This window comes from Ascaphus truei, chromosome 15 (genome assembly GCF_040206685.1).
Source record: "Ascaphus truei isolate aAscTru1 chromosome 15, aAscTru1.hap1, whole genome shotgun sequence".
Classification (NCBI taxonomy): Eukaryota; Metazoa; Chordata; class Amphibia; order Anura; family Ascaphidae; genus Ascaphus; species Ascaphus truei.
This window is the reverse complement of record NC_134497.1, coordinates 42,646,924-42,719,012: the sequence shown is the minus strand read 5'-3', so window position 1 is coordinate 42,719,012 and position 72,089 is coordinate 42,646,924. Positions and strand designations below refer to the sequence as shown.

The following is a 72,089-nucleotide window of genomic DNA, read 5'->3' as shown; positions in this document are numbered from 1 at the left end:
TCCCTGAAAGCCATACAGCGGTTCTTAGGATTTGCGAACTACTACCGTAAATTAATCAAGAACTTTTCATCCAATGTGGCCCCCATCACTGCCCTTACTAAGAAGGGAGCTAACACAGCAGCCTGGTCTCCTGCAGCCCTCCAAGCTTTTGACTCCCTCAAGAAGTCTTTCACTTCCGCCCCAATCCTGCGTCATCAAGACCCCAGGCTTCTCTTTACCCTGGAGGTAGACGCATCCGATATCGGTGTAGGCGCCATCCTCTCTCAGAGACAGTCCCCACAGGCCAAACTTTACCCATGCAGGTTCTTTTCCAAAAAAAATTTGTCGGCAGAACGGAACTACAACGTCGGAAATAGAGAACTCCTGGCTATTAAACTCTCCCTTCAGGAATGGAGACATCTTCTGGAAGGAACAGAGACCCCCATTTCAATCCTCACCGACCATAAAAACCTACTTTATATTGAGAGTGCATGTCGTCTTGGAGCACGTCAGGCCCGCTGGTCCCTTTTTTTTTCGAGATTCAATGATCTCATATCCTACATTCCCGGCTCAAAAAAACAAAAGGCGGACGCACTCTCACGGCAATTCCTGTTTGAGGACAACTCCGAAGACACCTCCGAGACAATCTTACCCCCCAAATATATAATCTCGGCTAACTCCTTCGATATCCTGGACCAGGTCATGGCAGCACAGTCTAACCTCCCGAGAGGCCTTAAGGTGCCCGTCGGCCGTCTATATGCAGCCCCACGCTTCCTGAAGAAGATTCTAGAGTGGGGTCATTCTTCTAAATCAGCCGGCCATCCAGGTATCAGTAGAACTGCTGACCTCATTAACCGCACCTTTTGGTGACCTACCATGGTGGAAGATATTTTGGAGTATGTGAAAACATGTCCAGTCTGCGCCCAGGTCAAGACCATTCGTAAAAAGTCGTACGGTCTCCTTCGACCCCTGTCCATACCGGAATGCCCTTGGAGTCACCTGTCCATGGACTTTGTTGTAGAACTTCCAGCCTCTAGGGGGATGAATACTATTTTAGTAATCGTGGACCGGTTCTCCAAGCAGGCCCATTTTGTCCCTCTCAAAGGGCTGCCCAATTCCTCCACACTGGCAGACATTTTTATTAGGGAAAAATTCCGCATTCACGGAGTTCCCCTTTCCATCGTATCCGATCGGGGTACACAATTCATCTCCAAATTCTGGCGGGCCTTCGCCCGTAGGATGGATATCACCCTCCATTTTTCTTCCGGGTACCACCCCCAGACTAATGGGCAAACCGAGAGAACAAACCAGATATTGGAGCAATACCTCCGGTGCTTCGTCGCGGACAGTCAGGACGATTGGGTAGATTTGCTCCCATCGGCAGAATTCTCCCATAACTCTTTAAGGAACAGCTGCACACTGAAATCCCACCTTTTCATTAATTATGGTTTCCACCCTGTTCAGCTTCCCATCACCTCAGTCCCTTCTGGAGTCCCAGCAGCGGATGACCGAATCAAGGATCTGCAGGAATCCTGGAAAAAGATCCAAGAAGCTCTGGGAAGGGCAACCCGCAGACAAAAAGCACAGGCAGATCTCCACCGCCGACAGGCACCAGTCTTCAATTCGGGAGAAAAGGTCTGGCTCTCCTCCAGGAACATTAAACTGAAGACCCCCAGCCTCAAACTGGCTCCCAGGTACTTGGGTCCATTCCCAGTGGTGGAACAAATCAATCCTGTGGCATATCGCCTGGAACTTACCCCATCCATGAGAATACCCTCCATGTTCCACGTATCGCTGCTAAAACCTGTGTCCCAAAGCCCACGGTTCCACAAAACACCAATCTTAGTTCAGGGGCAGGAAGAGTTTGAGGTTCAGTCTATCTAGATTCCAGGAAAACAAGGGGTTCAGTGCAGTATCTGGTTCACTGGAAGGGCTTTGGTCCAGAAGAAAGATCTTGGGTACCCTACCATCAAATACATGCCCCCAGATTGCTGAGACTCTTCCATTCTAAGTTCCCCCAAAAGCCATATTGGAGTTGTCCTGAAGCCGCTCCTCAAGGGGGGGTACTGTAAGGCCTCGGGGAACACCTCTCCCAAACAGGGTTCCCCCCGCGACACTACTTAACCAGCACACTACGGCTCCACTGGTTCACCGCCGCGAGCGGGACACTCCTTCCTTCTCCCTGGTCCCCGCGGCTGCTATGGGACGCGCGCATGCGTGCGCATGCCCACGGACTTTTACGTCCTCCCGCAGGAGGAGCTCAAGCCCCCAGATCAGGCCGCGCGCACCTCTCCCGCGCTGTGCACACGCCTGATGCGCGTGCACCGCCCACAAGCCTCGTGTCAAGCTATCAGCTGTGGCAATCTTCCCTCACCTATCCCTGCCTCCCATGGGGCCGCTCCTCCATCCCTCCCCTCTTCCCATTGGGGTCTCTTCTCATTTATACCCTGCTCAGCCATTCCTTCTTTGGCTGAGCATAGCTTTGTGTGACCTGCGTTACCCACGGTCGTGCCTGCCTTAGTACCTTGTCTCTGTGTCTTCTAGTGATCTCCCGTGTACTGAACCGGCTTGACTGCGGACCCGCTCTGGACTTCGACCTCTGGCTTGCCCTCTGACCTCCCTAACTCTCCTATCCTCTACCTCGGCTTACGGATTCCAACCTACCTCCCGGCTCCAACCCCAAGGCTCTCGGCACCGACGATTCTACTGGAACTGCCCAAGTATCCGGCGAGTATCTGAACTAACACCTTATCTCCCGTGCAGTTCCAGACGCCTACTATCCACCTTCCAGGCGTGCCCCCGCAGCTGTGGGTGCAAGTATTACCCATTTCACCTCAGTTCTGGGGTCCCTCCTTGTCCGTGGTGAGCGCAGCATGACAGGTGTTAAAAGTGTTGGAAGCCAGGGGACAGTGTCAAAGTAAGATGGGGAGGGGAAGGGATGCTGGGGGGGAGAGAAAGTGTGGATAAGAATTGAGGCAAGCAGGATAATTACAAACAATTTTGATAGGGTGCGAGAAAACCCATGTCCGCATTAAGTCCTTCGGTTTTGGTGTCAAAGAGTCTTATCATTCTGAGTTCAAATGTTTTCCGTTCTTGGTTGCTTTTAAACATTCCATTGAGGATTTTGATTTTTAAATTATTTATGGAATGATCTGGTTGTGAGAAGTGATGTCCCACAGGTGAGCAGTATCTTCCTTTTACGTGATGGAGTATAGAGTGCCTGTGCATATTCATTCTTCCTTGTACACTGGTGACACACTTTATTCGAGCTCGGCTAGTCCCACGAATTCGGGTATACCTGGGTGTATTGAGGTTTGTGACTGTTTTCTGCCCGAGTGCATTGAGGTATTTTCCAGGCAGGGATTGAAGCATTTTATTCCCGCTGGCTGCAATACTGCACAGTATATATATATATACTGCATTACAATTCATGAATTTATGCCATCTGGTAGACACGCGAAGCATTGCAGCCTATTAAATCCTAATCATTATCATTTAACAGATCAGCCGCCCGTCAGCCAGGCATGAACCCAGGCTGGGAAGGCAAACGCAACGGGGCTTGTCAGAGGTGAGGAGCGGCGCATTCCAGGTATCTGCCAGGTACATACTGGGTATTTGCTCGAATAAAGTGTGTCGGTGCAGTAGTTTTTGGCTGGTTTCCCCAATGTAGCATCCTTGGTCAAATTTGTTGCACTGAATCATATACACTACATTCCTGGATGTGCAGCTGTATGATCCTTTAACATTGAATGCTCTATGGTTGTGACTGGCTATGGGATCTTGGCAAATATGTTTGCAGAGTTTGCAGCGATTGTTGCTGCACGGTTTTGTGCCATTATCCATTTCTTTAAAATCGTTGTGAAGTTTTCTGCTGACTAATTTCTGTTTGAGGTTTGGTGGTTGCCGGAATGCAAGAATGGGAGGTTTGGGAAAGATTTCTTTTAATGTCGCTTCCTCTGCCAGTATGGGTTGCAGATCTTTGATTCTTTTTCGTATACCCTCTAGGGTAGGGTTGTATGTGGTCACTAGTGGTATGCGTGTGGTAGGTTCTTTCTGTCTGTATTGTAGCAGATGTTCTCGTGGGGCTTTTAGTGCAGATGTAATAGTTTTGGCAATGGTCTTTGGTTTGCATCCCTTCTGTCTGAACGATTCGGTAAGGGTTGTGAGATGCCTGTTTCTGTCTTCAGTGTCAGAGCATATGCGGTGGTATCTTAAAGCCTGGCTGTGTATGATACCTTGTTTTGTATGAGTGGGATGGAAGCTGGAGTTGTGGAGGTAACTGCATCTGTCAGTTGTGTTCTTGTATACAGATGTGTGTAGTTTGCCATCTTTCAGTTTGGGACTACATGTGTAGATATTCTCCAAGTGGAGCAGGTTTTTGTTTGACTTATTTTCATTGTAGCATTTTTACCCGGCTTCGCCCGGTCACTGAACCCCCTGCTGCCGGAACATCTCCGCACACTGCTGCCGCATCTCCCCTCACTGGTGGAACATCTCCCCCGCCTCCCCCGTGCTGCTGGCACATCTCCCCTCGCTGGCGGCACATCTCCCCCCTCTCCCCCTCGCTGCTGCCACATCTCCCCGCTCTCCTCCTGCTCTAACATTATTGCAGGACACCCACTGGAAACTTAGAATGTCCATAATTTGGGAGGTGAGTCATATTGAAAGCTGAAAATAGTTGCGTTGACCTAAAAATCCGCAGCAGAAGGTCCAGTAAAAGTTTTGTTATGCTACGTCGTGCCGTTTGTGAGATTTCAATGCTTCGGACATACAAACAAACGGAATCAAATTATAGTATAGATGTTTTGCTGTGTTAAAGGGACAGGTGCAATAAAGCCTAATTTAAGTTTCACTTTAAACGGTCTCCATTGCGTACCTCTGAACACGTCTCTTACATATGGTGTCAGAAATTGGGATGAAAGATGGCCCTTGAATTTTAAAGGGGCCCCGGAGACTGGCCCCCGGGCCCCCGTGCTTTTGCCTGCATAAAGATCCTGCAAACAGTCTGAGCAACAAAACCAAAGAATCACAAGCAGCCCAAAGATATCAAAGATAAAGCACCCTAGAGGCGGGAAACGTGTCAAAGGATTCATCTGTTTTAACATTTTTGGTTGTTATGCTGCATTCTCTTCTCTCCTGCATCTACATTTTAGGGCTGCAGCACGCATCGAACTATACAGAGGACTATACAGAGAAGCCTTCCCCTACAGAAACAGATAAGACTTTCTTATGGGACTGTTATATATCAGTATATATATTTGGGCTGGTAAATAGCGTAGCTAACCACCGAGTTAGAGAGGACTGGACAACATGTGTAGATATTCTCCAAAGTGGAGCAGGTTTTTGTTTGGCTTATTTTCATATGTTTTGCTGTGTTAAAGGGACAGGTGCAATAAAGCCTCATTTAAGTTTCACTTTAAACGGTCTCCATTGCGTACCTCTGAACACGTCTCTTGCACCCAGCAACTAGGAAAGTCTAGTTTTTTAACACCAGTTCCCAAGTAAGTGTGTCTTTTTGCCTGTAGTTTGTGTTCCACTGTGTGTATGCCTATTTAAGTGAATAAACAACAATCTATTTCAGCTGTTTTGCTCAATGAATGGTACTGGTATAAAAAGGTGTATAATGCCTGGTCTCCCATACAGTGTATGTTAGTGTGCGTCATCAGTCATCAGTCAGCGTGTGTGTGATTCAGTGTATGTGTGTGTATCACTGTGTATGCGCATCACTCTCTGTGCATGTGCGTGTCAGTCAGTGTGGGTGAATGACTGTGCACGTGTCACTGTTTGTCACAATGGGTGTGCACGCGTCAGTGTGTGTGTGTCACTGTGTGACTGTTGTGTGTGGACGTCAGTCAGTGTGTATGTCACTGTGTTTTTATCACTGTGTGTGCGCATGTCAGTCAGTCAGTGCCTGTATGTGCACACTGTGTGTTTGTGTCCTCCAAGTGTGGTGCTGGGGGAGGAAGGTGCGCTCCAGTGATCCCCTCCCTCTCCTCCCTCCAGTGGACCTGCGGGGAAACAGCGCATCTCCCAGCCGAAGAGAAGATCCTGTGTGCTCGGTGCGGGGATAGAGAGTGTATGTGTGTGTGCAACCTTCCACCCCGTAACCGGATACGAGCAGGTTCCCCCTCTCCTCCCCCCGGCGGAGCTGCAGCGTCAGGAGAGCCATCCGACGAGCAGGAGATATCGGGGGAGCTGAGCACTCGGGGGACGGAGGGCATGATGTGGTTGTCCGTTCGTCCTCTCCAGTAACTGCTGGGAGTTGACAACACTGACGTCTCTGATGGCTTCTTCTGCCAACAGTGGCGTCAGTTCCTGCAATGCCGTCACCTTCAAGGCAATTTACTGCCAGGCAAATGTTTCTGCGGTATTTGCCGTCAAAGAAGTTTCACTTCAAAATGTCCCCTTCCGCATGCACATCAATGTAATCCAAACACTGACAAATGATTAGCTTAGTTGCCGATCGATCCGTTCTCCTGTGATCAATCGGTGAAAATTCAGCTCGAGGGTTCACTAAATCCCTGTTTAACGCAGTCAGTGGAACACATTTATATTCATATGTGTTACACTGACATGTGCTCGCTCCCGGGCCCTGGTCCTGTCACATGGGGCTTCACCAGCAGCAGCAGCAGCATCTCCCCGTCGCAGTATTGTCCGTGTCTGGACACGGAGTGGGGGGTGGGGTGTGGGGGGGTTGTGTGTTAAAATCTGAGCTGGGGGAGGGTAAAAAAGGATATATATCTATATATATAAAATTCTGAAAATCTTGTTTGTGAGTCTCTGTAGACCATTTGATTGATCCGTCGGTCCGTCCGTCGGTCCGCCTGCACTCCCACGGCTCTCATAGGCCGGTGTGTCTCACCCCACCCCCTATGTGTCCCGCCCCCCCCATGGCTCTCATTGGCCGGTGCGCTCTAACCCAGGGCTCCCCAACCCCCAGGCACACTGCTGCTGCGCTGCCTCGGGTGAGGAAATGCTCACTGGTGGTGTGGGGGAGGCTTAACTGAGACTGTGAGTTTTTGCACCCCCCCAGCTCAGTTTTTGCCCCCCCAGGTCCGAATTTGACCCCCCAGCTCCGTGTTTGACCCCCCAGTTCCGTTTTTGACCCCCCCCAGCTCTGTTCTTGACCCCCCCAGCTCCGTTGTGACCCCCCCAACACACACAGTGACAGACACACATTGACTGACACACACAGTGACTGACACACACACACAGTGACAGACACACATACACAGTGACACCCCACCTTCCCCCCCAGCTCCGTTTTTTACCCCCAAGCTCCGTTTTTGAAAACCCCCCAGCTCCGTTTTTGACCCCCCCCAACACACACAGTGACAGACACACAGAGTGACAGACACACACACAGTGACAGAGACACTTCCCTCCCCTGCTTGCCTTTCCCCCGTGCCCCTGCCTTCCCCTCACCCCCCACCCCTGCCTTCCCCTCACGCCGCCTCCTGACTCTGCCTTTCACCCACCCGCCGCCTCACACCCCTGCGCCCCACAGCCGCCATTCGCACTCAACAGACACCTGCCGCCTCTCACCCATCCGACACACGCCTGCCGCCTCCCGCCCCTACATCACTGGCCAGCCGTCGCACCCACTCACCACCCACCCGCCGCCTCCCACCTCACACCCACCCACCACACTCACACCCCTATGCACAGACATCACTGACCAGCTGCCGCCCGCACTCACCAGACACCCACCACATCACACCCTAGTGGGACCCCCACCCACAGCCATGACTCACTAAACTGAACACCCACCCACCGCCTCACACCCACTCACATCCTAGCGGGACACACACCTCACATTTTACATCATTAATGTCACCAAAATATACATTGTACTGTGGTATCCTTACAATAAACCATTTTTAAACAACAACATCGTATTACATTTTCTTTCGTGTTTATTTTCAACATTATTATACAACCTTTTCACCAAATAGTCATCCTAATGTTCCCCTATTTATACATAATACTACCTATTACGGATTTACATCCCAGGCAACGCCGGGTATATCAGCTAGTATATATATACATATAGATATATATACAGAAAAGGACTGCGCTTGGGTATGGTGTGACAGCAATAGTATAATAATAAATGAACAGAAAATGTATAAATATATAAAAAACCTAAATGACAATAATAATATTTAACTGTGCAATCAATACGTTCACCAAATGCATATATAGTTATAAAAAGATGTGCTGTGGACCCAATAACAAACTTTTGTCACAAATCCTTTGAAGTCCAAATGAAGTCCAAAAAATGCAAGAAACAGAAAAGCACTGACAGGAAAAAGGCTGCTTCTTTAAAGGGCACAACGACCTCCCTCTCCACCTGCATAGAAAATAGAAGAAAAAAGCGCCCAATCCTAGTGCATTACTGTGCAAAAAATGGTTTAATTCCCAATAAAAGGCTCATAAAATGAACTCACAAACATAAAAGATAAAAAAGCATTGTATGAGTAATACTCATGCTCCAAAGGATCTGTAAGAGCTGCTGCTCAGCTACTCTGCTCCGTGACACAACCGCATCAAGTACAGCCCTCGTGTATCTCTGCCAGCAGGAACTCACGTCATCAGGCTCCTCACAGTATTCTTTCCCCGGGAACACACCTCCAGATAGTTTAGGTTCCCACCGGGGACAATGTTTGCGGCGGAACGAACAGATGACGTCACGCCATGCACGGAGATGGCAAGCAGGAGAATGTCAGGCAGAACTCATAAATCAACGCTGCAGGAATCCACATCAGGGGATGAAAACAGTTTAGCTGTTAAAACGCGTAGGGCCAGGTGTGCTGTGGATTCCTGCAGCGTTGATTTATGAGTTCTGCCTGACATTCTCCTGCTTGCCATCTCCGTGCACGGCGTGACGTCATCTGTTCGTTCCGCCGCAAACATTGTCCCCGGTGGGAACCTAAACTATCTGGAGGTGTGTTCCCGGGGAAAGAATACTGTGAGGAGCCTGATGACGTGAGTTCCTGCTGGCAGAGATACACGAGGGCTGTACTGGATGCGGTGGTGTCACGGAGCAGAGTAGCAGAGCAGCAGCGCTTACAGATCCTTTGGAGCATGAGTATTACTCATACAATGATTTTTTATCTTTTATGTGTGTGAGTTCAATTTATGAGCCTTTTATTGGGAATTAAACCATTTTTTGCACAGTAATGCACTAGGATTGGGCACTTTTTTCTTCTATTTTCTACATATAGATATATACTCATACCCACCATCATGGCAATGCGGCGTCAGAAGCAAGATGCAGGATAATGGTAGTGCGCAAAATACACTCGCCCCAGGCGAGCCCTGTACGTGTGTATATATATATATATATATATATATATATATATATAGCAACTGTAAATATTACTGTATGTTCATTTGCATGTCTTAGACAGGTCTGCAACCCTGTCTTTCCCCATTGTCACCCAGCATACAGCACTTCCACTGCAGTAAGGGATTCTGGGAAATGACATGCAAATGAGCACTCAGTGCCACCTTTTGTCTCAAGCTCGTATTACACAAGCCAATCCTCAAGCCAATGCATGCTGTTTTAAACACAGCTTTGAAACAGAGGCTGGGATGAGATGCAAAGCCATTAGACCTACTCACATACATGTTTCAACCTTGATGGGTATCATCAGTGTGAGGCTGGTCGTAATGGCTAGCAGGTTTGAGACTAGACTAGGTAATCACCACTGTCATTAAGGTTATGGTGGGTAAAAAAAGTGACAAAAACCCTCCACAGTAAAGCATAAAGCAACTGTAAATATTACTGTATGTTCATTTGCATGTCTTAGACAGGTCTGCAACCCTGTCTTTCCCCATTGTCACCCAGCATACAGCACTTCCACTGCAGTAAGGGATTCTGGGAAATGACATGCAAATGAGCACTCAGTGCCACCTTTTGTCTCAAGCTCGTATTACACAAGCCAATCCTCAAGCCAATGCATGCTGTTTTAAACACAGCTTTGAAACAGAGGCTGGGATGATATATATATATATATACACACACACACACACATATGTACGATGTACGTGTGTGCACACACGTCCCCCTTCCTCTCTTCTCATCCATCTTCCCCTCTATAAATGGGCGGTACAGTGAGAGAGAACCCCGCCACACGCAAAGGTGGGTGTGTGTGTGTGTCATGGCAACGTGGCGTCAGGAGCAAGATGCAGGAAAATGGCATGCATATACTGTATGACTTCCCAGTAGAAGTTCAAGTCTGAAAAACTTTATTTGTTACTGTATTTATTACTCTTTTCTCAAGATGGGTTTGCATAGCAATCCCGGATATTATGAGAATCAAACAGTACTGTTGTTTTTTAATTCCACACTAGTCATGTACGTTCTTTTTGAGGTGTGTGGCATACTGTAGTACTGTGATTTTTATTTGGGGGTGTGGGGATCAAAACATTATGATGACCTGTTGAGAATATGTCTTTGAACTACAGTAAAGGTAATCCTTCATACAGCTCGCACCCCCTCCCCTCCCCCGCACACACAAAGCTCAGGGATTTCAACTTCTTATCAACACCTCTCTCAAACCATTCATTTTCAAATGGTTGCCTTTTTGGTTTCATTAATCTTCCCGAGCCTGCTCTCACAGTTCTGCGCCTGCGTGTAATTCTCTTTGGTTGGGACCTTGTTGATTATTAATGCGCATGCATGTATAACTTTCCATTCATTTGGAAGTTAGTTCAAGTATTAAAAATATATACTGTACTGTATAACATTTTTTTTTTGGTTATCGCGATGGCTTGCATAGCAAGTATGGATATTATGAGATTCAAGTTTTACAAATGCAGTATATATGTTTGGGGGTTATCACCATGGGCTTGCATAGCAATTATGGATATTATGAGAATCAAACAGCACTGTTGCTTTTTAATTCCACACTAGTCATGTACTTTCTTTTTGAGTTGGGTGGCATACTGTAGTACTGTGATTTTTATTTGGGGGTGTGGGGATCAAAACATTATGATGTCCTGTTGAGAATATGTCTTTGAGCTACAGTACAGGTAATCCTTCATACAGCTTGCACCCCCTCCCGCCGCGCACACACACAAGGCTCAAGGATTTCAACTTCTTATCAACACCTCTGACAAACCATTCATTTTCAAATGGTTGGCTTTGTGGCTTTCTTTAATCTTCCCGAGCCTGCTCTCACAGTTCTGCGCCTGTGTGTAATTCTCTTTGGGACCTGGGACCTTGTTGATTATTAATGTGCATGCGTGTATAACTTCCCATTCATTTAGAAGTTAGTTCAAATTTTAAAAATATATACAGTATAACATTTTTTTTGGTTATCGCCATGGCCTGCATAGCAATTATGGATATTATGTGATTCAGGTTTTACAAATGCAGTATATATTTTTGGGGGTTATCGCCATGTGTAAGAAAGGTAAGGAAAAATTGTAAATGTATTAAACAATAAGGCAATAAAATAACTTACATGTAAGTAAGAATAAATGAGTATCCAGGTCAACGAAATGTTCAACAGATCGGCATCATCAGTCAGACAGGGGGGCAATTTCAGTTCCTAATGAAGTATATTTACTATACGAAACGTGTCGCGAGTGAACTGTGCAACTAGTTTCCCTATTCCATCTTTGGGGGTCAGTTTACACCATTGTGTACCCTTCCGGTCACGATTTTCCATCATAACCGGCATCCACAGATGCCTACAGGGGGCTTTCCTTCCACACATGTGCATTAGCTTTGGATACCACGCCACTACCTGCATACATGCGGAGGCGATTCCTGCAGCAAGTGCTATAGAGTGAGTCCCAGCGCGCGGGATCTCCACATAAACGGAGCTGAAATTGCCCCCATGTCTGACTGATGATGATGCCGATCTGTTGAATATTTAGTTGACCTGGATAATCATTTATTCTTACTTACATGTAAGTTATTTTATTGCCTTATTGTCTAATACATTTATAATTTTTCCTTACCTTGGTGCGCTCCTGTGCTTCTTTTCTTCGTCATTCTGTTCGCCGGCGGGGTCTTCCACTGGAGTTTGTTTTTTGGAGTGAGGGGATACACTTCAAGCCATAGGAGCAGCAAGAGGAGGGAGAATAATTTATTTCTGCAACACTAGGAAGCAAGAGCGCGGACTGAACTTTCTTTGACTGGTTATCGCCATGGGTTTGCATAGCAATTATGGATATTATGAGAATCAAACAGCACTGTTGCTTTTTAATTCCACACTAGTCATGTACGTTCTTTCTAAGGGTGGGTGGCATACTGTAGTACTGTGATTTTTATTTGGGGGTGTGGGGATCAAACATTATGATGACCTTTTGAGAATATGTCTTTGAACTACAGTACAGGTAATCCTTCACACAGCTCGCACTCCCTTCCACACCCCCTCCCCACACACACACAAGGCTCAGGGATTTCAACTTCTTATCAACACCTCTCACAAACCATGCAGGTGCGATAAGCTAAGTCCTTCTAAAATTGCCTTTTCTTCAACACAACACTCCTCCCCCCCCACTAGTAATAAGATTAACATGTTGTGTGAGATACAGGCTGAGCTAAGCCCTTCTAGAACTGCTATTGTACTGTAACAAAACAAGTCAACTTGAAGTTCAAAGCTTATCAACAACACAACAACAGAGCCCTCTAACAGAGCCATTCAGGTAAATGTACTGTAGCGTGATTATCATGAGCTGGGCAGAAGACATGTTGGATAATCCTTAATGCAGGAAAATAGTATTTTTCTATAGAAATTTATTGCATTATTAACAGAAGTGATTGATTAAACAATAAAAATATAATAATTTTAAACATAACATTTTTTGTTTTTATATATATATTTTCCCAAACTAATGTGAAATGCAATGCTTTATTTGTTGAACTGTTCATAAGAATTTCAGGTCTGCAATAGGGGGTCGGTTTAAAAAATAGATTTTTATTTTTTAATGCATAATACAGTACAAAAATACAGTACAATAGCTCTTGTCTTTCTCTTCATTATGGCATTGCGAGATAGGGGGGAGATCAGGGAGAGAGGGGGCTGCAGCTCTGAAAATACAGTATTTCAAAAGATTTTTTTTTAAACTATTTTTTGTTGTTGAAAAAATGAATTTTTATACAGTAACTATTGTATTGTATTGTATTGTATGTCTTTATTTATATAGCGCCATTAATGTACATAGCGCTTCACAGCAGTAATACATGTGGTAATCCAATAAATAACAGATAATATAAATAACAGATCATGGGAATAAGTGCTTTAGACATTAAGGAAGAGGAGTCCCTGCTCCGAGGAGCTTACAGTCTAATTGGTAGGTAGGGAGAACGTACAGAGACAGTAGGAGGGAGTTCTGGTAAGTGCATTTGCAGGGGGCCAAGCTTTATGTGCCATGTGTTCAGAATAGCCACAGTGCTATTCATATGCTTCTTTAAGCAAGTGTGTCTTAAGGTGGGTCTTAAAGGTGGATAGAGAGGGTGCTAGTCGGGTACTGAGGGGAAGGGCATTCCAGAGGTGTGGGGCAGTCAGTGAAAAAGGTTTAAGGCGGGAGAGGGCTTTAGATACAAAGGGGGTAGAAAGACGACATCCTTGAGAAGAACGCAAGAGTCTGGATGGTGCATAACGAGAAATTAGGGCTGAGATGTAAGGGGGGGCAGAAGAGTGTAAAGCTTCAAAAGTGAGGAGAAGAATGGAGTGTGAGATGCGGGATTTGATCGGAAGCCAGGAGAGGGATTTCATGAGGGGAGATGCTGAGACAGATCTAGGAAAGAGTAGAGTGATTCTGGCAGCAGCGTTAAGGATAGATTGTAGGGGAGACAGGTGAGAGGCAGGAAGGCCGGACAGCAGGAGGTTACAGTAATCAAGACGGGAGAGAATGAGGGCCTGAGTCAGAGTTTTAGCAGTCAAGCAACAGAGGAAAGGGCGTGTCTTTGTTATATTGCGGAGGAAAAAGCAACAGGTTTTAGAAATGTTTTGAATGTGAGGGGCAAATGTGAGAGAGGAGTCGAGTGTGACCCCAAGGCAGCGTGCTTGGGCTACTGGGTGAATGATCGTAGTTCCAACAGTAATGTGGAAGGAGGTAGTAGGGCCAGGTTTGGGAGGAAGTATGAGGAGCTCTGTTTTAGCCATGTTGAGTTTAAGGCGGCGGAGGGCCATCCAGGATGATATAGCAGAGAGACATTCAGAAACTTTGGTTTGTACAGTAGGTGTAAGGTCGGGTGTTGAGAAATATATTTGTGTGTCGTCAGCATAGAGGTGATAATTAAACCCAAAAGATGTTATTAGGTCACCTAGAGAGAGTGTATACAGAGAAAAGAGAAGAGGTCCCAGGACAGAGCCCTGGGGTACCCCCACAGAGAGATCAATAGAGGAGGAGGTATTAGCAGAAGAGACACTGAAAGTACGATGGGAGAGGTAGGATGAGATCCAGGATAGAGCTTTGTTCCGAATGCCAAGAGTATGGAGAATGTGAAGGAGAAGAGGGTGGTCCACGGTGTCAAATGCTGCAGAGAGGTCGAGTAATATGAGCAGAGTGTAATGACCTCTGTCTTTGGCAGCATGGAGGTCGTCAGTTATTTTAGTGAGGGCTGTTTCCGTGGAGTGAGCAGTGCGGAAGCCTGATTGTAGAGGGTCTAGGAGAGAATAGGTGTTGAGAAAATGGAGCAAGCGAGCGAATACAAGACGTTCAAGGAGTTTAGAGGCAAAAGGCAAAAAGAAGACTGGTGGAAGGAAGTGCATAATTTGAAAATAAGTGCGGTTGCAACAAATATAAAAAATAAAGGCGGCATCACAGCAATAGTTAAGTGTTGAGATGTGCAGTCTTAGATAGATGATATCCTCTTTTCCAACGTAGATCAAAAGCAGGAATCAGAAGCAGTAGGTGATGTCCACTTTTCCACTTCTTTTTGAACTTCCTTTTTAAACTTCATATTCTACTTGAAACATTTCAGACACAGGAAGGTATGATACAGGTAATTTACAGCACTGTAAGTACTGTATGGCACTCAAACTAACCATGTCTGCATTTATTGTTTCTTTTAATTTTCAGAACTGCCCACTCTCTCCCCCATCTCGCAATGCTATAACAAAGAGAAAGACAAGAGCAACTGTATTATATTTTTGTACTGTTTTATGTATTAAAAAATAAAAACTATTTTTGAAACCGACCCCCTCCTGCAGACCTGAAATTCTTTTGAGCAGTTCAAAAAACAAAGCCTTGCACTTCACATAAGTTTGGGAAAAAATATATATATAAAAAAATGTTTTATAAAAATGATTATATTTTTATTGTTTATTACATAATTTCTGTTAATAATGCAATCAAATTTTATAGAAAAATACTATTTTCCTGCTTTAAGGATTATCCAACATGTCTTCTGCCCAGCTCATGATAATCACGCAACAGTAGATTTATGTGAATGGCTCTGTTATTGTGTTGTTGATAAGCTTTGGACTTCAAGTTGACTTGTTTTGTTACAGTAAAATAGCAGTTTTAGAAGGGCTTGCTTAGCTCAGCCTGTATCTCACACAACATTTTAATCTTATTGCTAGTGGGGGGGGGAGGAGAGTGTTGTGTTCACGCAGGCACAGAACTGTGAGAGCAGGCTCGGGAAGATTAATGAAACCACAAAGGCAACCATTTGAAAATGAATGCTTTGAGAGGTGTTGATAAGAAGTTGAAATCCTTGAGCCTTGTGTGTGTGCGGGGGAGGGGAGTGGGTGCGAGCTGTATGAAGTTCAAAGCTGTAGTTCAAAGACATATTCTCAACAGCTTATCATAATATTTTAATCCCCACACCCCCAAATAAAAATCACAGTACTACTGTATGCCACCCACCTCAGAAAGAACGTACATGACTAGTGTGGAATTAAAAAGCAACAGTGCTGTTTGAATCCCATAATATCCATAATTGCTATGCAAGCCTATGGCGATAAGTAAAACTTGAATTAAAAAATAAAATGTATTTTTTGACCGACCCCCTATTGCAGACCTGAAATTCTTATTAACAGTTCCACAAAGCATTGCACATTACATACAGTACGGTAATGTAATGCAAGGGCATTTCTTCTCTTAACTTTTATTAAAAAAAAATTCAAAATGAGACATACAGCACAGTAAATATACGCATGCACATATCAGTAAAAGAAAAACAGTAGTACTGTTGCAAACGTTGAAAGCATTGAATAATAAATAATACATACTGTATAGAATTAAAGATATACACTGGCGACACACTTTATTCGAGCTCGGCTAGTCCCACGAATTCGGGTATACCCGGGTGTATTGAGGTTTGTGACTGTTTTCTGCCCGAGTGCATTGAGGTATTTTCCAAGCAGGGATTGAAGCATTTTATTCCCGCTGGCTGCAATACTGCACAGTATATATATATATATATATACTGCATTACAATTCATGAATTTATGCCATCTGGTAGACAAGCGAAGCATTGCAGCCTATTAAATCCTAATCATTATCATTTAACAGATCAGCCGCCCGTCAGCCAGACATGAACCCAGGCTGGGAAGGCAAACGCAACGGGGCTTGTCAGAGGTGAGGAGCGGCGCATTCCAGGTATCTGCCAGGTACATACTGGGTATTTGCTCGAATAAAGTGTGTCGGTGCAGTACATTTTTATTTTTGGTGTTTAGAAGAAAAGTTGTGAAGATGACAGTACTGTACAATGTAAAAAAAAAGATTTGAAGATTAAAAAAGCAGCATACTGTAAAGTATAAGGTTTTCTATAAAGCTCACAATTGTTCTATCAATAAAATGGCACTGTCACTAAATGTTTGCCTACGTGGCGAACAATGCGCAAGCAACTTTTAAAAAAAGCGATATTGCAAGTCCATCCAAATTCCTTCTTTTGTCTTTTTCCGCTTGATGTCAAAGTTTCTTTTCTGGGGAAAAACAAACAAATATGCTATTATTACCAGTATTGCGCATGCGTCAAGTCGTGTCATTGAGAATTAAAGCAGCCGTTCAAGCAATATCCTGCATCTGTGTGTAGGATGTGAAGAAACTTCTGATTGGCTCTGACTCTTCCACCCAACCCTCTGCCTACATTTTTAAGCTGCAGCGTCACGTACTTCGACGGCCAATCAAATCATTCTTCAAAGTGCACTCAACAGAGAAACATCCCCCAACTCGCACACAGTATTGTCCCCTCAACTCGCACACAGTATTGTCCCCTCAACTCGCATACAGTATTGTATTGATGCACTGTAAAGTACGTACAGTATTGTTTAAAAAATAATTTTGTTTTGACACACGCAAGCTTGAACTGCAGCTCTAAACTTACAGTAATAATTCATTGTACTGTACAGTACAGTACAGTGTAATACAGTGTAGTACATTACTGTACTGTATATTTACCTTCATTATAAACTTGGCCAAACAGGAGGTGATGACTCACTGTGACTCCTCAAGGCTGCATTATAGTTGACAGGTGACAGCTGCTCTGGTACACTTGTAGTTGACAGCTGATGAAGCTGTAAATCATTTTGGTACTGGTAAATGCAAGTTTGCTGGTACCTGTATGCAAAATCATTCTCAGGCTGGAAATTTTCCAGGTATTCAGGCGGGGATAGGTACAAACGATTGCCGTTCACCAGGTTATCCCTGACTGTGGGACCGGCCGGTGCTGGTGCTGTTGACGGCACATTGCTGGATTGGGATTAACGATTCTTATATGGGTTAAAACCGAACTTTCATCTTTTGAAATTGCCATGATCAAACATACTGTGAAATTCTGGTATGACACACCAATACCCGCAAATCTCTCCGGCAGGAGCGGCAATGCGAAAAAAGCACTGATCGTTACTTAAGGTTTTACTTATCGCACGCTTCCACCCATGAACGTCTGGTGAAAACTTGTAAAAATCGTAATTCAAAATTAAATATTCATATACTTCAGATACAGTCGCCATTTTTTCTGCTGCAGCATTTATTGCCGAATATTTTAAAAATGCATAACTACAGTCAGGTTTTTTATACGCCTGTGGTGTAGCCATAATGTCCACTCAGCTAAGCAATTGTGCGGGGAAAGAAAAAGACACACATTGAGTATTTAAAGCTTTCTATTAAGAACGCCTAATTTGACAACGTCTTCAAAAAATCAAGGTCAATTCACAATGGGCCACTGTAAGTATGTACCAGTATAGACGTGGATGCTAACTGTTTTAAACACCTGCACCCAAACATTGTAGCAAAATAATGTATACTGTAGCACTGTACAAGGCACATTACAATTCATTAAATGCGTTAATTTCTCCCACCTGGCGGATACGCAAAGAATAGCAACCAAGTTATAATTCATAAACTTCTGCCACATGGCGGATATGCGAACAATTGCATCAAAAGAAACAATAAACCATAAAATTAAACAGATCAACCGCGTGCGGTTGCCCGGTGCCGGATTGCGTGAATGCGGCATGAATAGTGGTCAAAACGCAGAAATACCGAATGGAATACAGCGGTAAACACGAAAACTGATTTGAGATCCGTTCGAATAACGGCCGTCCCCATATATGCGGTCTCTCCCCTGTGTGTCCTCATGTGTGTGTTCAGGATGGATAATCTACTAAATCCATTCCCACATTCCCCACAGATGCGGTCTCTCCCCGTGTGTGTCCTTATGTGTGTGTTCAGGTTGGATAATCGACGAAATCCCTTCCCACATTCCCCACATACATGTCTCTCCTGTGTGTGTTCTCTTGTGTGTGTCCAGGATGGATAAATCACTAAATCCCCTCCCATATGCCACACATACATTCGGTCTCTCCCCTGTGTGTGTCCTGGTTGGATAACCGATTAAATCCCTTCCCACATACATGCGGTCTCTCCCCTGTGTGTCCTCATGTGTGTGTTCAGGTTTGATAATCGACTAAATCTGTTCCCACATTCCCCACATACATGCGGTCTCTCCCCTGTGTGTGTCCTCATGTGTGTGTTCAGGCTGGATGACACACTAAATCCCTTCCCACATTCCCCACACACATGCGGTCTCTCCCCTGTGTGTGTCCTCATGTGTGTGTTCAGGGTGGATAATCGACTAAATCCATTCCCACATTTCCCACATACATGCGGTCTCTCCCCTGTGTGGGTCCTCATGTGTGTGTTCAGGCTGGATGACACACTAAATCCCTTCCCACATTCCCCACATACATGCGGTCTCTCACCTCTGTGTGTCCTCATGTGTGTGTTCAGGCTGTATAACTGACTAAATCCCTTCCCACATTCCCCACATACATGCGGTCTCTCCCCTGTGTGTGTGCTCATGTGTGTGTTCAGGGTGGATAATCGACTAAATCCATTCCCACATTTCCCACATACATGCGGTCTCTCCCCTGTGTGGGTCCTCATGTGTGTGTTCAGGCTGGATGACACACTAAATCCCTTCCCACATTCCCCACATACATGCAGTCTCTCACCTCTGTGTGTCCTCATGTGTGTTTTCAAGCGCGATAACTGACTAAATCCCTTCCCACATTCCCCACATACATGCGGTCTCTCCCCTGTGTGTGTGCTCATGTGTGTGTTCAGGTTGGATGACAAACTAAATCCCTTCCCACATTCCCCACATACATGCGGTCTCTCCCCTGTGTGTGTCCTCACGTGTGTGTTCAAGCTGGATAACTGACTAAATCCCTTCCCACATTCCCCACATACATGCGGTCTCTCCCCTGTGTGTGTCCTCTTGTGTATGTTCAGGTGGCATAACCTACTAAATCCCTTCCCACATTCCCCACATACATGCAGTCTCTCCCCTTTGTGTGTCCTCATGTGTGTGTCCAGGCTGGATAAATCACTAAATCCCCTCCCACATTCCACACATACATGTGGTCTCTCCCCTGTGTGTGTCCTCTGGTGTGTGTTCAGGTTAAATAATCGACTAAATCCCTTCCCACATTCCCCACATACATGCGGTCTCTCCCCTGTGTGTGTCCTCACATGTGTGTTCAGGCTGGATAACTGACTAAATCTCTTCCCACATTCCCCACATACATGTGGTCTCTCCCCTGTGTGTGCCCTCATGTGTGTGTTCAGGCTGGATGACATACTAAATCCTTTCCCACATTCCCCACATACATGCGGTCTCTCCCCTGTGTGTGTCCTCATGTGTGTGTTCAGGCTGGATGACAAACTAAATCCCTTCCCACATTCCCCACATACATGCGGTCTCTCCCCTGTGTGTGTCCTCATGTGTGTGTTCAGGCTGGATGACAAACTAAATCCCTTCCCACATTCCCCACATACATGCGGTCTCTCCCCTGTGTGTGTCCTCATATGTGTGTTCAGGCTGGATAACTGACCAAATCCCTTCCCACATTGCCCACATACATGCGGTCTCTCCCCTGTGTGTGTCCTCATATGTGTGTTCAGGTTGAATAACCGACTAAATCTGTTCCCACATTCCCCACATACATGCGGTCTCTCCCCTGTGTGTGTGCTCATGTGTTTGTTCAGGTTGGATGACACACTAAATCCCTTCCCACATTCCCCACATACATGCGGTCTCTCTCCTGTGTGTGTCCTCTTGTGTGTGTCCAGGCTCAATAAGTCACTAAATCCCTTCCCACATTCATGTGGTCTCTCTCCGGTCTGTGTCCTCTTCTGTAGGTTCTGGTCTGATAACCAAGTCAGAATCTTCCCACTTTCTCCAAGATCTTTTCCTGTGGCATCTGCTAATATATATTTTTGGGAATGTGAAGCAGTTACATTGTTTATTAATTGCCTTGACTGGTTGGAAGATGCATTTTCTGTCATATTTATTGGAATGTTGCAAGATTGTTCTGTCCTCATCTTTTCCATATACTCATTTGGGTGTTTGAACTTCAGATGTTTGAGGAGGTTATCCTGACTGCTAAAAGCAACGTTGCAGTGTTGTCATGGGTGGATAATTGGAGCTTGTCTTTGTACTAGATGAGACAAAAAAAAGTAACTGTTATACAAACTGTCTTACAAAAGGCCATGAAGGAGAGGCAAGTTGGCATATCACAAAAAGTTCAGGATGAAAGTAAACTGTAGATGTACTGTACATTGTAAAAATGAAGGGTTTAGCACAACATGTGCAGCATTAAGGCAGGGAGAGAAGATGTAGTGGATCATACATTTAAAGTGGATCATAATATTTAACGATTTAAAAGGAAATCTCACTAGCTGCAAAACACCAATTAAAGTGGCAGACATTTTTACAAATCCTTTGAAAGATGCTAAGTTAATAGTTTCAGTTGTGAAGGTATAATGAAACTGTTTGTACAATGAATAGAACTAGTGTCTCAATAGAACTAGTGTCTCATTAGAATCTCACATATCAGTAACCGGGTGTTTCCGTTACCGCACCATGTACCAGGTCTCTAATAGTTATAATAGACGAAAAAAGGAAGGAAAAAACGGAGCACTAAATCCAAAATTGGTTGAGCCAAAATAAGGTACAAGGATGCGTTCCCATAATAAAAATAGCTTATTTAATGAATAAGAGCAAAAAACAACCACACCAACGCGTTTCGGACAAACACAAGTCCTTTCTCAAGGTGAATAACCACTCACCCATATGGAGTGTTATTTATATAAAAATACTCACCCGCGCGCGCCAATCGCCACCATTTCCGCATACGTCACTAATTGGGACGTCATGCGTCATCACGTAAACATACGTCACTCTCCCGCGCGAAGCAAAACACCATGGCGCCTACTGAGGGGATCGGAAAGAGACTCACCGCCCCTTGAGGTCAATGGGCTCATCCGCATCCACCACAGGCTGCGACCCGTGTGTGACTACCGCGCGTATGGGGACGGGACGCACATATCACGTGGTGATCGGCGTGGGCGCGTCACTGGGCCTGTACAAAAAAAAATTACAAAAGATTACAACTTTATTAGTCAAAGACACTCCGAAATGGGGACAAACGTCAATAAAAAATACAGAATGACAGAAAAAATGTATACAAAGCATACAAACAGACATATTAAAAAAAAGGATAAACAATCCAATAAATGTTAATTAAACTTATCTTGACGTCGACCATAGGTATCTGAGTAGCAATGGTTATGCATAGGGTAATCTGATGGTGATCATGTAACATGTTGATAAATTAATAAGTATCACTGTAGCATTTTTATAAAAACTGTTGTCACTAAAATGATCATACCCAAAGTAGCATAAAAAGGTTCTAGAGACTGATTATTTTAAACCGATAACAAATGTGCTTCCAAACAGACCAATTATAATGCTGAATGGTATATCAAAACAATATCTAATTGTGGCTCTAAATATATTATGAACAGTATATTATCGCATAAATCATTATAAATAATAGTGCGATTCTTTTAAGAATAAATTGTATACCACAATTGATAGTTTTCAGATATTCTGTATTGAAGGACTAGTATCCTGTAGGGAACTAATGAAGTATGGCAATACTATAAAAAAACTTTTAATGATTCATATCTAGTATCACAGAAATCGAAAAATGGGACCCACAATGGAACTTACATTGTTAGGTGTCAAAAAGTAATGGTCCTATGTCCCAGTCAGAATTCAAACCATGAGGAGTACGTGTTTGCAACATAAAGATCCAAAATAATTCTCTTTAATTGAGAATATTCAGTCTGTTCCCTCCTCTAACTGGGCAAGGTATGTGTTCTATACCCTGAAATGTAAAATTATTAATGTTGCCCATGTTGCAGTTGGCAAAGTGTAGGGACACTGGATGGTTGGTATCCTTTTTGATAATGAGGCGTAGGTGTTCAAAAATGCGAACCTTCATGCACCTGATGGTTCGACCAATGTATTGTTTACCGCAACCACATTTTAACAGATAGACCACAAAAGTGGTATCACAATTAATAAAAGAAGTAACCCGAAATTTGTTACCCGTTCTATGTGAACAAAACTCGGAACCTTGTTCCATATATTTACACGCCTTGCATTTGGAGCAGATAAAACTACCCCTGGGTAATTTATTGGGTAAATTTCTTTCTGTAGAAAACATGCTCGCGGAGATATGGTTGGCAATTGTTTTTGCCCTTCTGTAAACGAACCTCGGACCCTCTTCATGAATGGACTGTAAGACCGGATCAGCAGCTAACACTGCCCAATGTTTTTTTACTATGTTTTTGATAATCATAGCCTGATTGCTATGTTGTATAATAAAATAAGGTGATTGTGAATTACTTGCTTGTCTTTTCCCTGACCTAACCAATAGAGTATTTCGGTCTATCGTTTGTACCTCCTGAAAGGCTTTATCCAAGTCTTTTTTGGAATAGCCTCTGGCCTTGAACCGCTCAATCAGCTTCTCAGATTCAATGATAAAGTCCTCGTTGTTAGTGCAAATTCTTTTTAGTCTAATCATTTGGCCTTTTGGTATCCCTTTTATAAGTGATCTTGGGTGGCAGCTGTCAGCCCGCAGAAATGTATTGCGAGAGTTAATTTTACGAAACACCGTGGCAGTGATGTTTTTGTGCATATCAATTGATAATAATAAATCTAAATAGTGAATGTGGTGAAAATCATAACTGGCCGTGAATTTTAGGTTTAATTCATTGTTGTTAAGGTGCTCAATAAACAATAATAGTGAGTGCTCATCCCCATTCCAAATAAAAATCAGGTCATCAATAAACCGTTTGTAGAAAGTGATAAAGTGTCTAAAGGGATTTCTATCTCCAAACACGTGGATAGACTCCCACCAACCTAAAAAAAGGTTGGCATAGGAGGGGGCAAAGCTTGTGCCCATGGCGGTACCACGTGTCTGGAGATAGAAATCGCCGTCAAACATAAAATAGTTGTGAGTTAACAAAAATTGTATTGCAGTAAGAATAAACGTGCTCTGTGCTGGTGATAAATCAGAATGTTGTAAATAAAATCTGACAGCTGCCAACCCCTGATCATGTACTATTACCGTGTACAATGACGTGATGTCTAAAGTAAGCCAAATGAAATTACTTTCCCAGCTGATGGAGTTTAATTGAGTCTGGAGATCGCCACTGTCCTTGATATATGAAGGTAACAACTGCACCAACTCCTGCAAGAAATGATCAACATATTTCGAAACACCATCTCCCAAAGATCCAATGCTGGAGACAATTGGCCTCCCAGGTGGGGAGACCAATGTCTTATGGACCTTTGGGAGATGGTGAAAAATAGGTATAATAGGATAAGGACGGAATAGAAATTCCAGCTCCTTGGCATCTATGGCGCCCAATATGGAGCCGTCATCCAAAAGTGTTCTGAGTTCCCCAACAAAAGTAGTAGTTGGGTCCCCTCTTAATGGAACATATGAATTTATATCATGTAATTGTCGGAGTGCCTCCGCTTTGTAATCAATTTTATTTAGGACGACTATTGCCCCTCCCTTGTCGGCGCCCTTAATAACCAGGGAGGTATTGGCCTTAAGTTTGTAAAGTGCCGATCTCTCAGATGGTGTAAGGTTATCTATTTTTTGATGTAAGGGTGAAACAGAAAATGTGTAACCTCTAGACAAAATGGTTAGGTCACGTTCCACAAGTTGCTCAAAAGTGGCTAAACAATTACCCTTCATGTGTGTAGGATAGAAAACCGACTTGTTTCTGAAACCAGAACTTCTTCTACCTAAAAAGGATGAAGGAATATCAACATCGTCAATATTTTGAATCATTAGATCTTTCATATCCTGAGCACAACAGTGTTCACTAAAACTAAATTGTTTAACCTCTTGAATTTTCTCATCAACCATGGGGACAGTAGCAATAGTAGAGACAGATTGATTAGTGCAAGTAGATGCTGATTGGTTAACATTTTCTTTGTTATAAAACTTTTTTAACGTTAACTTACGTACATACTTATTCAGGTCAATAATGGTTTCAAACAGTTTGAAGTCGCTACAAGGAGCAAATTTAAGGCCCTTGTCAAGTACTGATAATTCAGCTTGACTAAGAACCGTATCTGAAAGATTGATAACCCCAGTATGTTCAATTAGAAGTTCTTTTTGCGTTTCTGTGGGTTTTTTATGTCTCCTTTTCTGACTCCTCCTTGTGCGTCTGTACTGACCCTGTTTTTTGACCCGAAGAAGGTTCTCGATTCAAATTCGGGCTCCCCCTGCATCGTATGGTTTGAAGATGTAGCCCCTCTATGTCCATTATGTCTATCTGTGGGACGATCAAAGGTTGGGTCTTTATCATTATTTGACTTGCGTCTGGAGCCATAATCGGTGTCTGAACCCTCAGATTCTGCACTCGCTGATGTTGTAAATGATATATTTTTCTTCAGAATAGATTTCTGATGTTGTTGTCCCTTCCCCTTGTTGGACTTATTGGGAGTTGAGGAGTTAAATTTCTTAGGGCGAGGGGGCTTCTGCCAAACATAAACCTGATTACGAATGTAATCTTGTTTGTCCCTTTCAAATTTCACTTGTTTTTTGGACATAAGTTCCTTTTCCATGCTTTTAATGTTGTCAGATAAAATGTGGTCTAGATCATCAAAACCCTCCATATCCTTGTATTGGCATAACTCCTTCTGGAGAGAGGATATTTCTTCATCTATGGTGGATTTTTCTTTTGTTTTGGCTTTGATGATTAGATCAATGAGGGTGAAGGAACAGATATTTAAAGCTTCCTTCCACTTGGATTCAAACTCTTGGTTAATGAAGCCAAATGTAGGTGATTTTTTTACTCGTAAGCCCCTCGGTATCCTCTGTGTGGTTACATAATTTTGGAGAGAGATAATGTCCCACCACAGTCGTATCTTTGTTGATAAAATCTTTTCCAATTTAGAAAAATGAATTTTTAAATCCGACACATCCTCACATTCTAATTCTAAAGTGTTGTCAAACACTTGTTGTGCCTTCTTGACTCGATATGAATTGTCTGTACATTTAAAAGCAAATTGAACAGGAATATCTGTATCGGTTTCACAATCAGTCTCTATGAGCTCCTGATCCATCTTGTAGTTATGAATAAGATGTTGTGTGAACAACAAAAACTACAAAAAGCTAAAGGGATAACGCACCTTGATAGATAAATTAATGCTGATTCGAGCTACCCCACAACTGATATATATGAAAAATATGTTGTATGGTGCTCAATGAAAAACAGCAAAAAAACAAAATGAATATTGAAAAACGGAATTAACCCAATAAGTGAAGATAACAAATGATTCCAAAAGATGTAGACTGGTAAACTGTGATCCCACGTAGCACTGAGGTAAGGATACAGTAATGTTAACACCTGCTGGTGACCAGTATTGTAAACATCAAATAGTTATAACTGAAATCCAATATAATGGACAAACTGGAATAGACTCACATTGGGATGGTGATCCACGATTGACAGCAAGTCCAGATGTAGCCAGCAGTCCAGGGGTTAATTGTGCCTCCGTCTGTGGATGGATACAATAGACGAAAAAAGGAAGGAAAAAACGGAGCACTAAATCCAAAATTGGTTGAGCCAAAATAAGGTACAAGGATGCGTTCCCATAATAAAAATAGCTTATTTAATGAATAAGAGCAAAAAACAACCACACCAACGCGTTTCGGACAAACACAAGTCCTTTCTCAAGGTGAATAACCACTCACCCATATGGAGTGTTATTTATATAAAAATACTCACCCGCGCGCGCCAATCGCCACCATTTCCGCATACGTCACTAATTGGGACGTCATGCGTCATCACGTAAACATACGTCACTCTCCCGCGCGAAGCAAAACACCATGGCGCCTACTGAGGGGATCGGAAAGAGACTCACCGCCCCTTGAGGTCAATGGGCTCATCCGCATCCACCACAGGCTGCGACCCGTGTGTGACTACCGCGCGTATGGGGACGGGACGCACATATCACGTGGTGATCGGCGTGGGCGCGTCACTGGGCCTGTACAAAAAAAAATTACAAAAGATTACAACTTTATTAGTCAAAGACACTCCGAAATGGGGACAAACGTCAATAAAAAATACAGAATGACAGAAAAAATGTATACAAAGCATACAAACAGACATATTAAAAAAAAGGATAAACAATCCAATAAATGTTAATTAAACTTATCTTGACGTCGACCATAGGTATCTGAGTAGCAATGGTTATGCATAGGGTAATCTGATGGTGATCATGTAACATGTTGATAAATTAATAAGTATCACTGTAGCATTTTTATAAAAACTGTTGTCACTAAAATGATCATACCCAAAGTAGCATAAAAAGGTTCTAGAGACTGATTATTTTAAACCGATAACAAATGTGCTTCCAAACAGACCAATTATAATGCTGAATGGTATATCAAAACAATATCTAATTGTGGCTCTAAATATATTATGAACAGTATATTATCGCATAAATCATTATAAATAATAGTGCGATTCTTTTAAGAATAAATTGTATACCACAATTGATAGTTTTCAGATATTCTGTATTGAAGGACTAGTATCCTGTAGGGAACTAATGAAGTATGGCAATACTATACAAAAAACTTTTAATGATTCATATCTAGTATCACAGAAATCGAAAAATGGGACCCACAATGGAACTTACATTGTTAGGTGTCAAAAAGTAATGGTCCTATGTCCCAGTCAGAATTCAAACCATGAGGAGTACGTGTTTGCAACATAAAGATCCAAAATAATTCTCTTTTATTGAGAATATTCAGTCTGTTCCCTCCTCTAACTGGGCAAGGTATGTGTTCTATACCCTGAAATGTAAAATTATTAATGTTGCCCATGTTGCAGTTGGCAAAGTGTAGGGACACTGGATGGTTGGTATCCTTTTTGATAATGAGGCGTAGGTGTTCAAAAATGCGAACCTTCATGCACCTGATGGTTCGACCAATGTATTGTTTACCGCAACCACATTTTAACAGATAGACCACAAAAGTGGTATCACAATTAATAAAAGAAGTAACCCGAAATTTGTTACCCGTTCTATGTGAACAAAACTCGGAACCTTGTTCCATATATTTACACGCCTTGCATTTGGAGCAGATAAAACTACCCCTGGGTAATTTATTGGGTAAATTTCTTTCTGTAGAAAACATGCTCGCGGAGATATGGTTGGCAATTGTTTTTGCCCTTCTGTAAACGAACCTCGGACCCTCTTCATGAATGGACTGTAAGACCGGATCAGCAGCTAACACTGCCCAATGTTTTTTTACTATGTTTTTGATAATCATAGCCTGATTGCTATGTTGTATAATAAAATAAGGTGATTGTGAATTACTTGCTTGTCTTTTCCCTGACCTAACCAATAGAGTATTTCGGTCTATCGTTTGTACCTCCTGAAAGGCTTTATCCAAGTCTTTTTTGGAATAGCCTCTGGCCTTGAACCGCTCAATCAGCTTCTCAGATTCAATGATAAAGTCCTCGTTGTTAGTGCAAATTCTTTTTAGTCTAATCATTTGGCCTTTTGGTATCCCTTTTATAAGTGATCTTGGGTGGCAGCTGTCAGCCCGCAGAAATGTATTGCGAGAGTTAATTTTACGAAACACCGTGGCAGTGATGTTTTTGTGCATATCAATTGATAATAATAAATCTAAATAGTGAATGTGGTGAAAATCATAACTGGCCGTGAATTTTAGGTTTAATTCATTGTTGTTAAGGTGCTCAATAAACAATAATAGTGAGTGCTCATCCCCATTCCAAATAAAAATCAGGTCATCAATAAACCGTTTGTAGAAAGTGATAAAGTGTCTAAAGGGATTTCTATCTCCAAACACGTGGATAGACTCCCACCAACCTAAAAAAAGGTTGGCATAGGAGGGGGCAAAGCTTGTGCCCATGGCGGTACCACGTGTCTGGAGATAGAAATCGCCGTCAAACATAAAATAGTTGTGAGTTAACAAAAATTGTATTGCAGTAAGAATAAACGTGCTCTGTGCTGGTGATAAATCAGAATGTTGTAAATAAAATCTGACAGCTGCCAACCCCTGATCATGTACTATTACCGTGTACAATGACGTGATGTCTAAAGTAAGCCAAATGAAATTACTTTCCCAGCTGATGGAGTTTAATTGAGTCTGGAGATCGCCACTGTCCTTGATATATGAAGGTAACAACTGCACCAACTCCTGCAAGAAATGATCAACATATTTCGAAACACCATCTCCCAAAGATCCAATGCTGGAGACAATTGGCCTCCCAGGTGGGGAGACCAATGTCTTATGGACCTTTGGGAGATGGTGAAAAATAGGTATAATAGGATAAGGACGGAATAGAAATTCCAGCTCCTTGGCATCTATGGCGCCCAATATGGAGCCGTCATCCAAAAGTGTTCTGAGTTCCCCAACAAAAGTAGTAGTTGGGTCCCCTCTTAATGGAACATATGAATTTATATCATGTAATTGTCGGAGTGCCTCCGCTTTGTAATCAATTTTATTTAGGACGACTATTGCCCCTCCCTTGTCGGCGCCCTTAATAACCAGGGAGGTATTGGCCTTAAGTTTGTAAAGTGCCGATCTCTCAGATGGTGTAAGGTTATCTATTTTTTGATGTAAGGGTGAAACAGAAAATGTGTAACCTCTAGACAAAATGGTTAGGTCACGTTCCACAAGTTGCTCAAAAGTGGCTAAACAATTACCCTTCATGTGTGTAGGATAGAAAACCGACTTGTTTCTGAAACCAGAACTTCTTCTACCTAAAAAGGATGAAGGAATATCAACATCGTCAATATTTTGAATCATTAGATCTTTCATATCCTGAGCACAACAGTGTTCACTAAAACTAAATTGTTTAACCTCTTGAATTTTCTCATCAACCATGGGGACAGTAGCAATAGTAGAGACAGATTGATTAGTGCAAGTAGATGCTGATTGGTTAACATTTTCTTTGTTATAAAACTTTTTTAACGTTAACTTACGTACATACTTATTCAGGTCAATAATGGTTTCAAACAGTTTGAAGTCGCTACAAGGAGCAAATTTAAGGCCCTTGTCAAGTACTGATAATTCAGCTTGACTAAGAACCGTATCTGAAAGATTGATAACCCCAGTATGTTCAATTAGAAGTTCTTTTTGCGTTTCTGTGGGTTTTTTATGTCTCCTTTTCTGACTCCTCCTTGTGCGTCTGTACTGACCCTGTTTTTTGACCCGAAGAAGGTTCTCGATTCAAATTCGGGCTCCCCCTGCATCGTATGGTTTGAAGATGTAGCCCCTCTATGTCCATTATGTCTATCTGTGGGACGATCAAAGGTTGGGTCTTTATCATTATTTGACTTGCGTCTGGAGCCATAATCGGTGTCTGAACCCTCAGATTCTGCACTCGCTGATGTTGTAAATGATATATTTTTCTTCAGAATAGATTTCTGATGTTGTTGTCCCTTCCCCTTGTTGGACTTATTGGGAGTTGAGGAGTTAAATTTCTTAGGGCGAGGGGGCTTCTGCCAAACATAAACCTGATTACGAATGTAATCTTGTTTGTCCCTTTCAAATTTCACTTGTTTTTTGGACATAAGTTCCTTTTCCATGCTTTTAATGTTGTCAGATAAAATGTGGTCTAGATCATCAAAACCCTCCATATCCTTGTATTGGCATAACTCCTTCTGGAGAGAGGATATTTCTTCATCTATGGTGGATTTTTCTTTTGTTTTGGCTTTGATGATTAGATCAATGAGGGTGAAGGAACAGATATTTAAAGCTTCCTTCCACTTGGATTCAAACTCTTGGTTAATGAAGCCAAATGTAGGTGATTTTTTTACTCGTAAGCCCCTCGGTATCCTCTGTGTGGTTACATAATTTTGGAGAGAGATAATGTCCCACCACAGTCGTATCTTTGTTGATAAAATCTTTTCCAATTTAGAAAAATGAATTTTTAAATCCGACACATCCTCACATTCTAATTCTAAAGTGTTGTCAAACACTTGTTGTGCCTTCTTGACTCGATATGAATTGTCTGTACATTTAAAAGCAAATTGAACAGGAATATCTGTATCGGTTTCACAATCAGTCTCTATGAGCTCCTGATCCATCTTGTAGTTATGAATAAGATGTTGTGTGAACAACAAAAACTACAAAAAGCTAAAGGGATAACGCACCTTGATAGATAAATTAATGCTGATTCGAGCTACCCCACAACTGATATATATGAAAAATATGTTGTATGGTGCTCAATGAAAAACAGCAAAAAAACAAAATGAATATTGAAAAACGGAATTAACCCAATAAGTGAAGATAACAAATGATTCCAAAAGATGTAGACTGGTAAACTGTGATCCCACGTAGCACTGAGGTAAGGATACAGTAATGTTAACACCTGCTGGTGACCAGTATTGTAAACATCAAATAGTTATAACTGAAATCCAATATAATGGACAAACTGGAATAGACTCACATTGGGATGGTGATCCACGATTGACAGCAAGTCCAGATGTAGCCAGCAGTCCAGGGGTTAATTGTGCCTCCGTCTGTGGATGGATACAATAGACGAAAAAAGGAAGGAAAAAACGGAGCACTAAATCCAAAATTGGTTGAGCCAAAATAAGGTACAAGGATGCGTTCCCATAATAAAAATAGCTTATTTAATGAATAAGAGCAAAAAACAACCACACCAACGCGTTTCGGACAAACACAAGTCCTTTCTCAAGGTGAATAACCACTCACCCATATGGAGTGTTATTTATATAAAAATACTCACCCGCGCGCGCCAATCGCCACCATTTCCGCATACGTCACTAATTGGGACGTCATGCGTCATCACGTAAACATACGTCACTCTCCCGCGCGAAGCAAAACACCATGGCGCCTACTGAGGGGATCGGAAAGAGACTCACCGCCCCTTGAGGTCAATGGGCTCATCCGCATCCACCACAGGCTGCGACCCGTGTGTGACTACCGCGCGTATGGGGACGGGACGCACATATCACGTGGTGATCGGCGTGGGCGCGTCACTGGGCCTGTACAAAAAAAAATTACAAAAGATTACAACTTTATTAGTCAAAGACACTCCGAAATGGGGACAAACGTCAATAAAAAATACAGAATGACAGAAAAAATGTATACAAAGCATACAAACAGACATATTAAAAAAAAGGATAAACAATCCAATAAATGTTAATTAAACTTATCTTGACGTCGACCATAGGTATCTGAGTAGCAATGGTTATGCATAGGGTAATCTGATGGTGATCATGTAACATGTTGATAAATTAATAAGTATCACTGTAGCATTTTTATAAAAACTGTTGTCACTAAAATGATCATACCCAAAGTAGCATAAAAAGGTTCTAGAGACTGATTATTTTAAACCGATAACAAATGTGCTTCCAAACAGACCAATTATAATGCTGAATGGTATATCAAAACAATATCTAATTGTGGCTCTAAATATATTATGAACAGTATATTATCGCATAAATCATTATAAATAATAGTGCGATTCTTTTAAGAATAAATTGTATACCACAATTGATAGTTTTCAGATATTCTGTATTGAAGGACTAGTATCCTGTAGGGAACTAATGAAGTATGGCAATACTATACAAAAAACTTTTAATGATTCATATCTAGTATCACAGAAATCGAAAAATGGGACCCACAATGGAACTTACATTGTTAGGTGTCAAAAAGTAATGGTCCTATGTCCCAGTCAGAATTCAAACCATGAGGAGTACGTGTTTGCAACATAAAGATCCAAAATAATTCTCTTTTATTGAGAATATTCAGTCTGTTCCCTCCTCTAACTGGGCAAGGTATGTGTTCTATACCCTGAAATGTAAAATTATTAATGTTGCCCATGTTGCAGTTGGCAAAGTGTAGGGACACTGGATGGTTGGTATCCTTTTTGATAATGAGGCGTAGGTGTTCAAAAATGCGAACCTTCATGCACCTGATGGTTCGACCAATGTATTGTTTACCGCAACCACATTTTAACAGATAGACCACAAAAGTGGTATCACAATTAATAAAAGAAGTAACCCGAAATTTGTTACCCGTTCTATGTGAACAAAACTCGGAACCTTGTTCCATATATTTACACGCCTTGCATTTGGAGCAGATAAAACTACCCCTGGGTAATTTATTGGGTAAATTTCTTTCTGTAGAAAACATGCTCGCGGAGATATGGTTGGCAATTGTTTTTGCCCTTCTGTAAACGAACCTCGGACCCTCTTCATGAATGGACTGTAAGACCGGATCAGCAGCTAACACTGCCCAATGTTTTTTTACTATGTTTTTGATAATCATAGCCTGATTGCTATGTTGTATAATAAAATAAGGTGATTGTGAATTACTTGCTTGTCTTTTCCCTGACCTAACCAATAGAGTATTTCGGTCTATCGTTTGTACCTCCTGAAAGGCTTTATCCAAGTCTTTTTTGGAATAGCCTCTGGCCTTGAACCGCTCAATCAGCTTCTCAGATTCAATGATAAAGTCCTCGTTGTTAGTGCAAATTCTTTTTAGTCTAATCATTTGGCCTTTTGGTATCCCTTTTATAAGTGATCTTGGGTGGCAGCTGTCAGCCCGCAGAAATGTATTGCGAGAGTTAATTTTACGAAACACCGTGGCAGTGATGTTTTTGTGCATATCAATTGATAATAATAAATCTAAATAGTGAATGTGGTGAAAATCATAACTGGCCGTGAATTTTAGGTTTAATTCATTGTTGTTAAGGTGCTCAATAAACAATAATAGTGAGTGCTCATCCCCATTCCAAATAAAAATCAGGTCATCAATAAACCGTTTGTAGAAAGTGATAAAGTGTCTAAAGGGATTTCTATCTCCAAACACGTGGATAGACTCCCACCAACCTAAAAAAAGGTTGGCATAGGAGGGGGCAAAGCTTGTGCCCATGGCGGTACCACGTGTCTGGAGATAGAAATCGCCGTCAAACATAAAATAGTTGTGAGTTAACAAAAATTGTATTGCAGTAAGAATAAACGTGCTCTGTGCTGGTGATAAATCAGAATGTTGTAAATAAAATCTGACAGCTGCCAACCCCTGATCATGTACTATTACCGTGTACAATGACGTGATGTCTAAAGTAAGCCAAATGAAATTACTTTCCCAGCTGATGGAGTTTAATTGAGTCTGGAGATCGCCACTGTCCTTGATATATGAAGGTAACAACTGCACCAACTCCTGCAAGAAATGATCAACATATTTCGAAACACCATCTCCCAAAGATCCAATGCTGGAGACAATTGGCCTCCCAGGTGGGGAGACCAATGTCTTATGGACCTTTGGGAGATGGTGAAAAATAGGTATAATAGGATAAGGACGGAATAGAAATTCCAGCTCCTGGGCATCTATGGCGCCCAATATGGAGCCGTCATCCAAAAGTGTTCTGAGTTCCCCAACAAAAGTAGTAGTTGGGTCCCCTCTTAATGGAACATATGAATTTATATCATGTAATTGTCGGAGTGCCTCCGCTTTGTAATCAATTTTATTTAGGACGACTATTGCCCCTCCCTTGTCGGCGCCCTTAATAACCAGGGAGGTATTGGCCTTAAGTTTGTAAAGTGCCGATCTCTCAGATGGTGTAAGGTTATCTATTTTTTGATGTAAGGGTGAAACAGAAAATGTGTAACCTCTAGACAAAATGGTTAGGTCACGTTCCACAAGTTGCTCAAAAGTGGCTAAACAATTACCCTTCATGTGTGTAGGATAGAAAACCGACTTGTTTCTGAAACCAGAACTTCTTCTACCTAAAAAGGATGAAGGAATATCAACATCGTCAATATTTTGAATCATTAGATCTTTCATATCCTGAGCACAACAGTGTTCACTAAAACTAAATTGTTTAACCTCTTGAATTTTCTCATCAACCATGGGGACAGTAGCAATAGTAGAGACAGATTGATTAGTGCAAGTAGATGCTGATTGGTTAACATTTTCTTTGTTATAAAACTTTTTTAACGTTAACTTACGTACATACTTATTCAGGTCAATAATGGTTTCAAACAGTTTGAAGTCGCTACAAGGAGCAAATTTAAGGCCCTTGTCAAGTACTGATAATTCAGCTTGACTAAGAACCGTATCTGAAAGATTGATAACCCCAGTATGTTCAATTAGAAGTTCTTTTTGCGTTTCTGTGGGTTTTTTATGTCTCCTTTTCTGACTCCTCCTTGTGCGTCTGTACTGACCCTGTTTTTTGACCCGAAGAAGGTTCTCGATTCAAATTCGGGCTCCCCCTGCATCGTATGGTTTGAAGATGTAGCCCCTCTATGTCCATTATGTCTATCTGTGGGACGATCAAAGGTTGGGTCTTTATCATTATTTGACTTGCGTCTGGAGCCATAATCGGTGTCTGAACCCTCAGATTCTGCACTCGCTGATGTTGTAAATGATATATTTTTCTTCAGAATAGATTTCTGATGTTGTTGTCCCTTCCCCTTGTTGGACTTATTGGGAGTTGAGGAGTTAAATTTCTTAGGGCGAGGGGGCTTCTGCCAAACATAAACCTGATTACGAATGTAATCTTGTTTGTCCCTTTCAAATTTCACTTGTTTTTTGGACATAAGTTCCTTTTCCATGCTTTTAATGTTGTCAGATAAAATGTGGTCTAGATCATCAAAACCCTCCATATCCTTGTATTGGCATAACTCCTTCTGGAGAGAGGATATTTCTTCATCTATGGTGGATTTTTCTTTTGTTTTGGCTTTGATGATTAGATCAATGAGGGTGAAGGAACAGATATTTAAAGCTTCCTTCCACTTGGATTCAAACTCTTGGTTAATGAAGCCAAATGTAGGTGATTTTTTTACTCGTAAGCCCCTCGGTATCCTCTGTGTGGTTACATAATTTTGGAGAGAGATAATGTCCCACCACAGTCGTATCTTTGTTGATAAAATCTTTTCCAATTTAGAAAAATGAATTTTTAAATCCGACACATCCTCACATTCTAATTCTAAAGTGTTGTCAAACACTTGTTGTGCCTTCTTGACTCGATATGAACAGGACAGCACAGTGGCGATCTCCAGACTCAATTAAACTCCATCAGCTGGGAAAGTAATTTCATTTGGCTTACTTTAGACATCACGTCATTGTACACGGTAATAGTACATGATCAGGGGTTGGCAGCTGTCAGATTTTATTTACAACATTCTGATTTATCACCAGCACAGAGCACGTTTATTCTTACTGCAATACAATTTTTGTTAACTCACAACTATTTTATGTTTGACGGCGATTTCTATCTCCAGACACGTGGTACCGCCATGGGCACAAGCTTTGCCCCCTCCTATGCCAACCTTTTTTTAGGTTGGTGGGAGTCTATCCACGTGTTTGGAGATAGAAATCCCTTTAGACACTTTATCACTTTCTACAAACGGTTTATTGATGACCTGATTTTTATTTGGAATGGGGATGAGCACTCACTATTATTGTTTATTGAGCACCTTAACAACAATGAATTAAACCTAAAATTCACGGCCAGTTATGATTTTCACCACATTCACTATTTAGATTTATTATTATCAATTGATATGCACAAAAACATCACTGCCACGGTGTTTCGTAAAATTAACTCTCGCAATACATTTCTGCGGGCTGACAGCTGCCACCCAAGATCACTTATAAAAGGGATACCAAAAGGCCAAATGATTAGACTAAAAAGAATTTGCACTAACAACGAGGACTTTATCATTGAATCTGAGAAGCTGATTGAGCGGTTCAAGGCCAGAGGCTATTCCAAAAAAGACTTGGATAAAGCCTTTCAGGAGGTACAAACGATAGACCGAAATACTCTATTGGTTAGGTCAGGGAAAAGACAAGCAAGTAATTCACAATCACCTTATTTTATTATACAACATAGCAATCAGGCTATGATTATCAAAAACATAGTAAAAAAACATTGGGCAGTGTTAGCTGCTGATCCGGTCTTACAGTCCATTCATGAAGAGGGTCCGAGGTTCGTTTACAGAAGGGCAAAAACAATTGCCAACCATATCTCCGCGAGCATGTTTTCTACAGAAAGAAATTTACCCAATAAATTACCCAGGGGTAGTTTTATCTGCTCCAAATGCAAGGCGTGTAAATATATGGAACAAGGTTCCGAGTTTTGTTCACATAGAACGGGTAACAAATTTCGGGTTACTTCTTTTATTAATTGTGATACCACTTTTGTGGTCTATCTGTTAAAATGTGGTTGCGGTAAACAATACATTGGTCGAACCATCAGGTGCATGAAGGTTCGCATTTTTGAACACCTACGCCTCATTATCAAAAAGGATACCAACCATCCAGTGTCCCTACACTTTGCCAACTGCAACATGGGCAACATTAATAATTTTACATTTCAGGGTATAGAACACATACCTTGCCCAGTTAGAGGAGGGAACAGACTGAATATTCTCAATAAAAGAGAATTATTTTGGATCTTTATGTTGCAAACACGTACTCCTCATGGTTTGAATTCTGACTGGGACATAGGACCATTACTTTTTGACACCTAACAATGTAAGTTCCATTGTGGGTCCCATTTTTCGATTTCTGTGATACTAGATATGAATCATTAAAAGTTTTTTGTATAGTATTGCCATACTTCATTAGTTCCCTACAGGATACTAGTCCTTCAATACAGAATATCTGAAAACTATCAATTGTGGTATACAATTTATTCTTAAAAGAATCGCACTATTATTTATAATGATTTATGCGATAATATACTGTTCATAATATATTTAGAGCCACAATTAGATATTGTTTTGATATACCATTCAGCATTATAATTGGTCTGTTTGGAAGCACATTTGTTATCGGTTTAAAATAATCAGTCTCTAGAACCTTTTTATGCTACTTTGGGTATGATCATTTTAGTGACAACAGTTTTTATAAAAATGCTACAGTGATACTTATTAATTTATCAACATGTTACATGATCACCATCAGATTACCCTATGCATAACCATTGCTACTCAGATACCTATGGTCGACGTCAAGATAAGTTTAATTAACATTTATTGGATTGTTTATCCTTTTTTTTAATATGTCTGTTTGTATGCTTTGTATACATTTTTTCTGTCATTCTGTATTTTTTATTGACGTTTGTCCCCATTTCGGAGTGTCTTTGACTAATAAAGTTGTAATCTTTTGTAATTTTTTTTTGTACAGGCCCAGTGACGCGCCCACGCCGATCACCACGTGATATGTGCGTCCCGTCCCCATACGCGCGGTAGTCACACACGGGTCGCAGCCTGTGGTGGATGCCGATGAGCCCATTGACCTCAAGGGGCGGTGAGTCTCTTTCCGATCCCCTCAGTAGGCGCCATGGTGTTTTGCTTCGCGCGGGAGAGTGACGTATGTTTACGTGATGACGCATGACGTCCCAATTAGTGACGTATGCGGAAATGGTGGCGATTGGCGCGCGCGGGTGAGTATTTTTATATAAATAACACTCCATATGGGTGAGTGGTTATTCACCTTGAGAAAGGACTTGTGTTTGTCCGAAACGCGTTGGTGTGGTTGTTTTTTGCTCTTATTCATTAAATAAGCTATTTTTATTATGGGAACGCATCCTTGTACCTTATTTTGGCTCAACCAATTTTGGATTTAGTGCTCCGTTTTTTCCTTCCATTTTTCGTCTATTGTATCCATCCACAGACGGAGGCACAATTAACCCCTGGACTGCTGGCTACATCTGGACTTGCTGTCAATCGTGGATCACCATCCCAATGTGAGTCTATTCCAGTTTGTCCATTATAATGGATTTCAGTTATAACTATTTGATGTTTACAATACTGGTCACCAGCAGGTGTTAACATTACTGTATCCTTACCTCAGTGCTACGTGGGATCACAGTTTACCAGTCTACATCTTTTGGAATCATTTGTTATCTTCACTTATTGGGTTAATTCCGTTTTTCAATATTCATTTTGTTTTTTTGCTGTTTTTCATTGAGCACCATACAACATATTTTTCTCTAATAGTTATAGGAGAACCCAACTTTCTGCTAAATCTCCATTGTTAAAATCAGGAACCAAATGCCCAATTATTGTAGTTGATATCACAGATGTTATTCAGACTTAATTAAGCTATAGTGAAAAAATGTGATTGTAATGGCGCTTACTTATTACAATGTCCTAAAAAAGTGAAATATGTATAACAATGTGTTTAAAAGCAAATGACAGAAATAATATCTATAACTTCAATTGCAATGTGAACTGTGATCTATTAGTTAATTATGTGATAAATCCACCACCCAGTTTAAAAGGTGTTAATAGAAAAGCTACTCAAAACCCTTATAAAGACTGTTCTTTTAGTCTTTTTGATTGCAAAATTCCTCAAAGATACAGGGGAGCGCCAATGTTCACGTGATTATATGAAAAAGAAAGATAAAGACAACATAGTGTGATACAGTCTCAGTTTTTTTCTTTCTAGTGAAGAAGGTAATCCACACACAATTTTCCTTTCAAAAATTAGGCATTACAGAGACACTTCTCTCTCTGTTTAGAGCAATGAGCATGGATATCCCTAGGTGTAGAACCCTTTCACATTTATCTCCACCACCGCACGAATACCCAGAAATAAGAAATACCAAAATTGCGCAATAACGTCTTAAAATGCATTGGAGATCATCACAGATAAAACATATGGCTATGCACTCACATAAGTAATAATAAGTACAGTTATTGTACGAAATCCCGATAGTTACAGCAATTCACCGGTACACAGTGTGTTTCTTCCCTCTGCTTCTCTGCTCCCATCTACGTCACATCCGGTTGACGCAGGGCTGTGGGCGGAAGTGCTGTAAGGGGGATCTCCGGCTGCCAGGACTTCGCAACTCCGACTTGCACAGACTGGATGCTAAACACAGGATTCTACGCGTTTCGTCGGTACGACTTCTTCAGGAATCCCTTAATTAAGCTATACCAATATTATCCAGTGAATTCCAGAACTGTATTAATTTTTTAATACAATTGTTTAAAGGTTTTTTATTTTTAGGGAACAAGGAGTCTGTACTTGAGTTTACTGATTCTCCCCCATACAAATATTGAATTTTATTAAACACTATGAGATAGATAAAGATATCATAGTGTTTAATAAAATGTCTAGTTTGCGCACACACACACACACACACACACACACACACACACACACACACACACAGTAACCCTGTCTACCCACGAGAGAAGACACAAAAGCATCAACACTCAGATATAGCAAATCAACATGTATTAGACAGTGACAAAACAGCACACTGAAAACCCAACGTTTCGGTCCTGGAAGGACCTTCCTCAGGGGGGTGCTAACAGACAATGACACCCAGAGAACATATATACCCCATAGTTCTACATGTGAAGACAATTAGAGGCAGCTAATTGGTCAATCCTAGAGCTCCATGAGTGCAGTCAGCTTTTGAGGTAGCGCGGCAGCCATCTTGGAAATCGGAGGACAAGGCAGTGCATCCTATTACGCATGCGCAGACGAGTACAGGCTCCCGGTAGACAAGAGAGATCCTAGTGTCCACTGTTGCTAGGAAATGCATGCGTGGCGTCAGTTGTCCTGGGAAGCCCGCTTGAACTGTATTTGCGCATGTGCACTTCTCCTGATCAGCACAGGAATGTCACGCCGACTTGGTACCCCATTCACTGTGAATTGCAGCAGCGTGGCAGCTCCTTAGAACAAATGACAGTGAGGGAACAAGTGAATATAACATAAGGGGAATAAAAACAATTTCCAAAGCTGAGGGTAACTGTTTGGATGACAAGGGGAGGGAAAGGGAAGGGAGGGGAAAAAAGAGGGTAGAGGAAAAACAACCATATGTACTAGGAAGTTAGAAATCGCATACAGGTTATATAATAGAACTCGATACTGCACCATAGAAGATCAATAAAGCAACTTCAATCTAATTGTGAGCATCTATACATTAATGGTGCAACAAAAGAATTGGCAAAAAAGCAAAAAAAAAGCGATCACAAAAAACATCCTAATTTAAAATCTTCATTAAGTCCTCGCGGAGCCATGGTATTAAGTTCAAAAATCATGCAGGTTTCCAGTTGTAACAGCAATTTGCCCGTCTCCTCCATGTGCTTGCATGATGGGCATGCATCGAAGCATTGCCAAGCTATGCTTGTGGTCTTTAAAATGTCTCGCTACAGGTTGTAATTTGAGATCCTCATTGTTCGTGCAATCGTGTAATGCCTTCCTGATGGAGGAGCGATGCAAGCTCATACGCTCCTTCAGCATGCGTGTGGTTTTATCGAAATAATACATGTCACATGGGCACCGGATGATATATACAACGAATTTACTCTCACAGTTCATGTAATCCTTTATTTTGATGGCTTTTCCACTGTGTGGATGGACGAAGCTTTCCCCTAACATCATGTGTCGGCAGTTTGTACAGCCATGACATTTATGAACACCGGGAGATTTGGAGAGCCAATTCGTAGGGCTGGCATATTTAGATACCGGATCTGCCTGTGTCAATAGGTCACCTATGTTCCGGCCCCTGCGGTAACAGAATAATGGTGGTTTAGTGAATGTTTTCCCAATCCTTTTGTCGTTTTCCAAGATGTGCCAGTGTTTCATAATACTTCTACGAATAGTACATGAGGAAGTACTAAAGGTGGTATTAATCCCAAAACGATCTGAAGTACTTGTTTGGATGGTCGGTTTGAGAAGTTGATCACGGGAAAACCTTTTCGCCTTTGCCAAGGCCTCTTTGACCTCCTTGTGTTTATAACCTCTATCAAGGAACTTGTGCGTCATACACTGGAGTGCTTTCTCACATTCGTCACTCCTACTGGTGAATCTCAAGACCCTAAGAAATTACTAGCTAAAGTAGGGTATTCCTATCTATGCTTTATGATGTATCTTCGTCAGCAGACGAGTTGGACCCTTATAAACAGAGACAAGGAAGACGATCTCCTTGTTGCTATAGTAAAGGGTGAATCGTATATTTGACGGGATGGAGTTCAGGTATTCCAGAAATTTCAACAAGTCTGCTTCAGAGCCATCCCATATCAGGAACAGATTGTCGATGTACATCATATATGTCCTGATGTTGTTAGCATATGGGGAATCATAAAGAATATGGGTTTGTTCATATTGAGACATGAACAGATTGGCATACGATGGGGCCATGTTAGACCCCATTGTTGTGCCCATACATAGATTGTAGTTGTGGGTGTTTTGCTTTATTGATCTTCTATGATGCAGTATTGAGTTCTATTATATAACCTGTATGCGATTTCTAACTTCCTAGTACATGTGGTTGTTTTTCCTCTACCCAGTTTTCCACTCCCTTCTCTTTCCCTCCCCTTGTCATCCAAACAGTTACCCTCAGCTATGGAAATTGTTTTTATTCCCTTAAGTTATATTCACTTCTTTCCTCACTGTCATTTGTTCTAGGGAGCTGCCATGCTGCTGCAATTCAGTGAATGGGGTACCAAGTCAGCGTGACACTCTTGTGCTGATCAGAAGTGCACATGCGCAAATACAGTTCAAGCTGGCTTCTCAGGACTATTGATGCCAAACATGCGTTTCCTAGAAACAGTGGACGCTAGGATCTCACTTGTCTACCGGGAGCCTGTACTCGTCTGCACATGCGCAATAGCATGCACTGCCTTGTCCTCCGATTTCCAAGATGCCAGCTGCGCTGCCTCAAACGCTGACTGCACTCGTGTAGCTCCAGGATTGAACAATTCGCTGCCTCTAATTGTCTTCACATGGTGAACTATGGGGTATATATGTTCTCTGGGTGTCATTGTCTGTTAGCACCCCCCTGAGGAAGGTCCTTCCAGGACCAAAATGTTGGGTTTTGAGTGTGCTGTTTTGTCACTTGCTAATACATGTTGATTTGCTATATCTGAGTGTTGCTGCCTTTGTGTCTTCTCTCGTGGGTAGACAGGGTTACTATATTGCATTCTATGGAGCATGCACCTTGACATAATACTTATCGCTTGGAGTGCTGGCTGTTGCTTTTGGTTGTATACACACACACACACATTCACACATATATATATACACACATATATATCACCCACGATTACGCTGCCTTTAGACGTGACTTTTGACAGGTCTCCGATACCCCTGCACACCAAGAAAGTGCCTCTGATTCTTTGCTTCAGCTTTCACAGGGACATCGATCCGTGGCCCAATACGCCTTGGAGTTCAGGACCATAGCAGCTGAGACTCGACGGGACCAGGAGGCTTTAGTCTCAGTCTTCTGGCGAGGCTTAACGAATTCTGTGAAGGACGAACTCGCCTCACAACCCAGGCTAGGACTTCTGGAGGAACTCATCTCCCAGGCCATTCAGGTGGATCAACGTCTTTAGGTACGCCGCGCTGAGCGCCAACACCCACGATTTATGCCTTTCCGTGCCCCTTTTCCAAGGTTCTCTTCAACCACGGGACCTATCGTCTCCCCGCTGCTCGCTCTGGAGGCTCCAGAGCTGATGCAACTCGGAGTCCAACATCCCCGGGCACCGATACGACAATTTCACCAAGCTGGTGGGTTATGTTACTACTGCGGATCTTCCGAGCATCTGATCCGTGAATGCCCACTGTGTCCGGGAAACGACTAGTGAGTATGAAGGGGCTCTCCCTGGGTGCTAACTTTCCTTGTCCCCTGCCCAAAGAGGAACTTCCCAAGAAGTTGACCATTCCCGTCTCCCTCTCTGGTCCTACCTTCCGCACTTCCACAGCTGCATTCATCGATTTCGGCGTGGGAGGACATTTCGTGGACCAGACCTTCTCTGAACAGAACCAGATTCCACTCATTAGGAAGAAGTCTCCCGTTGCCTTGGTATGGATCGACGGCCGTCCGCTCACCCCGGCTTACATCTCCTTGGAGACCTGCCCCTTCACCCTTTCTTCTTATTCCCACAAGGAGACCCTGACCTTGGATGTAATCCATGCTCATGTAACACCGGTCACCCTTGGCTTACCGTGGTTGCAGAAGCACAATCCGCACATCAATTGGACATCTCGAGATCCCATTGTCTGGAGGTCAAGGTCAGAGGAGTCTTCCCCACTAGCTGTACTTCCGCCTCTACTGCTGGCTAATACATCCAACCCTAAGGGAGACTTATCCGCCCCGTACGCTGATTTTTTGGATGTCTTCAGCAAAACTCAATCCAAGCAACTACCTCCTCACAGATCGTACGATTGTCCGATAGACTTGGTATATGGATACACATTGCCCAAATCCAAATCCAAATCCTACCCCCTCTCTCTGTCAGAGACGGAAGCAATGGACGAATATATTTGCGAGAACTTGAAGTGGGGCTTTATATGGCATTCCAATTCGCCCGCGGGGGCTGGATTCTTTTTCGTTAAGAAGAAAGACGGTACTCTCAGACCGTGTATAGACTACCGGGACCTGAACCGCATAACGGTAAAGAACTGTTACCCACTCCCACTCATCTCTGAACTCTTCGACAGACTTCAAGTTGCTTACCTGTTTAACAAGCAAGACCTTCGCGGGGCATATAATCTCATTCGCATCCGGGAGGGCGACGAATGGAAGACCGCCTTCAACACCCGTAGCGGCTACTACTAATATCTTGTGATGCCCTTCGGCTTATGCAACACTCCGGCGGTCTTTCAGGACTTTATCAATGACCTTTTTCGGGATGTCCTTAACCTTTTTGTTATTGTTTATCTGGACGACATTCTTATTTTTTCTATGAATCTACAGAATTATACCACCCATACGAAGTTCGTGCTCTCCCGCCCTGAGAGAACCGCTTGTTTTCCAAGATGGAGACGTGTCTTTTTCACCAGTCTTCCACCTCCTTTCTTGGGTATATTATTTTCAACAGGGGATTTGCCATGGACCCAGAGAAACTTAAAGCCGTAGTGGATTGGCCACAACCCGACTCCCTCAAGTCCATTCAGCGGTTTCTTGGGTTTTCCAATTATTACCTGAAATTTATTCGCAATTTTTCCACCATCATCGCTGCGATCACGGCACTGACCCAAAAAGGAGCCGATCCTTCGGCCTGGTCACCTAAGGCAGTCACGGCTTTCAAAGCTTTGAAACAAGCGTTTGTCTCAGCTCCCATCCTCTGACACCCGAACACCAATTTTTCTTTTACCCTGGAGGTAGACGCTTCGGACTGCGGGGCCGGCGCAGTCCTATCCCAGAGATTTTCTCCCCAGGATAAACTCCACCCTTGTAGGTTTTTCTGTAAGAAGTTTTCTCCAGCTGAGAGGAACTTAGATGTGGGCAATAGGGAACTTTTGGCCGTCAAATTGGCCCTTCATGAAAGGAGGCATCTTCTGGAGGGGTCAAAAGAGCCGTTCACGATTTTCACGGACCATAAAAACCTTTTGTACATCGAGAGTGATCGCCGCATAGGCTCCCGCCAAGCCCGCTGGTCGTTATTTTTCTCTAGGTTTAATTTTATTTTGTCCTACATTCCCAGCACCAAGAACGTCAAGGTGGATGCCCTCACCAGACAGTATTCTTCTGAAGAGAGACCGGAGAAAACTACTGAGTCCATCCTTCCCAAGCAAAAAATCCTCACGGTCTCTGCATTCAAGAATCTTGAAAAAAATCATCAAGTCTCAAGAACACCTTTCTAGAGATCTTGAGGTACCGAAGGATACATTGTACGTAGAGCCCAAATTTATTCCTGAAATTCTGGATTGGGGGCACGCTTCCCGTTCGGCAGGACATCCGAGATTCAAAAAAACACTGAACCTCATCCGTCGCACCTTCTGGTGGCCCAATATGGCCAAAAACCATCCTTGATTTTCCTTGTGCACGCAATAAGATACCTCGTCAGAGACCCCATGGTCTTCTTATGCCTTTACCCATCCCGGATCGCCCCATGTCCCACATATCCATGGACTTTATTGTCTAATTGCCTAGGTCGAATGGTATGAACACCATCCCAGTAGTGGTGGATCGGTTTTCCAAGATGGCACATTTAGTTCCTCTCAAAGGATAACCCTCCTCACCCGCGCTAGCCAATATTTTCTCAAGAGAGATTTTCCGGATCCATGGCATTCCCACATTTATCGTATCGGACAGAGGCTCTCAATTTGTTTCCAGATTCTGGAGGATATTCACCAGAAGACTGGGCATTTCTTCTTCCTTTTCTTCAGGATATTACACTCAATCTAATGGGCAGACTGAGAGGGTTAATCAATCTCTCCAGAAATACTTGAGGTGTTTCATCTCTGACTCCCAGGATGACTGGTCGGAATTACTTCCCTGTGCTGAGTATGCCTTTAATTCCTCCAGGAATGAACCCACTCGTGAGACGCCTTTCTTTAGTAATTACGGATTCCACCCGGCTCACCTGCCCATTTCCAATATCTCCTCTGGAGTACCAGCCGTGGATGAATGCATCTCCCTCTTACAGAACTCATGGTCCAGGATCCAATCGGCGCTTCAAAAGGTCCTCCCAGACTTCGAAACTCCAGGCTGACCGTCGTCGCCGGGTGCGCATGCGCGGGTGTGCATCAGTGTGTCTGACGTCACTGCGTTTGGGTGCGTGTCCAGAGTGTAATAATTTTTTGGCGCGAACAGGGATAGCCTGTAGAGTATTTAAAGGCTGGCATAGGGTGAACATATCACTCCTTGATAAAGTACCAGCAGGTACGAAACGCGTAGGAGGGTACTTACCTCCGTTTTTTTTAAATATGGACCAATAAAGATTACATTTTATCAGTATCCTTGCCTGGGACCCACTCTATTTGTGGCTGTGCGTTGGAGGGTTTTTTCCTTTGGATTTCCATTCATTCTCCTGGTTGCATGCCTACCAATATATACAGGACTGGGGCAAAACAATATGTGAGTATAACATTACCTTATGTCTATCTAGGTCTCTCCCAATGAGGTTTTAGGTCTGATTTTTTTCAATCTCAGCCTTTAACCTTCAGGGATAGAGACACCCTACTATTTGAGTGTATAGTCACAAAGTGCTATGGTTATTGCTTATATATCTCACTAGCCCTAGTTACCTACCCTCTGCATCTTCAAGAGTTGGAGCGAATGTCACTAACCTGTTCTATATGACCGTCGTCGCCGACCTGCACCCAGTTACAAGCCAGGGGATAAGGTTTGGTTGTCCACCAAAAATGACAGCTCAAAACCCCTTACCCTAAATTGGCACCTAGGTTTCTGGGCCCATTTGCTATCATGGAGCAGGTAAACCCGGTGGCCTTCCGCCTTCAGTTACCCAAAAAAATGAGAAATTTCTAATGTATTTCACACTTCACTTCTCAATCCGTTTATTTCCAGTTCTCTCTTTCCGGACCACACTCTTAGACCAGACCCAGTGATCATACAGGGCAATGAAGAGTACGAGGTCCAAGCCATAATGGATTTCCACCTCTCGAGAGGTAAGGTTCAATTCTTGGTCCATTGGAAGGGCTTTGGACCCTAAGAAAGATCATGGGTATCCCTTAAAGACATTCACGCACCAGGACTTCTTAAACGTTTCCGAAAGAAGTTTCCATCTAAACCGTGGGAGGATCGTCCTGAGGCCGACCCTGAAGGGGGGTACTGTGAGGATTCGGGGGTCACTAGTCCCTCACTAGTCCCGTCCGTTCCCCGTGGTTGGGGGGCTCCCCCTTTGTCCCCGGCGGGTGATCGCTGTTCCGCGGGCGACTGGGACTCAGGCGGCTGCAATTGCTCCTGGGTGCGCGCTCCCCCTCGTTACGGAGCGTGCGCCGGACCAAGTTAATTTATTCACTGCTCCTGCAGTGAAGCCACACCCCCAGCTCACCCACAGGCTGCAATCCTACTCCAAAGCTGCTCACCTGTATTCTTCTCAAGACAGCCTATCCAGGACGGCTCCACGCACTCCTCCAAGTCTGCCCTCTTCCTATTCGCCAGCCGCACTATATAATGCCTGTCTTGTCTTTCCCACATTGCTCGACATAGTCTCTGCTTGCGGATGTCTATTCTGGCTCTCTCTTATCTTCGTTTACTCAGGTTACGACCCGGCTTGGGCGGACTGTTCTCTCTGGCTCTCGACCCCGGCTCCCACTTGACCACGCTGCTTCTCACGTCCCACGATCTCAGCTTGGACCCCGACCTTCCGGATCTCTCCTCTCGCTGACCTTGGCTAACGGCAACCACTATGTCTCTTCTTTTACCGGTACCGGCAAGTATTGCTACAGCTACTCTCCACCTGGCCTGGCAACACCTAACAACACTCCGGCCACGCTCCTTCTGCTGCGGGTGCGTGCACATATACGTCCCCAACTCAGTATAAGGGACGAGTCTGGTCTGCAGGCAGCACCGACGTAACACGCTGAAGCTAAGTGCTAAGGCTGATCCCTGACAAGTAGACCAGAGGATACCGACACTAAGTAGCGGCTGAGCTGCATACCAAGTGGAAGAACTAGTTTCTCCTTTCTGGAAAGAAAATCACTCCGGAGGACACAGACGGCACGGATCCTGGCAGGTCTCTTCAACCATTGGTGCATCCTTATCTTGCTGCAGCTCGGGTGAACACTGACTCCAGTTGGTAACATGTGCCAAAATTCATGTATTGCTTGAATTGAATACTTTCTTGTGTGTGTGTGATGTGCAGGGAGAGAGGAGGTGTGTGAATGCAGGGAGAGGGGGGGATGTGTGTGAATGCAGGGAAACGAGGGATTTGTGCAGGGAAAGGTGGGATGTGTATTTTCAATTTAACTTCAGTAATAAGACAATAGAGATGTAAAAACCACACAACACACACATTCCTGATTACCTAGTGCTGGCGCGTTACTTTTCCACAGCGTACCCAACTTGATACCAAGCTCTTTCCCATATTCATCGCCATACAGACCAGGAGCTCTGTGTGTGGGGGGAGGTCTGTGCAGGTTCTGTAGTAGATTTTCCTGTGGTACTGCAACGCCATAAGGTTCTGTCCTTACTCGTTTTTCTCGCACAATTTACACACCTAAAATTGGGACAGTTAGTGAGGTCTCAAAGTAATGTACATTTTATAAAGGAAGAGCTGAAAAAAGATACACGTTCTTAATAATGCGACTTGTCTTTTCTTTCTTCTTGCAAGGATTTGGAAAACCAATAAGTGATGGTCACAGAGTAATAGTCTGCAGAATACAGAGGTGGCATTAGCTGCCCACTAAACAAGGTAAAGTAGTGTAGGTGACAGCAACTAAAGTTATCCATAATGTCAACAGCTGACTCTGGTTAAATAAGGCTTCGAAAACAGCGGCCCTGCGTTCCTAAAATGCGGAAAGACTTGTGTGGGTGAGAGGAAAAGGAGTACTTAGGATAGCTAGCAAGGAGAAAAGGCCGATTGTACAATCTCTTATGGGTTGGTAATCTCAAGATTTATTTAAACTTATTTAAAAAAAAACATAACATTTTCATAGAAAACAAAGTAATTATAATGTCCTCATAATCAAACACATAAATGTTCCTGGAGAAATACAGAACAGGATTTATCACACAATAAACAAATAAGTAAAACAGTTATTTTAACCCTTTGAGTGACGGAGGGGTCAGGTGATCGCTCCCTCACTGATGACAGAACGGACAGGGAGACCCCCCTCCCTTCTATCCCACGTAGTGATAGATTCGTCCTGCCCTGTACAGGAGCACAGAATGACATCTCCCCTAGGAAAAGCAGCAGGATTACTATGACGTAGCTATTACATCGTGGGGCCAGACGCGGTGACATAGCAGCTACATCAAAAGGGCACCCAAAGGGTTAAATTGTGATTTCATCCTTTTCAATGCAGTCATGTACTCCAAGTGATTTCATGTTTTCCCGCCACTAAGTTGGATTTAAGCTGCAGTTAAACAAAGAAACAAAAAAAAAGTGTGTGCCGAGCACGCGCATTTTAAAGTAAAACTTCTTTGTGTTTTGTCTCGGAAATTGTATTTATGATGGTGATGTTTTTCATTAAAAATCAAAAAACACAATTTTAGTGCCAAACGCAAAGAAGTTTGACTTAGAATGTGTGTTTTAGCTATTTGCACTTTATTTATATTAACTGTGAATTCCTCTAGTGTTTGTGGGTGTGCGTCAGCGTGCGCGTCAGTCAGTGTATGTATCACTGTGTCCCTGTGTGTGCGTCACTGTGTGCGTGTGTGCATTAGTCAGTGTGTGTCTGTAACTGTGTGCGTCACTGCGTGAGTCAGTGTGTGTGTATTACCGTGTGTCTGTGTGCAAGTCAGTATGTGCACTGTGTGTTTGTATCACTGTGTGTGTTTTTGTCCTCCAAGTGTGGCGCTGAGATAGTGTGTGCTCCAGCTTTCCTCCCTCCGGCGGAGCTGCGGGGAGACAGCACATCTCCCGGCCGAAGAGGAGAAGATCCTGTGTGCCCGGTGCGGGGGTAGAGAGAGGGGAGCGGTGGCGTCTGGAACTGCAGGCGGATTTCAGTTTCAGGACATTGCGGGCTAAGTCCCGGTCAGGGGAAATTCTTATTTAGGATTCCCAGTGTAACAGGGACTTATCCATGTTAAAGAAACTTGCCTTCAATCCAGCAGTGTGCTGGTTAATTGCATATCAGCAATTAAACAACTCCACCTGGCTGATTAGAGCTCTCTCAGAAATAGCCTATTCTGAGACAGGAAGGAGGATTCCTTAGTCTCACAATTGGGGCTGACCCAGGAAGGACAGATGTCTTGAGCTGCAAAGAGACTGCAGGCTGACAGCAAGATAAAGGGGAGCAGACCCTCTACTGTATACCTGGAAGCAGACATTGCCTTAGCACACAAGGGTGCGGACACCAGGAGAGCAGAGACGCCTTCCCTACAGAAACAGATAAGACTTTCTTATGGAATTAATATATATCTGTGTATATATAGAATCCAACGCACAGCCGGCACACCATATGCAAGTAAATAAGTTTTGGTGCTTATCCCATAAAGCAATAACAGACCATACGATACCGGTTGCAACACGACATCAAGGGACAGCACGCAGGTAAGTAAATCAAAAATGTTCTATATTTGATAGAAGACACAAAAACCGACGTTTCGGTCCCCCAGTGGGACCTTTGGCACCACCTTGAGAAAGGTCCCACTGGGGGACCGAAACGTCGTTTTTTGTGTCTTCTATCAAATATAGAACATTTTTGATTTACTTACCTGCGTGCTGTCCCTTGATGTCGTGTTGCAACCGGTATCATATGGTCTGTGTATATATATATATATATATATATATATACACATGAAGGTCAGTCAGCACACTGTAGTAGAAAAGGTTGTAATAGCAGATGCTAGTCCCATAGAGAATAAGTATGATACGAACCAATCCAAAGACCAGTAAAGAGACAGCAGACCGCACGGTGTTAATCCAAAAATATATATTCACAACATCAAATACACGTAAGCCAACGTTTCGGTCCCACAGAGAGACCTTCCTCAGGGCCGTGCCACGGCCCTGAGGAAGGTCTCTCTGTGGGACCGAAACGTTGGCTTACGTGTATTTGATGTTGTGAATATATATTTTTGGATTAACCCCGTGCGGTCTGCTGTCTCTTTACTGGTCTTTGGATTGGTTCGTATCATATATATATATATATATATAATCAAAAAATAAATAGATGATACCGTTCTGTAGCTAACGAAATGCTTTTATTTGTGCGCGCTTTCGAGATACACTGATCTCTTCTTCCGGCGATGTTACAATGAATGAAGCAAGCAAAAGGTATACTTAAAAACAGTGTCTCTTGGAATGTTATCTATGCTTGTCCTTCCCCCCGTGTGGATGTGTTTTATGGCTAGAGGTGTCAAAAGGTTCCTGAAAGCAAGGGATGTAAGTGTGTGTGTGTATCTGTGTGAATAAAAATGAATGGAGAGCCCACAGTATATACAGTGCTTTACAAAAGGTGTGTGTGGAGTGGGAGTGGATATAGATGGTGTGGGTAGGTGTGGAAATATGAGAGATAGTAGCACAATTAAAAGTGTGTGTGGATACTATGTGGTCCCTATTGGTGTATAGGGATGGAAAAACAAGGAGTATTGGTATGTGTAAGAGACAGTTGTGCATACATATAGAACAGTGTGCTAACACATTTAGCACTCATGGGAAGAGAGTTCACTTGTGTCAGTAATGACTCATAAAATTTTGATCTCTGTTTAGGACACCTCTAGCCATAAAACACATCCACACCGGGGGAAGGACTAGCACAGATAACATTCCAAGAGACACTGTTTTTAAGTATACCTTTTGCTTGCTTCATTCATTGTAACATCGCCGGAAGAAGAGATCAGTGTATCTCGAAAGCTCGCACAAATAAAAGCATTTAGTTAGGCACAGAACGGTATCATCGATTTATTTTTTGATTATTGAAGCTCGGATAACACGGTACTGATACCTCTACGTGTGTGTGTGTGTGTGTGTGTGTGTATATATGTATATATATATATATATGTATGTATATATGTATGTATATATATATATATGTATTTTTGTAAGAAATGGATTGCCATTCTCAATAAATGCTCCAGTGATCTTATGATATTGGTGATAGAGCAATCCAGCAAGGAAATTGCAAAAATTAAACATGAGGTGGATGTCATCCAGGGGCAGCATGGTGATAAACTGATAGCTGACACAAGCACTGATTGGACGGATAAGATCCAGACCACAATTGACATTTACAGGGACAATCTTATTAAATATAAGAAAGAAAAGCTGAGGCTTGTGAAAACTGATTACAAAGAACGTAAGGTTTATCGCTGGCTGTTGGGCCTGGGGGAACCGAACACAGGTCGAGGGGGACAGAGACGCAAAACCGCTCGCGCCAGGAAGCCTGCCTACAGATCGGGTGTGCCAACGAGTGACACTGACTTCTCTGATAATACGGAGGGCTCTAGAAGTGATTTTTTAGGTCCCACAGAGGCCGGACACGCCAACCCCCTGTTTCCAGAAGCAGACGGAAGGGACCCACCAGGAGGGGTGGGAGAAAATCGGCGGTATCCAGAGCGCGAAAACAAGAGTGGCAGAGGACCTCGCAGTCGCAGGCCACCACGGTAATATATAATCTGACTGACGTTACCCTGACAGCGGCGCAGCTAAGCGTCCTCCACAAAGGCCTCAGTTTTGTACCCACTCACATTCAACGCAGTTTTAACTGGGAAGTCGAAATGTACAAATTTAATAGACAATTGACACTTAAAGACTTCTTTATCAAACAGCCCCTACCAAACACCTCTGTCAAGGCCAACACCTTCAAATGCAGCAGCAATTTTGATCCACAAACTAACAACCATAGTATAGCAGCCTTTATGAATGTTCTGGATAAAGAAACTGTCACACAAAATAAGACCAAGAGAGTAAGCTATCATAATATCACGAGAGAAGAAAAATCAGCGATTGACGCATTGAGAAACAACAAAGAGATCATTATCCGCGCTGCGGACAAAGGGGGTGGCATTGTGTTACTCAAATATGTGGAGTATAAAAAGGAAATAGAGAATCAACTATCCGTTTCATCCACATATAGATGCTTACCAGCGGATCCTACGGTGGAGTATAAAAAGGAGGTGGATTCGATCATACAGATGGGGGTTTTGAACAACTGGATCTCTGAGGAAACGGGCAGATTCCTGACACAACCCTTTCCACGAATGCTCATCCTATACACCTTGCCTAAAATACACAAATCGGCCACAAAACCACCAGGAAGACCTATTATTTCTGCAAGAGGATCGCTATGCCACCCATTATCTCAGTTTATTGATTTTTTCCTCCAGCCCATGGTTATGAGTATGAGCTCCTATGTCAAGGACACAACAGATTTTATTTTACAGCTTGGTGACATCAGACTGGAAAATATGGATTACATTTTGGTCACTCTTGACGTGAGTAGTCTCTATACCAATATCCCCCATCAAGAGGGGCTTGAAGCGGTCAGATCGAAGTTCGGGACCTTTGCAGCACATGCAGGTCCACCGGTGGAATTCCTTATGTTACTCATGGAAATCATTCTCAACAAAAACTATTTCCGATTCGAAAGAAGCGTCTATTTGCAATTAAGTGGGACCGCGATGGGGTCCAATATGGCACCGGCGTATGCAAACCTATTCATGGATGTATATGAGCATACACACATCCTACATGATGCCCCACACGCGGTATGCATTAAAAAATATCTAAGATATATGGACGACGTCTTCCTTATATGGGATGGTTCAGAAACTGCATTGTTAGAATTCATAGAACACTTGAATCATATTCCATCTACCATCAGATTCACAGCACAGTTCATCCGAGATTTCCTTTCTGGATACCATCGTGTATAAGTCGGGTGAAGGCCTGGCCTCTAGGCTTTATCACAAGGATACAGACAGGAACACGCTACTGTATGCCACTAGCCACCACCCTGCACCGCTCAAGAGGCGTCTCCCCTTCTCACAGTTACTCAGAGTGAAAAGAATAACGTCTAATCCGGATGAACTAGAACCAGCTCTCTCAGCCATGGCGGCACGCTTCCGGGACAGGGGTTATGACCACAAGGACATCAGTGAAGCCCTGATCAAAGTAAGGAGCATCGACAGGCAATCTCTGCTGCAACCGATTACGAATAAACCTACGGAATGACGTTGCCACTTCATCAGCACTTACTGTACGGCGTCCAACCGCATCAAGCGCAGTATACACAAGAACTGGCATATCTTAGCGAATGACAACAAGATTGGCAAAATCTATAAAGATCCACCGCTGTTCTGCTACAAGCGAGGACGCAATTTGGGAGATATGTTGACACAAGCGGACCCAGTGGATAAGTATGGACACTCTAAAACCTGGCTCGAAAGAAAACCAGGTTCATACAGATGCTATGGTTGCACCAATTGCAGTTTCATGCAAACTGGTGCAAGTTATACCCACCCACACAGTGGGGTACCGATCAAGATCAAGAATTTCCTAAACTGTGAGTCTCGTTTTGTCGTATATATGATCACGTGCCCTTGTGGGCTGCGTTACATGGGGAAAACTACACGGATGCTGAAGGAGAGAATAGCCATCCATCGCTCCACGATTAGGAAAGCATTGAACAGCAAGGACGAACAGAGTGAGCTTAAATTTCTGCCGGTTGCCAGACATTTTAAAGAACTACGGCACTCACTAGCCACAATGCGATGTATGCCTATATTACAAGTACAGCCACCACCCAGAGGGGGAGACAGGAACAAGTTGCTTCTGCAACAAGAGGCAAGACTAATATACGAGCTCAAGACCCTCTCTCCTTACCGACTAAATGAAGATCTGAAATTAGGCTGTTTTCTGTAAAAATTATGTACAATTTTTGTAGTGTGAATATTTTTGGGTACATTGATTGTTCATTTGTTCCATTGTTACACTATTTCATTGTGCTCTGTACCCTTTACGCATTTTCCTCCATTCCCCCCTTTCCCCCCCCCCTCCTTTTTTCATGCATGTTTTATTCACTTTTGGGTGTGTAGCCACACTCGGTGTCCATCTTTTAAACAACTCACAGTCTACTATCGGTTGCATGTGGATACACCACCACTTTAACCATCTATATATATATAGATGGGCTTGTTGGTACTACAGGCATTAGACATGCCACTTCATAGTAGACGCACATGTATATATCACGTTTTTTGGCCGTCTAACATATAGATTACGGTTATTACACCAACACTCCACCAGATAGGGTTACATATATGCTAAGAATTAGCATGTTCCTTCTGGAATACAGTTATCTATGTTATAGACATTAGTCTTATGATTTCGATTTTTTGATTTTATTATGGGCCTGTTTTCAGGTTCACTCATGCATTTTAAGTGTCTAACCTTTGATCACTGTGTTTCTGACATTGCCACTATCCGTGCTTAGTATGCTACTGCCATCTTTATTGTGCCCATGTTTCCTTCTCAGTTCTGTCCATTACGCTGTTTGAGTAACAGTCTTATGCTCTCTAATACTGCTTGCGCTATTTGCGCAGCGTTGCGCATGCGCATTAGCACAGATACACGCGCACCCTCTACTGCAGTAGTCAGGGACGCGTTCGGGTTGTCAGTGACACACTGCGCATGCGCGGTTACGCTCCACGGCGCGCATTGAGTGAGAATCACCCGCCCTACATTCACAACAGGTTGGGGAAGTGTTTAGATCCAACGGACGCGTTGCCATTATGGGATTTATGATTTACTGCCCGTCCTACCCTGATTGCTGTTCCCCGGACAGTGTGCACGATTTCCAGGACCATTTACATTAAGGTATTCATTTATAGGCACACTTTGCAACATCTACAGTATGCATCTCCAACACTGATGGTGAGTTGCTGTTCTGGCTATGCATTTTATATGTATTTCATATGTATTTTAACCATTTATGCGCATTTGAATATAATTACATGCTTCAAGTAGTCATGGTTACATAAACAGGATGCACTGTGATGTCACAATGTTGTTATCAAGGTTTGATCATGTGACTAAGTACACATGTGCATAGATCAGGTTTTCTCATTGGTGCGTACCAGTGTCAGTATGTTGGATTGGCTGTTTAGAAATGTGGGTTGTATCTGGGATTACAATTTGGATTTCATGATTGCTTTCAGGTGATTTTTAGTATGTGTTAAGGGGTATATATGGGTGCTTGTGTTAGTCTGTAGTTGCACTGCCCTGAGGAAGGTCCCGTTGGGAGGACCGAAACGTTGGCGGCCTTGTGTTACTGAATACACTTTTTTGATACCATACCTGCAGTGTGCTGTCTCTTTTTGGCTATCAGGATCCCCTGGTCTCCATATGTCTACATACTCTCTATGGGACAAGCATCTGCCTCCTGCAACAAAACCGTGAGTGCTAATCTCCATACCTGACTATATGTATGTATATATATATATATATATATATATATACACAGTGTTCGACAAACCTATACATTTGCTCGCCCCGGGCGAGTGGATTTAACATCGTGGCGAGCTCCTATTGGCCCAAGCAGCATACGTTTGGTACTAGGTGGCGAGTAGATTATTGGGTGATTTGTCAACTACTGTAATATATATATATATATATATAGTGCAGAATAAATTAGTTCAATCACCTTTTTTTATTGGACTAACAATTTATGCCGTAGGACAAGCTTTCGAGAGTTCTCCTCTCTTCTTCAGGTCAAGCAATACTGATATGCAAAGGATTCTATGGCTAAACCAGTGTAGAGAAAAAAAAACAAAAAAACAGATATGGACTGTAGATAAGGTAGGGTGTTAAAAGTGTTTGAAGCCAGAGGACAGTGACAAGGAAAGGTGGGGAGGGGGAGGGAAGCTGGGGGGTGGGGGGGGAAAGAGAAAGTGTGGATAAGAATGGAGGCAAGCAGGATAATTACAAACAATTTTGATAGGCTGTGAGAAAACCCATGTCCGCATTAAGTCCTTTGGTTTTGGTGTCAAAGAGTCATATCATTCTGAATTCAAATGTTTTCCGTTCTTGGGTGCGTTTAAACATTCCATTGAGGATTTTGATTTTTAAATCATTTATGGAATGATCTGGTTGTGAGAAGTGATGTCCCACAGGTGAGAAGTATCTTCCTTCTTCGTGATGGAGTATAGAGTGTCTGTCCATAAATGATTTAAAAATCAAAATCCTTAATGGAATGTTTAAAAGCACCCAAGAACGGAAAACATTTGAACTCAGAATGATAAGACTCTTTGACACCAAAACCAAAGCACTTAATGCGGACATGGGTTTTCTCACACCCTATCAAATATCAAAATTGTTTGTAATTATCCTGCTTGACTCCATTCTTATCCACACTTTCTCTCACCCCGCAGCGTCCCTCTACCTCCCCACCTTTCCTTGTCACCGTCCCCTGGCTTCAAACACTTAACACCCTACCTTATCTACAGTCCATATCTGTTGTTGTTGTTTTTTATTCTCTACACTGTTTTAGTTATAGAATCCTTTGTATATCAGTATTGCTTGACCTGAAGAAGAGAGGAGAACTCTTGAAAGCTTGCCCTATGACATAAATTGTTAGTCCAATAAAAAAGGTATCGCCTAATACTGAAGAACTCATTTATTGTGCACTATCGCAACTGGACTAACACGGCTATTTTCTGATTATATATATATATATATATATACACACATACATACATACATATACATATCCTCTCTTCTCTTCCATCTCCTACCCCCCCCCCCATATATAAAAGTGCGGTACAGTGAGAGAGTACCCCGCCACTGCCTGCCTGCCTACCACACACACACACACACACACACACACACACACACACACACTTCTGAAAATCTTGTTTGTGAGTCTCTGTAGACCATTTAATTGGTCCGTCGGTCCCACGGCTCTCATTGGCCGGTGTGTCTCGCCCCCCCCCCCCCCCACGGCTCTCATTGCCCGGTGCGCTCTAACCCAGGGCTCCCCAACCCCCAGGCACACTGCTGCGCTGCCTGAGGTGAGGAAATGCTCACTGTTGGTGTAGGGGGAGGCTTAACTGAGACTGAGTTTTTGCACCCCCCCCCCCAGCACCGAATTTGACCCACCCAGCACTGTTTTTGACCACCCCCTAGTTCAATTTTTGACCCCCCCAGCTCCGTTTTTGACCCCCCAGCTCCGTTTTTGACCCCCCCAACACACACAGTGACAGACACACAGTGACTGACACGCACACACAGGGACTGACACACACACAGTGACACCCCACTTTCCACCCAGCTCCGTTTTTTTACCCCCAGCTCCGTTTTTGACAACCCCCCAGCTCCGTTTTTGACCCCCCTAACACACACAGTGACAGGCACACACAGTGACAGACACACACACACAGTGACAGAGACACACACACACAGTGACAGAGACACACACACACACACAGTGACACCCCCACTTGCCTGCCTTCCCCCCGCCCCTGCCTTCCCCTCACCCCACGCCCCTGCCTTCCCCTCACGCCGCCTCCCGTCTCTGCCTTTCACCCAACGGCCGCCTCACACCCCTGCGCCCCACATTCGCCACCCGCACTCAGACACCCGCCGCCTCTCACCCACCCGACACGCCTGCCGCATCCCGCCCCTACATCACTGGCCAGCTGTCGCACCCACTCACCACCCACCCGCCACACTCACACCCCTATGCACAGACATCACTGACCAGCCGCCGCCCGCACTCACCAGACACCCGCCGCCTCACACCCTAGCAGGACCACCACCCACAGCCAGCACTCACTACCCACCCACCACCCGTACTGAACACCCACCCGCCGCCTCACACCCACTCACGCCCTAGAGGGACACACACCTCACATTTTACATCATTTATGTCACCAAAATATACATTGTACTGTGGTGTCTTTACAACAAACCATTTTTAAACAACAACATCGTATTACATTTTCTTTCGTGTTTCTTTTCAACATTATTATACAACCTTTCCACCAAATAGTCATCCTATTGTTCCCCTATTTATACATAATACTATCTATTATGGATTTACATCCAAATCGACTCGCCGAACAAACAAATCTACTCGCCACCTAGTACCACACGTGTGCTGCTTGGGCCAATAGGAGCTCGCCACGATGTTAAATCCACTCGCCCGGGGCGTGCAAATGTATAGGTTTGTCGTACACTGCGTATATGTATATATGTATATATGTATGTATGTATGTATGTATGTATATATATATATATATATATATATATATATATACACAGGCATACCCCGCTTTAAGTACACTCACTTTAAGTACACTCGCGAGTAAGTACATATCGCCCAATAGGCAAACGGTAGCTCACGCATGCGCCTGTCATTACGTCCTGAACAGCAATACCGGCTCCCTACCTGTACCGAAGCTGTGCGCAAGCAGGGAGACTATAGAGCCTGTTACAAATGTGTTATTTACATCAGTTATGCACGTATATGACGATTGCAGTACAGTACATGCATCGATAAGTGGGAAAAGGTAGTGCTTCACTTTAAGTACATTTTCGCTTTACATACATGCTCCGGTCCCATTGCGTACGTTAATGCGGGGTATGCCTGTATATATATATTACTTGTGAGCACATTCACATCTCAGACAGGTCTGCAACCCTGCTTTTCACCATTATCACACAGCATAAAGTGCTTCCACTGCAGCAAGGAATTCTGGGAAATAACATGCAAATCAGCACACAGTGTGTGGTGAAGACCTACTCAGGTCTCAAACAAGCAAAGCCAGTACAACCAACCTCACACTGAAGAGACCCACAAGGTTGAAACAGTCTGTCTGTGACTGGGTTCACTGGCTTTGCATTTAATACCAGGCTACGATTAAAAGCTGTGTTTAAAGCAGCATGCATTGGCTTAAGGGTTGTCCATGTAAAGTGGGCTTGAGACAAAAGGTGGCACTGTGTGCTCATTTGCATGTCATTTCCCAGAATCCCTTGCTGCAGTGGAAGCACTGTATGCTGGGTGAGAAAGCACCACCTTGAGAAAGGTCCCACTGGGGGACCGAAACGTCGTTTTGTGTGTCATACAGGGAGGTACCAAAAGCCTCAACATGATTTTCCCCGTTTGAGTTACTTTATGGAAGGCAACCCCGGGGTCTGCTAGCATTAATCAAAGATTCCTGGGTGCAGCGGGATCCTTTGAGGGATAATATAGTAGGATATATTACCCAGATGAGGGAAAGGATTATCCGGATGCAGGATCTGGCTAATGAAAATTTGAGGGAAGCTCAATAACACCAGAAAGTGTGGTATGACAAAAAGTCCAGAGATAGGGTATTGCTTCCTGGGGATAAAGTACTCCTCTTGTTGCCCGATAGAGAATAAACTGGTAGCTAGATGGCAAGGTCCATATACCATTGTGGAAAGAAAAGGGGCTGTGAACTACCAAGTAAGCATACCAGGAAGAATGGACCAGTCTATATACCATGTTAATTTGCTAAAAGGTTGTAAAGAGAGAGAAACATTGTCTTTGATGGTCCTGAGAGAGTGTGAACCTGATATGGCAGGTGAGGCATATCAGAGATTGCAGTTGGAAAGTAAGGAAGACGCAGTAACGTCTGGGGAGGTACTTTCAACAAAGCGGAGGTTCCCTATGTGACGATAGCTTCCACAGGCTTATTAATATTACACAAAAAATAATTGGGTTTGAACTGAACGAGGCTTAAGATATAATAAATTGTATTTATTCCTTAGAATAAAGGTGAACACAACAGATAATGCAGTAACAAACAAGAAGTACACTTACATTAGGGTTGGGGAATGAGAAGTATGATGTAGCATTTCTCTCAGCAGTCAGGAAATCATTCAGGTGATGTCAGATAACCATATCAGCAAACGAAAACGAATGAAGACTTTGCATGAAGACCAAAAATGAAGACAAAGGATAGATGGGGAACAGCAGGTTATAAACCTTTTCTCCCTCTATCTGTAACATTAAAAACCTGTGATTGGTTTGCAATTATCTCCAGCCAGTCTTGGATGGGGGAACACATTTTAGGACAGGCCCCCCTGCTTGCTGGCACATGTGCAGTAGAACTCTGGGGTCTCCTTTCTGAGGCCCCACATGTGCAAATGGAATGCCAGGCCAGCTACCCCTCCGGATCTTGGACAAGATAACCTGTGTTGGACAGTGATAAGTGGGACACTTAAAAACTGCTATGGTATGTGCCTCCCCCATACTCACAGACAGGGAGGGTAATAAAACCTTTTGAACAAAACTTAAGTTCTAGCCATTGGGACTCTAGGGCCATCTGTCATCCTGATAGCTTCAGAGACATTCCTTTGCTTTGTCCATACCTGGAGACACAGTATTAACGGACTATTAACCCTTGTGCTCCCGGATGGATTCTAGTGTGTGGGTGCAGAAACTGAGGTACAATAACAGAGGGGCCACAGGAAAATACACATTTACAGGTTATAACAGGGGTGAAATCACATTTCTGGACCTCAGTCCAGTTAACCCCTCGTCTCCCTGGTGGGGTCAGGGGTGGCCAAATGGGGTGCAACCCCTTTAATACCAGGCCACCCCCTTTCTCCCTCTACACCTCCCCTTCTTAATGCGTGTCCTGTGGCCCACTGGCCCTAACGGGAAGTGGGGCACTGCTGGCACCATTAATGAATTCAGCCTCAGAGGGATAGTCCTGGCGTGAAAGTCCATCAGCATTGCTGTTTTCACTGCCCTTTTTGTGCTGAATGGTAAATTCAAATTCTTGCAACGCCAAGCTCCATCTCAGCAGTTTGGCATTTTCCCCTGATACCCTCTGTAGCCAACTCAGGGGGTTGTGGTCTGTAATGACCGTGAAAGCCCTCCCATAGACATAGGGCTGGAGCTTTTTGAGTGCCCACACAATGGCCAGGCACTCCTTTTCAATGGTGGCATATGCCACCTCCCTGGGGAGCAGTTTGCGACTGAGATACACCACAGGGTGCTCTTTGCCGTCGTCCCCCACCTGGCTCAACACAGCCCCCACACCAAAGTCTGAGGCATCAGTCTGAATAAGAAAACGCTTGGTATAGTCTGGGGCAGCCAGGATGGGGGCCTCAGCAAGCGCAGTTTTAAGGGCCACGGCGCTGTACTGTGGGACAAATTTCCTATAGTACCCTGCGGTGCCCAAAAATGCCATGACCTGTTTCTTGGTTTTTGGAACAGGCCACTGAACTATGGCTTCTACCTTGGCTGGCTCTGGTTTGAGATGCCCTCCACCCACCCTGTGCCCTAAGTACAGGACTTCTGCCATCCCTACCATACACTTAGTGGGTTTTAAGGTAAGCCCAGCCTCCCTGATCCTATCCAGCACCGCAGCTACATGTCCTATGTGGGATTCCCAGGAATTACTAAAGACAGCAATGTCATCTAAGTAAGCCCTGGCATAGCTCTGCATCCCTTCCAGTAACCTATTGACCAGGCGTTGGAAGGTAGCCGGGGCATTCTTCATCCCAAATGGCATCACTAAGAACTCGTAGAGGCCACTTGGAGTGATGAATGCTGACTTCTCCCTAGCCTCCAGGGTCAGGGGAATCTGCCAATAGCCTTTGCTCAGATCCATGGTGGTCAGATACTTTGCCCCCGCGAGTTCATCTAGTAACTCATCCATGCGGGGCATGGGGTAAGCATCTGACACCGTCCCAGCGTTGAGCAACCGGTAGTCCACACAAAACCTGGTGGTTTTGTCCTTCTTAGGCACTAGGACTACTGGACTTGCCCAAGGGCTCTGGGATGGAGTAATTACCCCTAGGGTCAGCATCTCCTCAATCTCTCTCTCCATACTTGTCTTGACCTCTGCTGACACTCTATAAGCGTGCTTATGCAGAGGCTGCAGGTCCCCTGTGTGTACTGGGTGTTTGGTGAGATGTGTGGTCCCTGGCATGTCAGTGAAGAGGGCACTATACTGAGCTAGCATGTCCCTGGCTTCTCCCTTCTGCCTAGCACTCAACTGGGCCAGATCTCTACCTGCTCAACAGTGTTTCCTTGCTTTGCCTCCCCTAGGAGATCAGGCAGAGCATTGCTCGCCGGATCCTCCAGCAGTGGGCTACAAATGGCCATTACTGCTCCCATACTCGGTGCTCTGTACTCTTTCAGCATATTAACATGATATGTCTTATGCCTCTCAGGCTCTACCTGTACAACATAGTTGCACTCATTAACCTTTCGGATAACCGGGTACGGTCCCGATCAGGCAGCCATCAGCTTGTTCTCCCGAGTGGGTTTGAGAACAAGCACCTGCTGTCCTGGGATGAATTCTCTGCTACGGGCCTGCTGGTCATACCATTGCTTCTGCTTGGTCTGAGCAGCCCTGAGGTGGTCCTGGGCCACCCCCATAAGCATCTCTAACCGGTCTCTGAGATCTACTACATACTGGATCACTGAAGCATCAGTAGCAGTAGTCTCCCCCTCCCATCCCTCACGGAAGAGGTCCAGAGGTCCACGTACCCTGCGGCCATATAGTAGCTCGAAGGGGGAGAAGCCTGTAGATTCTTGCGGTACCTCTCGGTATGCAAACAGCAAGTGCTGCAGGTGAATCTCCCAGTCTTTCCCCTCCGCCTCTATAAAGGTCCGAAGCATCTGCTTCAGGGTACCATTAAACCTCTCACATAATCCGTTTGTTTGGGGATGGTAAGGGGTAGTGCGCTGGTGCTGTACACCGCAGGCATCCCAGAGACAATGTAACAGTTCACTCATGAACTGCGACCCCTGATCGGTTAGGATCTCACTAGGGAAACCTACCCTAGCAAAAATGTTCAGCAAAGCTGCTGCCACTGTCTTGGCACTTATGGTGCCTAGCGCTACCGCCTCAGGGTACCGGGTGGCAAAATCCACCACGGTGAGGATGTAGCGCTTCCCTGACCTGCTAGGAATCATGAGGGGTCCTATCAGGTCCATCGCTACCTTCTGGAAGGGTTCCCCTATTATCGGTAGGGGTCTCAGGGGTGCCTTCACACGGTCGCCCGCCTTACCTACTCGCTGGCAGGCATCACAGGAGCGGCAGAAATCAGCCGCATCCCTGGATGCCCCCGGCCAGAAGTAACGCTGCAATAACCGGGCTCGCGTTCTGGTGACCCCCTGATGTCCCGCTAACGGAATAGAGTGAGCTACCCGTAACAATTGCTGTCGGTACCCCTGGGGCACTACTAGCTGTCGCTTACCGGTCAATCCCTTCTCTATTCCCGGGTTCCCTTCTCTGTATAGGAGTCCCTTATGCCATAGGCAGCGCTCATTGCCCTCCCCTGCCTGAGATTCGGACGCCCGAAGTCTCACGCCGGCCAGGGTAGGGTCTGCCTTCACTGCCTCCCTAAACTGGGCTCCTAAATCTGCCCCCCCCCCAGTCATGTCATTGTCAGGGGAAGAGGACACGGTAAGTGGGAACAGTAAGTCAGCCTGTGGTTGCAACTGATCCTGGCTTACCTCCCCGGGCTCCTCTGTGCCCTCCGCTAACGTTGGTCCCAAAGGCTGGGGGACTGGGGTGGCCACCACCGGCATTGCCGCGGTCTGGCTCCGGGTAACCGCCGCCACTGCAGCGGGCTGGGGCACACGGTCGTAGGTGCAGGTCATCGGTCCCAGGTCATTGCCCAAAAGAATTTCAGCATCCAAACCTGGTAAAACCCCCACCTCCCGCACACCCTTGCCCACCCCCCAATCCAAAAAAATGCGGGCCACCTGCAGGAAACGTGGCTCTCCGTCAGCCACAGTGATCTGCATCCCAGGGCCTGGGATCAATTTCTCTGGCCGGACCATATCAGGTCGGACCAGGGTCACTGCAGCTCCTGAATCAAGCAAGCCAAAGGCCAGACGGGTGAAAGAGGCATGTTTGCGCTACCGCAATAGTCTTGGAGACAGGGATGGCTGGGCAGGCAGGGAGAGCTGACAGGTTTTGTATACAACAACCAGCCAATCGCCGGTAAGGTACATTGGCTGGTTGTTGTATACTGGGTACCACATACAGTACAGCACCAGTATCTGTACCTGTTCATACAGTACAGCACCAGTATCTGTACCTGTTCATACAGTACAACACCAGTATCTGTACCTGTTCATACAGTACAACACCAGTATCTGTACCTGTTCATACAGTACAGCACCAGTATCTGTACCTGTTCATACAGTACAACACCAGTATCTGTACCTGTTCATACAGTACAACACCAGTATCTGTACCTGTTCATACAGTACAACACCAGTATCTGTACCTGTTCATACAGTACAGCACCAGTATCTGTACCTGTTCATACAGTACAACACCAGTATCTGTACCTGTTCATACAGTACAACACCAGTATCTGTACCTGTTCATACAGTATAGCACCAGTATCTGTACCTGTTCATACAGTATAGCACCAGTATCTGTACCTGTTCATACAGTATAGCACCAGTACATACAGTACAGTATACAAATGTCCAACAGTCAAAGCCCCATCATGGCTCCACCAGCAAGAAGAAAGAAATATGAAGCCAGTTTCAAACGTAAAGTTGTAAACTTTGCCATGGAACATAATAACTGCGCTGCTGCAAGACAATATGGAGTAACAGAAAAGATGGTTCGGGACTGGAAAGCAAATGAAAAAGCATTAAAGAGTATGCCAAGGAGTAAGTGTGCATTAAGAAGAGGCACCCCACATTGGCCAGAACTCGAAAAACATGTAGCAGACATGGTGAATGAGCATCGCCAAAACGGTTATGTGGTGACACGAAATAAAATACGTTTGTTTGCACTTCAGTGGGCCAAATCTAACACAGATCACAGCAACAGATTTAAGGCCACTGTATCCTGGTGTACTAGATTCATGGGAAGGCATAATATGGTACTGAGGCAAAAGACTAAAATTGCCCAAAAATTACCTGCAGATCTTGATAGCAAAGTAAGTAGTTTCCATCGATACGTAATACAACAGCGCACTAAACATGGCTATGCGCTAAGTAGTATTGGAAATATGGATGAAACTCCAATGAATTTTGATATGGTTGGAAATAAAACTGTCCATCAAAAAGGTGTAAAAACGATTTTAATTAAATCAACAGGACATGAGAAGTCCAGTTTTACAGTGGTACTAGGATGCACAGCTGATGGCACCAAACTGAGACCAATGATTATTTTTAAAAGAAAAACAATGCCGAAACTCAAGTTCCCTGTTGGTTGTTTTGTACATGTGAATGAAAAAGGCTGGATGGATGAAGAAGGGGTAAAGCTATGGCTTGATAATGTATGGAGCAGGCGACCAGGTGCACTTATTCAAAAACGTAGTCTATTGGTGTGGGATATGTTCAGGGCTCATTTAACTCCCAGCACCAAGCAAAGGCTTGCAAGACTAAACACAGATGCGGCAGTTATTCCTGCAGGATTGACATCGTTGGTACAGCCACTGGATGTGTGCCTAAACAAGCCATTTAAAGATCGCATTGGAGAACAGTGGAATGAATGGATGGTTAGCGGCGAAAAGTCATTCACAAAAGGAGGAAACATGCGTGCTCCACAGTTGGATGTTTTGTGCAAGTTTGTCATAAAAGCCTGGAATGATATTGATGCAGAAACAGTAATCATGTCTTTCAAGAAGTGTGGCATATCAAATTCATTAGATGGTATGGAGGACGACTACTTGTGGCAAGATGAAGAGGAAGCCGAAGCTGAGACCACACCATCTGATACGGAATTCGATCCATACGATGACTGCCTTGCAAATGTATCACAATATGTCATTGATGTACTTATGGTATCAGATGACGAACAGGAGGATTTTGAAGGCTTTTAAAGGGAAACTGTCACGCCAGCAAAACCTGTAAAAATACCGTAGCTTGCAGTTAATGGGCGTTGCTAACTCGCCAGGGACTTGCCCGGCACTTGCTCTCTCTATTGTTTGTTATCTTCCTCCTATCATCATCAGTTCCAGTTTGGTGCTATTGAATCCATAAGAAGCCATCCCAGAGGAGGAGATAGAGAATCTCTCCTCAATTGTCGTCAAATGCACTGGATTTATACCCTTGGGACATTAGTTCCCAGGGGTATGAACATTGATTGGGAGATAAAACATTTTTTTAAATGACTCCACTGTTGCCAAGATATATTTCCTTTGCATTTTTAAATAAATACATTATTATATGGTTATCGTTCTCACAATTGGGTATGAATCTTTAGTCATCTTCTACTTAGTCTCCTATTGCCTTTATCCATGATCCTATTTATTAATAGATATCATTTGATGGTGATTCTTTTCTTTATAGATCTAATAGTATGCCAGTAGACATCATAAATATATACTATATCCCTTATATCCCTTATTGGAGACTTATTTAATACTGATATGCACTATGACATAGATGGTTCCAAATTGTGAGTCCAATATATATGATTATATTCATCTTCATCATTACCTCTGTTACCCCTGATCTTCTGCGGTTTTGCAAGACATATTCCATATTTTTATTATTTAATCTCTGTTAGTATTTAGATATATATAGTACTGGATAGATTATATACACATTCATATATCTGGCAGACCAATGAATATTTGTCTCGTTTAATTACCATCTATATTCTAATCCTTGTAATTTCATTCTAGGTTGCTCGTTGTTTTTAATTATTTTCTCACTTACATCCTATTCGTCTTTTTTGAATTAGAAGTTTATTATGTTTTTTTGTCTGTTTGTTTTTAGCAGCCGCTATATGTGGACACTCGATCCAGAGATATGTGACTCCGTGCCTACTTTCCATTGGTTATTTGCATCTGCCAATCGGGTTGTAGTTTGCCGGTTTCGCGCCATTGCGATCACGCGATGACAAATCACGTATCAGATGGAGGCAGGGGTAAGCCTATATGAGTGGCGACAGAGACGCGAGGTAAAATTACTCTTTGACAAAGGGCCCCTGCCCGAAACGCGTTAGAGATTTGACCTTTTTGTGTACCAAGATGTTCACCATGGACTAAAAGTTGTTTTTAACCTTTAAATTGGTGTTTAGCCCCCATCCTTTATGCTGTGCTCCGCTACTCTTCGTTGAAGAATCCTCCTGAGGTTACAGCAGGACCTGTGTTAAGAGGGGTTATGACAATAGCCTTGGTAGCAATAGAGAGAACCAATTGGTACATAAGCCTAAATACAGAGGCCAACGTAAGTTTAAGTTTGTGAGCACTTTTAGTCAACAGTGTCCCGACCTGAGGAGGATTCTTGCTAAACACTGGGGCATCTTAATGATGGACCACGATCTTAAAAACTCGTTGGGGGAACATATCAATCTAACTAGCCTCAGATCACCCACCCTGCGGGAACGCCTAGTCCATAGCCATTATGTTCCCCGGGTCGGGACCACTTTTCTTTCTACCTTTAGGAAGACAGGATTTTTTAAATGTGGAAGTTGCTTCGCATGTAAATTTATGCGTCAGACCAATACCTTTACTGATGCATCAGGCACACGTACCTATAAGATCTTCAATTTCCTGAATTGCAAAAGCAAAGGCGTTATTTATCACCTCTCCTGCCCTTGTGGTCTTGTCTATATTGGCATGACCACAAGGGAGATACGCTTTAGGATCTTGGAACACAGTCGGAACATCAAAAATGCACAGCGAGACCTAGACTCTTTTTAAAAAATCACTTCGGTGGCCAGGCACTTTTTACAGCATCATGGTTCTGACCCGGCTGTCCTCTTGGCATTTTCCATTGACAGGGTCTCCCTGGGCATCCGTGGTGGTGACCTAGAGGGGGCACTGTTAATAAGGGAATGCAGGTGGTTAGTCCAGTTAGGAATCATGATGCCTGCTGGCCTCAATGACTACTTGAGTTTTGCAATGTATCTGCAATTCCGTATACGTGTTTTGCTAACCCCTTTCCCCTCTCCCTTTCTTTCATGTCTGTTTACGGTTATCACCACATCTCCATTCCCTTCATCCATAGCGGTACCACCTCTGAACCAGAAGATCTGGATATGCAGCTACAGCAGATGTCTATTTACAAGACGGATTTCATTTCTCATCATCCTTGGACAAAAGATCTCCCCAAGTGATCACATGGATTGGAGGAAACCTTTTTTATGGCAGTCTAAGACAATTGGTTTCATGACATTATAGCAAGACAATGAACTTTAATGATGGACTTTATACACTAATGTTTGCTATCTTTATCAGGTGCTATAATAGCATACATATACAGGAATATCTTTCTGGCATTAATTATCTTTAATTTGCTGTAATATGTGCCTTAAGCATGTCCCATAGTGTGTTGTGTGAAATCAGCATGCTGCTGATAATGCTGCCTGTCCTTGTTATTGCCAGTACTTGTTCCTCTATGAGTGGAGCCTTCCCATGGCTATTTCCCTTAGCTTTGTTTACCACCATGATCATGCTGTGACGCGGTCACGCGTTGCTATGGCAACGACGTTGTCGCTGTGATTACGCGCCCCTTTATACATTGGTGGACAGCTTTGCATGGAGGGAGAGGTTATCGGCTGCTACCTGTGAGTAGAATCAGCTGGTTTTTGGCGCGATTTTATCAATTAATGTGTGTATATAGAGTCTGTGTTCCCCTATCATGCCAGCACTCCCAGTTGAAGACCAGCTAGGCCGAAACGCGTAGGAGTGGGAGCTTGGCAGGGGGACCCATATTCCTTCACTTTCTGTTAATAGGGACCACTTACAGGACTCAACACTATTCCTGTTCAATGGTGATATATTTGGACTTTGCAAATTGGATTTTTTTGGACTGTATACTTTTTTCATGCACAGCTACCACAGGCTTTTGAAGTGATATATGCTCATTCATAGCTTTATAGGTAATGCTTATTACCCCAGCTTCTTGTATCTGGCAGGCAGCTTTTATTATCTGCTTCTGTTTCTTTGCATGTTGTGATTTTCTTGCATGTCCTTTTCACCTTGGCAGCACTAAGGTGCTAACTATTCATTTTGCACGTGCAATTACACAAATATAGTTAGTCTTTCAACCACTTCATTGTTTGCCTACAGTTCATGCATTGTTTGTCATTTAGACCCCTGTGTGGGTTTTTTGACTTTGTGTCTTATATTGTTGACACAATTTTCAGTCCATTTCTTTTGCATTATAGCCCATTCCCTCCAGAATTTAGGTTTATGTCCCCCTCCATTTTATTTTCTTTCTTCCCTGTTTTTATTTATCATAATAAACTCTGTTACTTATCTGGTATACCTGTGTGCTCCCTATAGGGAATTTTTTGCTGTTGTCATATATAAAAATATATATATATATACACACATATACACATACGAGAACGCGAACTCCTACCTCTGAGCTGTGATCTCGCCTCTCTCTGCTGCAGTCTCAGGTTCACTTTCCCGGAAGTAGAGACACTGACTACATCCAGGTCACAGCTCTGTGTCCTACTGCGCATGCTCACACTAAGGGGATCATGGGAGTTGTAGTTTTTAAACTTCAAAACGGATCATGTGTCACATGCTGTGCAGATTAGAAACAAGACAGTAACATTTCCCAGGCACTGTGCTAGGGGAAGATAGTTTCTGCTGCATGTAGCTGTGTATACTCCTCTTGGTCCTTAATATATCTCAGTAAAGCTGCTTCAGTTCCTTCCTTTTGGCTGATGTTGACATGAAGGAGATAACCTGGATATAACATAACCCCTGAGGCTGTAATACGTAAAATAAACAAACACGCACACACACACACGTTCTCGACAGGGCTGCTGGTTTTGTCTTTGAAATGCAGATTGTCCTGATTTTATCATTTAATTTATTTGCCAAGTTAATGTAGCCCCGAGGTGAATTTTTACTTTCTGGCCCCCCTCGGTGAAGGCCGTGTGGTAGCGGGTGCCGCCGGAGGCTGCGACGGACCCGCCGGCACTTCGCGAGGGTGGGGGCCAGAGCAGGGAGCAGCGCGAGTTGTTGCGGCGCAGGCCGGTTGCCGGGGACGCGATCGGGCCGTCGCTAAGGCCGCGATCGCGTTGCCACCGGCTGGGCGGCTTAAGCAGAGGGCGCCGCCATTGCGCGTTAGCTCGCGCATGCGCAGTAGGCGCAAAGTGCAGGGAAGGCCCCAGAGAGATCGCGCGAGAGTAGGACAGAGTAGAGGGAGTTGGTGGCGGCCATTAGGGGTTTGCGCATGCGCAGGGCAAGTGCGCACGCGGCCCCAATGCTTTAGGCAGCCCCTGGGAACTACAATTCCCTGGAGGCTTAGGGAGACAGGCATCAGGTGCCTGAGTGTGGCCAATAGGGCTGGAGGAAGCTCAGCCCGGGAATATAGATACATTTCCCGGGCTTTGCATGCGTCAGTCAGGCAGAGGAGAAGGAAGGAGTAGGAAGGGTGCAGGGAGCGCGTGGCTCCTGTATCAGGTAAGGGTTCTCCCTAGATCCCCAGGCAGGCCCCAATTCCCGGTAAGGGCAGGGGGTAACTGAAGAGGGACGGCCATAGCTAGGGAGGTGACCCTTAGGTGAGGAAGGTGCAAGTTTGGCAGTGCCACAGCGGAGAGGGCTGTGGGCACTGGCAAAGAGGCACAGTGTGCATGCAGTGGATTTGCTGCGGGATCCAGGTGGCTGTGTGTGATTGCAGCTGTCTGTGTGTATTGTCGCTGCATGTGCTGGGCGCAGTGCGTGCAGTGTGTGTGAAGCGTGTGTGAATCCCTGCAGGCTGACAGTGTGAGCTGTGTGTCGGCTGCAGGTGAGTTAGGCTGTTAGGATTAGCCAGATACAGATAGGGCTGGGTAGCTAGGGGAAGGGGGGCAGGTTATTGTCCACAGGCCCTAGGAGTTTTCCCCAAGCCACCCCAGGTTGCGGTTCCTCAGGGACAGGCCCTAGGTTAGGGTTGCTGTCACTCTAGAAGTAGTTGTGATAGAAAGCGAATAGCTGCGGTTGCTGTTCCCATGCGGTTGGTGTTGCCGTGATCCGGTTGGAGTTCCCGGGAAGCGGTGGGACCCTCGTTGGG

At 43.8% G+C, this 72,089-nt stretch overlaps 1 protein-coding gene across 14 annotated transcripts; it reads right to left on the bottom strand.

Annotated features, from left to right (window-relative positions):
* Positions 1–18,038: 18,038 nt before the first annotated feature.
* On the bottom strand, positions 18,039–70,548 carry LOC142466871 (uncharacterized). Of its 14 annotated transcripts, XM_075572420.1 has the most exons (9): positions 70,443–70,504; positions 60,951–68,896; positions 48,527–48,718; positions 31,261–31,333; positions 29,513–29,569; positions 26,260–26,821; positions 24,512–24,568; positions 21,699–21,821; positions 18,039–20,897 (listed from the first exon to the last, which is right to left on the bottom strand). In XM_075572420.1, exon 9 carries the CDS (start codon positions 20,788–20,790, stop codon positions 18,790–18,792), a length of 2,001 nt encoding a protein of 666 aa, XP_075428535.1. In that variant the 5' UTR covers positions 20,791–20,897; positions 21,699–21,821; positions 24,512–24,568; positions 26,260–26,821; positions 29,513–29,569; positions 31,261–31,333; positions 48,527–48,718; positions 60,951–68,896; positions 70,443–70,504; the 3' UTR covers positions 18,039–18,789. The 14 variants fall into 14 exon arrangements, 7 of the variants coding, with proteins under 7 accessions (XP_075428535.1, XP_075428534.1, XP_075428533.1 ...); XM_075572419.1 differs by having other exon boundaries at positions 29,513–31,333; XR_012788256.1 differs by lacking the exon at positions 21,699–21,821 and having other exon boundaries at positions 20,795–20,897; positions 26,260–31,333; positions 70,443–70,546.
* Positions 70,549–72,089: the final 1,541 nt, after the last annotated feature.

Coding starts and splice junctions, on each gene's coding strand:
- LOC142466871 (XM_075572422.1), bottom strand. CDS start 20,790: ATGGAAAAGATGAGGACAGAACAATCTTGCAACATTCCAATAAATATG.